The sequence below is a fragment of the Vicia villosa genome, unplaced genomic scaffold, assembly GCF_029867415.1.
Source record: "Vicia villosa cultivar HV-30 ecotype Madison, WI unplaced genomic scaffold, Vvil1.0 ctg.001325F_1_1, whole genome shotgun sequence".
Taxonomy (NCBI): Eukaryota; Viridiplantae; Streptophyta; class Magnoliopsida; order Fabales; family Fabaceae; genus Vicia; species Vicia villosa.
The window spans coordinates 108,333-180,090 of record NW_026705576.1 but is presented as its reverse complement, the minus strand read 5'-3'; the positions used below and the strand labels follow the sequence as shown (position 1 = coordinate 180,090).

General features: G+C 35.8%; 6 protein-coding genes and 1 long non-coding RNA gene across 7 annotated transcripts; 4 read left to right on the top strand and 3 right to left on the bottom strand.

Annotated features, from left to right (window-relative positions):
- Window positions 1-30,391: 30,391 nt before the first annotated feature.
- LOC131634670 (protein NUCLEAR FUSION DEFECTIVE 4-like) lies at window positions 30,392-32,856 on the top strand. The gene is made up of 2 exons (XM_058905316.1): window positions 30,392-31,673; window positions 32,235-32,856. The coding sequence occupies exons 1-2, from the start codon at window positions 30,559-30,561 to the stop codon at window positions 32,653-32,655; spliced, it is 1,536 nt and encodes a 511-aa protein (XP_058761299.1). The 5' UTR covers window positions 30,392-30,558; the 3' UTR covers window positions 32,656-32,856.
- Window positions 32,857-37,772: 4,916 nt separating this feature from the next.
- On the top strand, window positions 37,773-40,621 carry LOC131634677 (uncharacterized). The gene is made up of 12 exons (XM_058905319.1): window positions 37,773-38,106; window positions 38,190-38,457; window positions 38,537-38,627; window positions 38,705-38,832; window positions 38,919-39,009; window positions 39,085-39,241; window positions 39,332-39,489; window positions 39,589-39,709; window positions 39,791-39,961; window positions 40,058-40,099; window positions 40,182-40,241; window positions 40,357-40,621. The coding sequence occupies exons 1-12, from the start codon at window positions 37,969-37,971 to the stop codon at window positions 40,501-40,503; spliced, it is 1,572 nt and encodes a 523-aa protein (XP_058761302.1). The 5' UTR covers window positions 37,773-37,968; the 3' UTR covers window positions 40,504-40,621.
- A 2,271-nt stretch (window positions 40,622-42,892) lies between these two features.
- On the top strand, window positions 42,893-48,152 carry LOC131634659 (uncharacterized). Its single transcript, XM_058905305.1, has 8 exons — window positions 42,893-43,391; window positions 43,478-43,919; window positions 44,005-44,921; window positions 44,972-45,346; window positions 45,479-46,213; window positions 46,316-46,534; window positions 46,634-47,491; window positions 47,575-48,152. The coding sequence occupies exons 1-8, from the start codon at window positions 42,893-42,895 to the stop codon at window positions 48,150-48,152; spliced, it is 4,623 nt and encodes a 1,540-aa protein (XP_058761288.1).
- Window positions 48,153-48,166: 14 nt separating this feature from the next.
- LOC131634658 (uncharacterized) lies at window positions 48,167-49,088 on the bottom strand. The gene is made up of 4 exons (XM_058905304.1): window positions 48,963-49,088; window positions 48,738-48,855; window positions 48,429-48,653; window positions 48,167-48,193 (listed from the first exon to the last, which is right to left on the bottom strand). The coding sequence occupies exons 1-4, from the start codon at window positions 48,998-49,000 to the stop codon at window positions 48,167-48,169; spliced, it is 408 nt and encodes a 135-aa protein (XP_058761287.1). The 5' UTR covers window positions 49,001-49,088.
- Window positions 49,089-49,778: 690 nt separating this feature from the next.
- Window positions 49,779-51,099, bottom strand: LOC131634679 (uncharacterized). Its single transcript, XM_058905321.1, has 5 exons — window positions 50,874-51,099; window positions 50,601-50,783; window positions 50,423-50,473; window positions 50,237-50,324; window positions 49,779-50,148 (listed from the first exon to the last, which is right to left on the bottom strand). Exons 1-5 carry the CDS (start codon window positions 50,888-50,890, stop codon window positions 49,891-49,893), a joined length of 597 nt encoding a protein of 198 aa, XP_058761304.1. The 5' UTR covers window positions 50,891-51,099; the 3' UTR covers window positions 49,779-49,890.
- A 4,105-nt stretch (window positions 51,100-55,204) lies between these two features.
- On the bottom strand, window positions 55,205-58,624 carry LOC131634671 (uncharacterized). Its single transcript, XM_058905317.1, has 7 exons — window positions 58,175-58,624; window positions 57,890-58,056; window positions 57,523-57,734; window positions 56,441-56,695; window positions 56,240-56,326; window positions 55,952-56,124; window positions 55,205-55,582 (listed from the first exon to the last, which is right to left on the bottom strand). The coding sequence occupies exons 1-7, from the start codon at window positions 58,480-58,482 to the stop codon at window positions 55,471-55,473; spliced, it is 1,314 nt and encodes a 437-aa protein (XP_058761300.1). The 5' UTR covers window positions 58,483-58,624; the 3' UTR covers window positions 55,205-55,470.
- Window positions 58,625-67,086: 8,462 nt separating this feature from the next.
- On the top strand, window positions 67,087-70,033 carry LOC131634674 (uncharacterized). The gene is made up of 3 exons (XR_009293612.1): window positions 67,087-67,225; window positions 67,325-68,995; window positions 69,104-70,033. It is a non-coding gene; the product is annotated as an uncharacterized LOC131634674 (long non-coding RNA).
- The last annotated feature ends 1,725 nt before the right edge of the window (window positions 70,034-71,758 follow it).

The window sequence follows — 71,758 nt, the reverse complement described above, 5'->3', positions numbered from 1 at the left end:
TTTTGCCAAATGTGACATGTCTCACAACCAAACCATGATGTAGGATCTATTTCAACTTTGTCCTTTTGAATGTCTAGCATAGATTGTTTTAAAGCTTCCATATCCCTTTCGGTTTTCTCAACTTTTGATTCAAGATATGAAAATATTTTCTTATTTGAGGCCAAAAGTTTGAAAGCTTTAATTGCATCTCTATGCAATTCTTCAAAAGCAAGTTTTAGTTGAGAATGAGATACCTTATCTACGAGTTCAGGTTTAAGATGACTTACAGCTTTCTTTTTCTTGTTTTGATGAGCCATGAAACATAGGTTTGCTGATTCTTCTTCATCGCTTGACGAGCTTTCACTAGATGAATCACTTTCCCATGCTATGTAAGCTCTTTTAGATTTGTTATGACCTTTGCTTTGGTTCTTCTCCTTTTCTTTCTTAAGGTATGGACAATCCGGTTTGTAGTGACCGGCTTTCCCACAATTGAAGCAAAGACCTTTGATCTTTCCTTTGTTGTCGTCATCTTGTTTGAACATGTTTGATTGCTTTCTATAGTTGATCAATCCTTTGTCGGAATGTTTTGCTCCATTTTTCTTTAGATATTTGTTGTATCTTCGCACAAACAGTCCCATTTCCTCATCATCGGAGTCTTCGTCATCACTTGTGTCACTATCCTTTGGCTCTCGTTTTGAGGTCTTGGAGCTCGAAGCTTTTAGAGCTATTGACTTCTTCTCTACCTCTTTCTCCATGTTCTTTTCTTTCTTTGTCCTCTTCTCATGCATGTCAAGGCATTTAAGATGCTGTTCATGTTCCTCTAGTTTACCAAAGAGAGTGGTAATGTCTAAAGTGTTGAGATCATTTGCTTCCTTAATTGCTGTAACTTTGGGTTGCCATTCCCTGTTCAAACACCTTAAGATTTTGTTAGTAGCAACTGCATTGGAAACAGGTCTATCAAGAGAATTTAATCGATTTTTCAGGTGAACGAATCTTTTCTGCATGCTTTCGATGGTTTCACCATCTTCCATGTGGAAAAGTTCGAACTCTTGAGTTAACGTATTGATCCTAGCTAGTTTGACATCATCCGTTCCCTCGTGGGCAACTTGCAATGTGTCCCACATAGCTTTAGCTGATCTACAATGGGAAACGCGATAGTATTCATCAACTCCTAGAGCTGAGATTAGAATGTTTCTCGCTTTCCAATCGTACGCATATTTCTTTTCATCTTCAGCATTCCAAGTATCTTCTGGTTTTGGAACAACTGCACCAGCTGCATTTGTCATGGTGATCTGAAATGGACCATTGACAATAGCTGTCCAGATGTTCCTATCAATTGCATTGATATGGACACACATACAATCCTTCCAATAGCCGTAGTTTTCTCCGTTGAAAACTGGAGCTCTATTATGAGCCCCTTTAGGTCCGGAAGCCATCCTTCCAATAAGTGTTTCACGTAGCACGGAATAAACCAGAGCTCTTGATGCCACTTGTTAGACGCTGGCCTAAAGATCTAGAGGGGGGGTGAATAGATCTCACTAAGTTTTTACGGATTTTTCTACTGACTCGAGCGAAAGCGGTTCTGAATCGACTTGCGTCTATTCCGGACCGCTATTGCAAAGGTCGTATGTGTTTCAAAACCAAAAAGTAAGTGGAATTGATGGTGAAGTAATATGATGGCTAACCAATACGTTTAACAACTGAAAACCAATTAACTTCTAGATTGACAACTTTGATTTGCAATGCAGTAAGATTGGATTAAGCAAAAACACAAACACTTGGTGATACGTTCAAATTGATAGTGATTCAAGTTGTGGTGAATTGTGATGTTTGTGCAGAACTTTAATTCACAAATTTAACACTTGAATCGTTGATCAATTTTGCACTTATAACCAATTATGAACAGAAAGTAAAAGAGAAAGTAAAAGCGACAAGAACACGATATTTGTTTAGGCAGTTCGTCGATCGTCCTCGCTACGACTACGTCTGCCCCCAATTCCAAATTGAAATTGGGTAATCTTTCATTAATGTTGAAAGTAGTATATACAAAGAAGATAACAAAGCGATAAACGATAAACCAATTATGTCGATCCTTTGAATCTTCTTCCCCCTTAATCTTGAGCCAGATCAAGGTTATCCAAGAGCTTCACTTTGATTCCCTTCTGCAGTGTCTTGATTCCTTGAACTCCCCGTTCCTCAATCGTTACACTCAGCCGAATCCTCAATGAAAGCCTCTTGATAAAAACCCCCAAGAACCACCCGTCGTGGAGGACAAAACCCGCAGATTTTATTCACCAACAAACCCCACAAACCTTCACCCACTAGGAATCTTCAATTCCGTTCCATGGACGTTATCGAACTCATCACTAACCCGCAACGCAAGAATGATTATGTGTAATTGTGTTGGAGATGATGAAGAACGAAGATGAGAAGCGTTTGTGTATCTTTCAGTCGTTGGTGTTGCTTGAATAATTACCCTTGCACAATATATATGATTGCATAACAGTTAGAACCAAGAAAAACTGATTTTTGAACTTTCTTGATCAGTTAGGTCGACCACTTGTAGTGCTTAGGTCGACCTAACAGAGCTTGCAGAATTTTGCTCCCAGTTAGGTCGACTTGTTGAAGGAGTAGGTCGACCAGAATCCTCTTCTGGTGCATTCTGGGGATATTTTCACAGATTAGGTCGACCTAGTTGATGTGTAGGTCGACCTAACAGGCTGGTATGTAGAATTCATCAATTTAGGTCGACCTAAATGATGTGTGAGTCGACCTGGCAGTGGTATATGAATTTTTCTCCATTTTTAGGTCGACCTGGGTTGATGGTAGGTCGACCTAACTGCTGTTTTTCTGCATTCTTCTTGTTTAGCTTGTGTTGAGAACCTTTAAACATATAAACATAATGGGTTGACCTATGAGTGATCAATGCTTGCTTTTCTTTAAGTTTTCTGCTTCCGTCTTGTTGTTTGAATGCTTATTTGAGTTTGCCATGAATCAAAAACATCTTTGAGTGTAATCTTGTATTCACATACTCCCCCTTTTTGATGATGGCAAACCATTCGTCTAAGCTTTGGTAGTAAATGATAAAGACTCAACAGAGCTCCCCCGTACATCCAGCATCTATCTCTCAACAGGGCAATCTCTCAACAAAGCTCCCCCGTACATCCAACATCTATCTCCCCCTTTGTCAACATCAAAAAGAGAAAACAGGAGAATAGGAGAGTAACAAGAGAACCATAGATAATAATGCTAGCATGTACAGTATAGTAGGTAAAAGGTAGTTAATGATAGAATGAGACACATATGTGAGCAGGAGCAGTTTTTATGCATGAAGTCACTATAAGCATGTTAATTGATAGCATATTATAGTATCAATAATATTTTTGGAAGTGAACAACAATTACGTTACCGCTTTTTCAATATGACGCCTGGCTTGATGATGAACTACCTTTACGCTAAGAAAAATGTTAGCAAGACAAATAGATATATACATAAAGTAAAGAAATAATATTAAGAGAAAACAAACGTAATTAGCCCAAATTAGAGATATCGAGTATCCCTAATTCCCTACGAATGTTGAAATATTGCTCCGTTGCTAGAGGTTTGGTGAAGATGTCAGCTAGTTGCTTCTTGCTTTCTACATGTTCAAAAGTAACGTCTCCTTTCTCTACATGATCTCGTAGAAAGTGATGCCTTATTTCAATATGTTTGGTACGTGAGTGTAAGACAGGCTATAAGATCAAGAACCTCATCAAGAATGATCATCAAGAACCTCACTGGCAGAGATTAACCCATAGGCTATAAGATCTGCATACCCAAGTCTCTAAGGTGGCTTGATGACTCTTCTCGACCTATCTCTTGCCAACAAGTAGTCATCGACAGTTTCCTCAACTTCCTCATCATCTTCTGCTTCTTCTTCGACTTCATCAGGGATATGCAATTCAACATCAACATGCTCCATCTCAACAGGAATCTCTACCTGTTCCAGCTCTTTGTCAGATGTTGCTGCATTTCGACCAACATCATTAGTTTTCTTAAAAGCCATTTCAGCTTTATTGAAGACTACATCTCGACTAATGATACACTTCTTGTGACCTGGCTCTAGGCACCATAGCCTATAAGCTTTAACTCCTACGCAGCCAAATACTCTCAGTTTGTCGAGATCTGGTGGATATCCTGACCAAACTTCTTCAGGTGTCTTCATATCTAACATTGTCGAAGGACATCTATTTATCAGATATGTTGCTATCGAAACATCCTCAGCCTAAAACAACTTCTTTAATCCAGCACTAGTCTACATGCATCTGACTCTCTCCAAAATAGTTCGATTAAACCTTTCTGCCAAACCATTTTGCTGTGGAGTACCTATAGTAGTTCTGTGTCTTACAATACCAGAGGCAGCACAAAAAATGTCGAACGCCTCATTGCAAAATTCAAGGCCATTATCGGTTCTCAACTTCTTGACCCTCCTGCCAGTCTGATTATCGAGCAGAGTCTTCCAACATTTGAAATTCTCAAAATTTGCATCCTTAGTCTTCTGGATGAATACCCATAACTTCCTGGAATAATCATCAACTATGGATAGAAAATATCTTGCTCCTGAATGTGATGGACACCTTGCAGGCCCCCAAAGATCAGCATGGATGTAATAAAGGGATCCATGTGTTCTTTATTTTCCTTTGTTGAACTTCACTCTACAAGATTTTCGAAGTACACAGGGTTCACAAAACTTCAGCTTTTCGACTTTGTCTCCACCAAGCAGATTTTGTTTCCCTAATTCGACCAGACCCCTTTCACTGACATGACCCAATCTCATGTGCCAGATTTCTGTGTTCGACAAAGGTTTCATGGATGCAACATTTGTCGAACCACTTACAACTTCAGCCTCAAGGGTATACAAGCCTTGTTTCTTCACTCCTCTCAAGACTTCCTTCGACCCCCTCATGACTCTTAGGATACTTTTCTCTCCTTGGAAATCATATCCTTTCTTGTCGAATTCACCAAGAGACAGCAGATTTCTCTTCAAATCAGGAACATACCTGACTTCAGTCAACAACCTCATTGACTCATCATGGAGCTTGAATCTCACAGATCTAACACCTGCGATCTTGCAAGCTTTGTTGTTTCCCAGCAATACTGATCCACCATCTTGATCACATAATTCCTCGAACAAGTCTTTGTTTGGAGTCATATGCCAAGTGCAACCTGAATCCATAATCCACTCCTTACTCGAGTCACCACTTGAAACCACAATAACATCAGATGATTCGAAATCATCTTGAACAATGTCAGCGTTTCCATTATCCTTACTTCCATGATCTTTCAGGCTTTCAGGGCACACCTTTCTTGTATGAACCTCCTTCTTACAATGATAGCATCGAATGCCGGATGCTTCGCCACTGTGAGACTTCGACTGGCCTTTGCCCTTCTTCTTGTCGAACTTACCCTCCTTTCGTAAGAATTTTCCTTTAACGGCCAAACCTTCACTAACAGTCAAAGATTTATGCTCCTTTCGTTTGTTCAAGTCCTTAGAATACAAGGTTGATTGAAATTCTTCAAAGTTCAGGGACTCCCTTCAATACAAGAGAGTTTCTTTGAAGTGAGCATGTGATCGAGGCAAAGCGCACAATAGTAGCAGCGCTTGATCTTCATCATCAATCTTCACATCAATATTTTCAAGATCAAGAATTAGATTGTTGAACATATCCAAATGCTCAGCCAACACTTTGTCTTCAATCATCTTGAATGAATACAAAGCTTGCTTCAAGTAGAGTCGATTTACCAGCGATTTGGTCATATACAACCTTTCAAGTTTCACCCACAGCCCTGATGATATCGTATCCTGTGATACATATCTGAGAACCTTATCACCAAGGCTCAACAAAATTGTGTTTTGTGCTTTCTTGATTATAGTCGTCTTCTCTGCTGCCGTTAATTCAGCATTCATGGCTGCTTCTCCCTTCAACGCTTCCAAGCAACCCTGCTGAACCAGTAGGACTTTCATTTTCAAGCGCCATAGACCGAAATCGTTCACTCCGGTAAACTTTTCAATCTCATACTTTGTTGAAGGCATCTTCTCCACGCTCACCGCACCAATTTGTTGTGAATTCAATGCCAAGAACAAAGTATAAAACAATGGATAAATAAAGAACAAGGAAGAAAAAGAACACAAGAATTGGTTATAACTGCTATTCTTTTACTTTCTCTTCAAACAAGATTACAAGTTTACAAGAATAACAAATAACCTCTCTCACCCTAAATTAGGATTTGCTGTGTTGCAATGATGAGAGACTAATATGTTATTTATAAGAAAACCTAACATACTAACTAATGGGATTTTTCCACAAGGCCCATTACACAAGTCAACTTAATAAACAAGCTAACTTAGCAAATTAGGGTTTAAACACTAAAACCTAATTTAACATGCTAACAACCCTAGCATCTTCGACACCAGCATGTGAACAACCTTCGACTTCATGCTTAATCATGTCGAACCAAGAAGCTACCCTTCGACCATACTAGAGTTCGATCCAATATCTCACAAAAACTATGCCATTAAATAACTATGTGTGTAGTTAACAGAAGCTATGCATATGCCATTAAATAACTATGCCAATAAAATTTCATTTAATGCAATGCAGGGTACAACCTAAACTTACAGAATACAGTTGTAATACGGTGGGAGAACTGACTTTTTAAAATGTTGCGGATAGCAAGAGTCGCCACCGACTTTTATTTTATCCAATTGGAAAGGCAAAAAGAACAGGAAAGACCTTTGAAAGATTTTGAGTCCATGGGTAGGTTATACAAAGGAATGTATAAGCACCCTTTGTATCCATGGTTATCCATGGGCTCTTAATTGCTTAGCTCACTTTGATTTGTTTGAATTGTTTGAAAAGAGTGTCGTATGTGAATTGAAAAGATTTTGAATAAGAACTTTAGCTTGTAAATAAGCGTAGTCTTTTTGAATTGATTTGAAAAAGGGGTGTGAAAAGTAATTTGAAAGTTTGAATGTGTGAGCAAGCATTTAAGAGCACCTACCCTAAGATTGTCTTTCTTGTTCTTTAAGATTTTGTTTGAAAGGGCTGTCTGTACCATAAAGAGGGCAGGTAGTCCTTTCATTGGATGTGAAAAGGGTCATCGAGGATTATCGTTCACATAAAGAGGGCATGAAGTCTTAGGGAAGGATATAATAGTCAGTCTAGGCAACTAATGAGGATACCTTAGCAATTGGGATGATCATCATTTAACCGAGGCAACATCGAGGGACAAGATCATTTTTTTTGTTAAGGCAACTGCCATACCCCAAAATTTGCCCATTATATTTCAAGCTTCGATTCACAAAACAGCTCAAATGGTCAACAGTCGACTAATTTGACCTAAAAGTCAACTGTGGTCAAAGTATAGTCAAAATTCCTGACTTTTTGTCAACATTCTCATTTTGAAGTGTCATTCATCATTTGATCAAGAGTTGATCATGATTCATAAAAAAAATGTCAAAAGTCCACAAAAGTACAAAGTTGCTAAATTAGGGTTTCTAGGTAAAAGTCAACCGAACTTTGACCAGCCATAACTCTCTCATACTTTCTCAAAAATCCCTCAACCAAAGCTCATTCTCAAGGAAATTAGATTCTCTACAACTTTTATGTTGGGCCCAAGGTCAAGAAATGCTTCCGCATAAGAGATATGAGCCAATACATTATAGGTCCTTCTAGAAGATCGCAAAAAGCTGTTTTTTGTCAGGAGCCATATCTTCAAGATAAAATCTCCAATGCAAAATATTTTCCAAAGTGGCTTGTAGAAGACATCTTGGGTTTTTCAAAAAGTCCTATAATACCTCCATATGATAATTTTTGAGAGAGTTATGACCTTCTAAAGTTGAGCAATTTTGATGAAAATACATGAAGGCCAAAGTGGTGAATTTTGAGTTTTTAACTAAATGGGCCCAAATCCTTGATTCCAAACTTGATCCATAGGTCATTCACGACCCATAGGCCTTTGGGGTCATTTTTATTATTCTTATTTATTTTTATTTTGAATTTAATTATTTAAATTCAATTTAAATTGAATAGAATAAAGCAAATAAGCAAAGATTTGAATGAGGATATTTTTTTATCAAATATTTTGAGTTAAATCAAAGAAATTTCATGGAGGAAAAAGAGATTTGATTGGAACCAAAGATAGAAATATTTACATAAAATTTTCAATCAAATTTCTTCAAATTTGCAAATCACCAATCACATGATTTTTCTCCAAGTTATTAACCCTAATTATCCCTCTATATATAAGCATAACATCTGCAGACCATGGGGACGGAAAAAAAAAAGAGAGAACAAGGGTTTCCAAGTCTCCAAACTTAACTCAAAACTAGGGCACAAAGAATATCTCCTCACAACAAGTAGCAGTCGGTTTCCAACGTTGAATTCTCTTCCTGGAAGTGTAAGGAACGATTCCCAAGGGTCCTTGATGCTAGCAACACGACAAAACAACTCCTCCAAGGTTGCACCGTTTTGTCAAGGTTTTAAAGTTTGAAACTCTTAGTTCATGGTATTTACATTGATTTTATGCACGTATTTACATTCATAATCATGTTTAGAGTCCTCTGCATCCTTCGCTCATGAGCATTGACACGATAACAAAGAAGTACCATTGTTAGGGCAAAATCATGTTTGCTTTCGTGCTCCTACCTACAGGCGTCTAATGGAAAAAAAGATTACACCAATGGACTCAGAGACCTTGGTTTAGGGGGGTAAGGTCCCCCTCATGTTTTTATCTGACGCGTTTTTGTGTTTTCAAAGTTGCACGAAATTCGAAGGATTTTCCGCAGGTAATTCTGCAGGAAAATCCATAACTAATTCCGCAGGTAACATGAATAAAGAAGACGAAGCTGACTGGGCCTGGAGAATGCAACGTGATTGGGCCGTCAACGAGAGCTTTCTCTCTCCGTATGCATGGCGCCATATTACTCGTTGGTCAACCGGTCAGGAACGTCTCCCCATGTTTGATTGGTGGCAGCGCAATATTCCCAGGGCCCACGTGCGTCACTTTGACTTTTCCATTTTATCTGTTGAATTTTATTATTATACTTATGTGTCCATTATTCTAACAATTGAAAAATTTGGCTGAGTTGGTTAATGAGTGGGAGGCGCTTCCCAAAGGGACTCGGATCGATTCCTGAGTCTGGCAAGTATTATTTTTACTTGTCCAAATTATTTGTTTCTTCAAGATCCCATGCGCATCTCCTGAAGGATATTACGGTGCACCCTCACAATCACGCCCTTGAATTGTCATCAGCACAGATCTAAAGATCCAGCAAAGACTTCCATGGTGGACATCCAGAGATCTCCTCCATACCGAATCATTTCCCAGCTAAGTTTCTTTATTTATTTTTTATTTTATTTTTATTTTTAAAACCTTTATTTATTTCTTTCTGTTTTTATTTAATTTATTTCATTTAAACATTTTTATTATTATAATAATTTCACATAACTATTAATTTAATCGAAACTCGATTTTTCTCATAACATTAAAGATATTTGTTTTTAACCATAAAATTATTTTTGTATATACTTTTAATCAGTTAATTAATTAGGTAAAAAATTAATAATTAATGCTTAGGTTTGTTAACCTTGACTCATTTATAAATTCTAGAATCCTCAGGTAGGTGTTATTGATCGGTCACCAAATTTCACTTATACTCCGCAAATTATTTGGTAAAAATCGGTCATTTTGGTAACACTGTGAATGGTTTGTTCTTTATTTTAAGTAGTTCTTTCATGTTTTGTTAATCTAATTGTTAGTGGTAATTTTTAGTTGAATAGTTACTTTTGATCACTTTGTTGGTAGTTATTGGTTATTTCAGGTGTAAGGAAGAATCGCCGAAAAAATGGGACGAGAACAGAAGAAAACGAAGCCAAAAAGACAAAGAAAGTAGCTGACGCGGGCGCCAGTATCGTGGGACATGGCCATGTCATCCGAAAAAGAAAAAAAGTTGTTGGGAGCAAACAGAGGCTGACACGGGCGCCAGTGTCGTGGGACACGGCCGTGTCAGCTGATACATGGAAAAATGCTGTTTGAAGAGAAACCAGAGGCTGACACGGGCGCCAGTGTCGTGGGACACGGCCGTGTCAGCTGTTGCGGCCAGAAATTGTTTTTTTTAGCTGTTTCACTATTTCAAGCCTCATTAAGGGCGTTTTTCGACTTTTTACATGAATGGAATGTAACCTAAAACTACTTAGTCCTAGTTTGAGAGTTTTTTGGGGGATCTTGGATCAAATTGAAGAATTCTACGGTGAAGAAGAGAAGCTAACAAGGGTTTCGGAGAACGGAGATTTTCAACGGCAATCGCAATTGAAGATCAAAGCTTTCCCTAATTTTTGTAATGTTTATCATCTCTATTTTTAATTCTTCAAATATTACTATGAGTAGCTAAACCCCCAAATGCTAGGGGGGTGTCCCTGAATTGCCATTGTTATGAACTAATTTTCTATCAATTTATGTTATTCAAGTTTTAATGAGTTTATCTTCATTGTGCAAAGTTTTTAATGCCTTTTCTATCGTACAAATAGTTTTCGGATTTACGGTTGAGGTTTAGGTCGGACAAACCACTCAACGCATTTTGCACAATAATACTTCGGTAAAAATTGCTTAGGAATGAGGATTTAACCGTGGTAACCGTTTAATTCTTGATATTCATCATTATCGCACTTGTTGTTATCGTTAATAGCTAAGGAATTAGGATTAAAGATAAACACCAAAGGTTTTCCGTTAAGGAATTAAGGAAAACAACTCTTGAGATTCGGTAGTAGCTCATTATAACTATATTTCATAAATTGGGGAATAAAGTTCATTGCGCGGCAATTTATACACCTAACCTAGCATGCTTTCTTATATTTTCAAGAATCGTTATTTTACTTTTGTTTTAATTAGTTATAATTTATATAATTTCTCTACAAACCAACAAACCCCATGATATTTTGTTCAATTGAATAATTGCATAACTTGTATTTCCTACGCAGTCCGCGAGTTCGATACTGGGTATAAACCTCCATTTGAAACTACATCGGTGAAAAATAGTACACTTGCTAATTTTCCGATCAAGTTTTTGGCGTCGTTGCCGGGGACTGCCAAAATATAAGTTTAATAATAATTCAATTGGATTTTTGTTGCTCTGCAACTAAAATTTTAAATTTTATGTTGTTTTATTTGCTCACTACTAATAATTGTCTAATTTTTTTATGCGAGGTAAGGCCTCAGCAGAATTTCTTTTTGACGCAGAGCCAGAACGATCGTTGCGAGCTAGACTTCGAAAAGCAAGACAAGAGAGACTGGAAGCAAGAGAAGAAAATCTGATAGCTTCAGAAACTGATAACGAGGATAATTTTTCTGTTCATTCTGAGCACTCGGTTCGGAGGCTGAAGCTATGGCAGCTCCCGTAGAGAGACTATTAGGTGATTATGGTAGAGCAAATGCACCAGCTGGCCGGATGACAATCGTCAATCAACCGGTCGATGTTGCCCACTTTCAGTTGCACCCGGCAACCATACGACAACTTGAGAAGAAACCTTTCTCTGGAAGAATTAATGAAGATGCCAACAAGCACTTACAAAGGTTTATTACGATGACTACGTCGTTGAAAATAGAGGGGCATTCTGAAGAGGCAAAGAAACTAGTGATGTTTCCGTTCACTTTGTCAGATGATGCTGAAGAGTGGTTCTACTCTTTACCTGCTGGAAGTATCACCACTTGGCAACAAATGGAGACAACATTTTTAAATGAGTATTTCCCTGCTTCTGTGTATATCCGCAAAAGATATGACATAGTAAATTTTAAACAGAAGGAAGGAGAATCACTCGGAGATGCATATAAGAGGTTCAAACGGTTGTTGGTTGCATGTCCCACTCATAACATGGATGTGACGGAACAAATGCAGAATTTTGTGAATGGTCTTAAACTGAAGACAAAGGAACTTATTGACACAGCTGCCGGTGGCTCAACAAACTTCAAAACAGCCACGGAGATAAAGAAGATCATTGATGCTATCGCGGCAAATGAACACTTAGAGTTATATGACCGCAGTGTTAATCAGCCTGAAGGGTTAGTCGATTTGAAATTGTCAAACCAAGTTGTTAAGATGGAAGACCAAATTGCAGCTGAAGTTGAACGAAGACTGAAACAAATGGCCCTCGAAAAGCAAACTGTAGCACAGGTTCAACCAGTTCAGCCGATTCAAGCGGTAAATTGTGATATTTGTGGAGGACCTCATTTTGCCATGCATTGTGTGGCAACAACTCAACAGGTGGAGGAAATCAATTTTTTAAAGCAGAACAACCCCTACTCCAACACTTATAATCCGGGATGGAAAAATCATCCGAATTTCTCCTGGAAAAATCAACAAGGAAATGTCCCTAAACAAGAAGATGTGTCATATCAAAGTCTACCACAACAACAACAATATCGGCCACCGCAACAACCATACCAACAACCATATCAGCAACCGCAACAACAATTTCAACAACAGGGACCAAGAAAAGCAGACTGGGAGATCGCCATTGAAAAGATGGCCGCTCAAAGTTCCCAATTTCAAGAAGAAACAAGGAGCAATTTTCGAAACACGGGTGCATCGATTAAGAATCTTGAAATTCAAATGAGTCAAATTGCACAACAAATGGCAAACCCTCAACAGTCAGGTACTCTACCTAGTGCCACAATTACAAATCCTAAGGATCATACTAATGTGAGTGCTATAAGCACTAGAAGTGGTAAAGCCAAAGAAGTTGTGGAGGAAAATGCTGAAGAAGAAGAGCCGTTGCTTGAAGTTGATGTGGAAATAAAGGAAAATGAGGTAGAAGCTGAGGAAGTGGTCATATCAGAACCGGTGACGAAAGGGAAGATTATTGAGCCAAAACCGGCCGTGAAACTCCCTTTTCCCACTAGAAATAAAAAGAAGGGGCAGCATGAGAAGAACTTTGAAAAATTCTTGGAGATGTTCAAGAAACTTGAATTAAATATCCCATTCCTAGAGGCGTTAGAGCAAATATGCCTACCTATGCAAAGTTCATGAAGGATATTTTATCCAAGAAGAGGACCATCGATCGTGATCCGATTATTCTAACCGAAACTTGTAGTGCTATTTTGCAGGGTATGAAGATTCCGGTGAAGAAGAAGGATCGAGGTTCTGTGACTATTCCTTGTACCATTGGGGATAGATCTTTCAAAAAAGCCCTTATTGATCTGGGAGCAAGTGTGAGTCTTATGCCACTGTCCATTTACAAGAGATTGGGGATAGGTAAAGTGCAAGATACAAGAATGACACTCCAATTTGCTGACCATTCTGTGAAGAGACCATACGGGATCGTAGAAGATGTTCTTGTTAAAATTGACAAATTTGTGTTCCCGGTGGACTTTGTTATTCTAGAGATGCCGGAAGATGAAGAGATTCCAATCATTTTGGGGAGACCATTTTTAGAGACCGGAAGATGTCTGATAGACATAGAAGAAGGCACAATGACTCTGAAGGTTTATGATGAAGAATTAAAAATTGATGTGCGAAACACCATGAAATACAAAGATGATGTTGCCACTAGTCAACACATTGAGGTGATTGATCAAATATGTGCAAATGAAAAGTCCTTGGAAACACAACAATTACCTTTAGACAAAGTGTTGAGTTTATCAATTTTTGATGAAGAGGATGCGGTTGATGAAAAAGAGATGGAAGTGGTAGCCATGATGGAAGCAACACCAATCTTTAAAAGTTCTCGACCAAACCGATGGGAAGATCTTAGGCAACCATTGATGGAGGAAAAGAAAGATGAACCGAAAAAAGGGGCTGAATTGAAACAATTACCGGAAAACTTGAAGTATGTCCTTTTAGACACCGAAAGTAGATGCCCGGCGATCATAAGTTCCCGTCTCAAAAGTCTTCAAGAGAATAAGCTCGTGGAAGTGCTGAAAAAGCATAAAGGCGCTATGGGATGGTCTATTGAAGATTTAAAAGGTATTAGTCCTACGGTGTGCATGCATAAAATTCTCATGGAAGATGATCACAAACCGGTAGTTCAACCCCAAAGGTGGCTCAATCCAGCGATGAAAGAAGTAGTCAGAAAAGAAGTTGTGAAATTATTAGATGTAGGGATGATCTACCCCATATCTGATAGTGCTTGGGTGAGTCCGGTTCATGTGGTACCGAAGAAGGGAGGAACGACAGTGATTAAGAATGAGAAAAATGAGTTGATCCCTACACGAACAGTAACAGGGTGGAGAGTCTGCATCGACTACAGGAGATTGAATTTAGCAACAAGAAAGGATCACTTCCCGCTACCTTTCATTGACCAGATGTTGGAACGGTTAGCAGGGCATGATTATTACTGTTTTCTCGATGGTTACTCGGGGTATAATCAGATTGCGGTTGCACCAGAAGATCAAGAGAAGACTGCCTTTACATGCCCGTTTGGTATTTTTGCCTACCGAAGGATGCCCTTCGGGTTATGTAATGCTCCAGCCACATTCCAGAGGTGCATGCAAGCTATCTTCGATGATATGCTTGAGAAACATATGGAGGTTTTCATGGACGACTTCTCAGTTTTCGGTAAGTCTTTTGATAACTGTTTGACTAACCTTGCCTTTGTTTTAGAAAGATGCCAACAGACAAATTTGATCCTCAATTGGGAGAAGTGTCACTTCATGGTGCGTGAAGGTATAGTTTTGGGTCACAAAATTTCCCACAAAGGGATCGAGGTAGATCAAGCGAAGATCGAAGTTATATCAAAGCTACCACCACCAATGAATGAAAAAGGTATCCGAAGATTCTTGGGACATGCGGGATTTTACCGTAGGTTCATAAGAGACTTCTCTAAAATAGCAAAACCCTTAACTACTCTTTTGGTTAAGGATAAGGTTTTTAATTTTGATAATGAGTGTGCCGTAGCATTTGAAACTATCAAGAAAAAATTAGTTTCGGCACCAATTGTGGTGGCCCCAGATTGGTCTCTACCTTTTGAGATCATGTGTGATGCAAGTGACATTGCAATAGGGGCAGTATTAGGACAGCGGATAGAAAAATTATTGCAAGTTATTTACTACGCTAGTCATGTTTTGAACCCTGCACAGATGAACTATGCAACAACCGAAAAAAAGTTGCTAGCAGTTGTGTATGCCTTTGATAAATTCAGGAAATATTTGTTGGGTTCTAGAGTCATTGTTTATACTGACCATGCTGCTTTGAAGTATCTTTTTGCCAAACAGGACTCTAAGCCAAGACTTCTCAGATGGATCTTACTCCTTCAGGAATTTGATGTGGAAATTCGTGACAAGAAGGGGAGTGAAAACACTGTGGCGGATCACCTTTCTCGAATGTCACCTATTGAGGAAACAGAAGAGAAGCGGCCAATAAAGGATGAATTCGCAGACGAACACATCCTCGCTGTTATTGGTGTCCCTTGGTTCGCTGACTATGCGAACTATCTGGTAGGTGGGGTAATCCCCGATGATTTTGATTCTAACCGAAAGAAGAAGTTTTTGCATGATTGCAGGTTCTACTTGTGGGATGATCCATTCTTATACAAGAAAGGGGTAGATGGGCTGGTTAGAAAATGTGTTCCAGAGGAAGAGCAACGAGACGTGTTAAAAGCTTGTCACAACTCAGAGTATGGGGGACACTTTAGTGGTGATAGAACTGCGGCAAAGGTACTTCAGTCAGTGTTATATTGGCCCTCGTTGTTCAAAGATGCCCAGGAGATAATCAAAGAGTGTGACAAGTGCCAAAGAACTGGGAACATTTCGAAAAGGAATCAGATGCCTCAGAATGCCATGCTGGAAGTCGAACTCTTTGATGTATGGGGCATCGATTTCATGGGTCCATTTCCACCATCTTTTGGAAAGAATTATATATTGGTGGCAGTGGATTATGTATCGAAGTGGGTTGAAGCAGTTGCTTTACCAACCAATGATGCGAAAGTGGTAGTAAAATTTCTGAAGGAAAATATCTTCGCAAGGTTTGGAGTGCCAAGAGCTCTCATAAGTGATGAAGGAACGCATTTCATAAATCAACTGATGGAGAAGCTGCTTTTAAAGTACAATGTGAAACATCGCATAGCCACCCCGTATCACCCCCAAACAAGCGGGCAAGTGGAAGTGTCAAATAGGCAGCTGAAACAGATCCTTGAGAAGACTGTGAACTCCTCTCGCAAGGATTGGGCAAGTAAGTTAGATGACGCATTGTGGGCATACCGTACTGCTTTCAAAACACCTATAGGTATGTCCCCTTACCAATTGGTTTATGGAAAAGCTTGTCATCTACCTTTGGAGCTGGAACACAAGGCTTTGTGGGCGTCAAAGTTTCTTAACTTGGATCTTGCTAAGGCAGGAGATTCCAGAATTCTTCAACTTCATGAACTAGAGGAATTTCGGAATCGAGCTTATGAAAACGCAAAAATCTACAAGGATCAAACCAAGAAGTGGCATGATCGTAGGATCCAAAGGAAAGAGTTTTGGGAAGGCCAGATGGTACTTTTATTTAACTCCAGGTTAAAACTGTTTCCAGGCAAGCTAAGGTCAAAATGGTCGGGATCGTTCGTCATTCACAAGGTGTTCCCTCATGGGGCAATTGAACTAAAGAACCCAGCAAATGGAGACACGTTTAAAGTGAACGGGCAAAGACTAAGACCGTATTAACAAGGCCAAGAGAGTGGCCAAATTCATGTTGTTCGTCTCGCAGGATAAGATGAACGACCGTCGAGCCATGCGACGTTAAACGAAGCGCTTCGTGGGAGGCAACCCACGCATTTATTTCTAACAAATTTTATTTATTTTGTAGGTGAAAAAAAAAACAAAAACAAAAAAAACAAAAAAAACAAAAAAAAAGTGGTGGAGGCAGACCCGGACACGGCTGCCCGTGTCGCTGGACACGCCCGTGTCCGGTGGAGAAACGTTTCAAAAAAAAAGAGGAAGGGAACAAGGATTGGCAGCGCCGGACACGGCTGCCCGTGTCGTTGGACACGCCCGTGTCCGGCTGAACGTATTTTTTTTATTTTTTTTTTAATTTTCGTTTTTTTTATTTTTGTTTTTATATAATTTGTTTTTCGTAGGCCCCACCCACTTAGCAGCATTTTTATTTGTTTTTTTTTCTTCCTTTCCTTCTTTTTCCCTTCTTTCTTCTTCTTTCTTTCTCCTTTTCTCTCTCAACCCTTACAAACTCCATAGCCTCCACTCCACAAAGCTTCAAACTTTCACCTCCAAATCAACTCATCTTCAAAACCGTCTTCACAAAAGTTGCTCCAAATTTCGTCCTCTACCTTTCTACGGTAGCTTTTTCTACTAACTCTTCGGTTGAATTTCGTTTTTTTTTAGGTACCATCAATGGCTCCCAAGAGAAATACGAGAGGAAAACAACCGGTGGGGCAGTCTTCGCGATCTCGTGCAAGGACCAGCGATGCACTACCACCGCCTACCAATGCTCACGGAATAATTTTCACCAATCCGGCACACGAGGTTCGTTATTCTCGCCATATTCGGCGTAAATTAACACCACCGAGGTATATGTGCTCTGAAACTTTATCGGCTCTAGGACTGTCGGATGAAATTAATCGAATGTTTCATGTGTTAGGCATTTTAGAATTTATGCATTGTGAAGCGCCGACATACGAGTGCATAACACTTGAATTTTTAAGTTCCGTGAATTTTAAGTTGCAGAGCCTTGTGGCGGATGAATATCATTGCCACTCAGGTACACTAACATTCAGGTTGTACAATGAGGACCACCAATTGACGGTGGAGGAATTGGGAGCCGTCCTGCACCTCCCCATTTATGGACGCGGCGCGGTCCCTTCGTACTTCAGCCCCTCGACATTTTGGAATGACATTACTAAGGAGGGTGGCTATGTGGCAGAGTGCTAAAGCATCTAAGATACAAAACCGCTGTTTCAGGTATGCTCAAAAATGTCTCGCTTTTTCCTTATTTGGCAGGGGCGACAGCACGGGAGTGGCGTCAAGAGCTGAATTATATCTGTTAGATGCCATGGCACAAGCGTTCCCTGTTAATGTGGCCGCGTTTGCGGCATACCATTTAGGTAAGGTGGGTCGCGCCTCTACGGGTGGTATTTCGGTCGGAGGCATGATCACCCAAATAGCCAGACACTTTGGCTATAACCCGCAGGCACTGAATGATGAAATTGTCACAGGTATGAATAAGTTAGACATGAATGCCCTTGTCAATCAAGGAATGATTCGAGTGCAGGGTACACAATATGGTTTGGTATGGAAGAAACGTGTTATTCTGACACTCCCCGATCCTGCAAGAGTTTCAATTTCTGAAAGGGACAATTGGGTATATGTATCCTTGGGTAGGCAAATTCAGGAGGAGGATGAAGACGAAATAGGTAATGAGGAGGAAGAAGATAATATGGATGAGGAGTATCAAGAAGAAGAGCAAACTAATGCCAATATGGATGAACAACCAGAGGTGGGTCCTCAAGAGGGTGACCGGTTTTCATCCATGAATCAAGAAGAGTGGTTGTGGATTCAGACGGAGTTCGGGGATCTCCGTGCTGAACAAACAAGGCAAGGAGTGGAGCAAGTTCGCCAAGGTAATGAACAAGCGTGTCAGGGTGCAATGTTAGATAACATTCACCACATGATGCGACATTTGATGCTTCAGTTCCCTCCTCCTCCGTAGTAGAGCACTGTAAGTTCTCCCTCGAATCTTGAATTTAAACATTGAGGTCAATGTTTGGTTCAAGTGTGGGGGGGATTTTTATTGTTTTCAGTTTTTTTTTATTATTATGGTTTTTAGTTGGTTACATTTGAGACACTCAAAAAATTGAGTGAAGTTAAAGAGTCAATGTTAAACCCCATCGGATTCAAATAAGCACAATGACAAGAAAGACAACATGACTGCCGAGCCCCAAAAAAAAAAACCTTTGTGTATCCGTTTACTTGTTTATCCCACCTGTCCTAAGCCCCGTTACAACCCAAAGACCTCAAAAAGTGTGTGCAAAGTGTTTGTGTATGAAAGTAGAATTTGTTCAAATTTAAAAGTTGATATTGCATATTGTGACTTATGAGTGAATTACTTTTAACCATGAGAGACTTGGTGAGAAGTGTGAAAAAGCCTACAGGTGAAGGAGAATTTTAACGTGAAAGTGGAGCGGAAAATCCGGGGAGTAAAAGCTAGCACGATTGACCGGAAGGGTGGAAGTCGAGTTGTGAAAAACACGGTTGTATTGTGGAAGCATAAATTTAGGGGTGACCTTTGTTTGATGTCCCAGGCATTGCTTGAGGACAAGCAACGAGCTAAGTTTGGGGTTGTGATCGGTCACCAAATTTCACTTATACTCCGCAAATTATTTGGTAAAAATCGGTCATTTTGGTAACACTGTGAATGGTTTGTTCTTTATTTTAAGTAGTTCTTTCATGTTTTGTTAATCTAATTGTTAGTGGTAATTTTTAGTTGAATAGTTACTTTTGATCACTTTGTTGGTAGTTATTGGTTATTTCAGGTGTAAGGAAGAATCGCCGAAAAAATGGGACGAGAACAGAAGAAAACGAAGCCAAAAAGACAAAGAAAGTAGCTGACGCGGGCACCAGTGTCGTGGGACATGGCCATGTCAGCTGAAAAAGAAAAAAAAAGCTGTTGGGAGCAAACAGAGGCTGACACGGGCGCCAGTGTCGTGGGACACGGCCGTGTCAGCTCATACATGGAAAAATGTTGTTTGAAGAGAAACCAGAGGCTGACACGGGCGCCAGTGTCGTGGGACACGGCCGTGTCAGCTGTTGCGGCCAAAAATTGTTTTTTTTAGCTGTTTCACTATTTCAAGCCTCATTAAGGGCGTTTTCGACTTTTTACATGAATGGAATGTAACCTAACACTACTTAGTCCTAGTTTGAGAGTTTTTTGGGGGATCTTGGATCATATTGAAGAATTCTACGGTGAAGAAGAGAAGCTAACAAGGGTTTTGGAGAATAGAGATTTTCAACGGCAATCGCAATTGAAGATCAAAGCTTTCCCTAATTTTTGTAATGTTTATCATCTCTATTTTTAATTCTTCAAATATTACTATGAGTAGCTAAACCCCCCAATGCTAGGGGGTGTCCCTGAATTGCCATTGTTATGAACTAATTTTCTATCAATTTATGTTATTCAAGTTTTAATGAGTTTATCTTCATTGTGCAAAGTTTTTAATGCCTTTTCTATCGGACAAATAGTTTTCGGATTTACGGTTGAGGTTTAGGTCGGACAAACCACTCAACGCATTTTGCACAATAATACTTCGGTAAAAATTGCTTAGGAATGAGGATTTAACTGTGGTAACCGTTTAATTCTTGATATTCATCATTATCGCACTTGTTGTTATCGTTAATAGCTAAGGAATTAGGATTAAAGATAAACACCAAAGGTTTTCCGTTAAGGAATTAAGGAAAACAACTCTTGAGATTCGGTAGTAGCTCATTATAACTATATTTCATAAATTGGGGAATAAAGTTCATTGCGCGGCAATTTATACACCTAACCTAGCATGCTTTCTTATATTTTCAAGAACCGTTATTTTACTTTTGTTTTAATTAGTTATAATTTTTATAATTTCTCTACAAACCAACAAACCCCATGATATTTTGTTAAATTGAATAATTGCATAACTTGTACTTCCTACGCAGTCCGCGAGTTCGATACTGGGTATAAACCTCTATTTGAAACTACATCGGTGAAAAATAGTACACTTGCTAATTTTCCGATCAGTTATCCACTAACGCATTTTTAGCCTTATAAACCCTTTAGGTCACAATAAGTTTTCTTTTTTTAGGGTTTATAGATCTTTAATCGATTAAGGTTTATAGATCATTCATACACTAAAAATTCTTTTCTTTTGTGCAAATTTTCAAGGTTACCCCAGTATCCTCCGACTACGCGCCGTCAAACCAAAAGCTAAGTTTCTATTTCTTTTCTTCTTTAAATATCATTTTAATTTTATTTTGTCTTTGCCTAAAATAGGGTTGCCTCGAACAGTCAATGAATCCCTCCTACACTAACTTTTATTTATTTTCTGTTTAATTCTCAGATGATCAGAGTCAATCAAGGGTTCGAGGAAGATCAAGGCATTCAAAGATTATAAATTAATTATAAGGGTTTTCTTTTTTCTGTTACCCTATAAGGGTTTTATTGTAATAGGTTAGGTTTTATTTTTCGCCTTTCCCCCATCCCCGCAGGTGTTTATTGTAATAGCGTAAGATTTTAACTATTTTATTTTATGCCGTGGTTAGTAATCCTAGGGAGTGCAAGCCTGCTAAATAACTTAGATCACTAATTATAAGATAAATATCATCGAAGTTAACCACGTGATTGTGCCACACATACACCTTTAGGGTAATCCCTCTTGTTGCCTTATATTGTTGCCTTAATTGTTGCCTGTTGCCTCTAAGTGTACTAAATAGTCAAAGTCCCTCGATTCCGAGGATACCTCAACCAAGGTTGCCTTAAAGAATAAAAATCATCTAGTCCCTCGATGCTGCCTCAGAAAAATAAGATGATTGTCCCATTGCTAAGGTATCCTCGCATGATGCTTAAAAGATTAATGACTATTATATCCTTCCCTTAGACTACCTGCCCTCTTTATGGCAAGGGATAGTCTTATGGCGAACGATACTTTTCTCGATGACCCTTAACATCCAATTGAAAGACTTTCTGCCCTCTCATGGTATGGATAGACCCTTTCGCCCGGAAAAGCTAAAAGAACAAATTTCTAAACTTAGGGTAGTTGCTATTAATTGCTTGCTCTTTTTCAAATTCAAATTTAAAATATTTTCCCACTCCTTTTCAAAATCAAATTCAAAAAGACTACGCTTATTTACAAGCTAAAGTTCTTCTTCGAAAATCTTTTCAAACAAATTCAAACATTTCGAAAACTAAGTGAGCTAAGCAATTAAGAGCCCATGGAAAACCATGGATGCAAAGGGTGTCTTACACCTTCCCTTTGTATAACTTACCCCCCGAACTCAAAATCTTTTAAAGGTCTTTCCTGTTCTTTTAGCCTTTCCTAATTGGATAAAATAAAAGTCGGTGTGACTCTTGCTATCCGCAACATTTCAATAAAGTCAGTTCACCGTATTACAGCAACATCGAAGGGACTATGATCTTATGATGATTTATTGAACTAAGAGCGACATTTGATTAGGTATCCTCGTATTCGAGGGACTTGACTATTTTTGAATCGAAAGGCAAAAGGCAACAAAAGAAGTTATCCTAAAGGTGTGTGTGTGCAATCAATCATGTGGTTAATTCAGATGTTTTATCTTGTAAGTTAGTGAAATAAATGCATTTTAACAAGGCTTGCACTCCCTAGGATTACTAACCACAGCAGAAAATAAAACAGAATTAAATGTCCTACACTATTACAATAAACACCTGTAGGGCAGAAAAATAAAGGCAGGAAAGTAAACCTAAACTATTACAATAAAACCTTTTTGCAAACCTATACATATTTTCTAGAATTGAAATGACATAATTTAAATAAATAAACAAGTTTTACCCAAAGGGCGAGAATTAGCACAAGCATACGACAATCACAGAATATGAGGTGAGAAGAGAATCGCGAAAATAAAAATAAACAGTTTTAGAAAAATCAAGGTTAATAAAAATAAACAGTTTTAGAAAAATCAAGGTTAATGTAAAAACCCTAAAAACCTAATGGGGTTTCCTATGATTTTTGGGTTAGAACTAAAGCTAATTAAATCAAAAACCTAATTATTAAATTAATTAAATTTATTCTTAAATTAAATTATTTACCTAATTTTCTAATTAAATAAATTAATTAAAAATTACTAATTAAAGTAATTAACTAATTAAATAACTAATTAAAATTACTAAACTAATTAAAATTTACAAACTAATTATTCTAATTAATTTAAATTAATTATTAAAAAAATGTTAATTAAAAGAGGAAGAAAAATAATTTTTTGAAAAAAATTTAGTTTAAAAAGAAATTTTAGAAAATAAAGTAAATAAAAGAAATAAAGAAAAGAAAAGAAAATTAAAAGAAACCTGGCGTTGGATTCAATGTGGTATGCTTGTGAGGTTCCATGGTGGAACGCCTCTTCAGATGCATCAGATCAAGTGTTGGGGAAATCGGACGGTGAGGGAGCGAAAGTGTATCATGCGCACGCATAAGAGGAGAGTACCAGCTACTTTTGTTCAAATCCAGTCAGCGCGTGGGGCCCAGATTTTTGGACCGGCCAATCAGACTTGGAGAGAGGATCTGGAACGGTTGACTGGCCAATGATGATGATGGAACGTGCCACGCATGCTTTTGACATCCCCTGCAATTGTCAAACCGCCGTGTGCGGTGGTCTTCTTCCTCTTCTTCAGCGATGAACATCTTCATACCTGCGAAACAACGCGAAAACAAAGCAGAAGCTAACCCAGATCCACTAAACCTCATGCTACGAGTTCAATGGAATCATTAGTTTGGGGTAAAAAGGCCTGCAACTATGAATACGAACGTGAGAGATCTTGGTGCCCTAACAATGGCACTCTCTGATTCAACGCCTAGATCTCACATGTGATACGTTGAAATTATTCTAATTAAGATCATGAACACAATTATGCACGTAAAATCGATTAGCAAGGCCTAAATCCATGAATTTGAAAGTTTAAGAACCTTACCTCCGGTGAAGACATATGGATGAATTCTGGTACGTGGTTGGCTGCGAGAGGGATATGAATGTATTCCTGAGAGCCGTGGGAGAAGAATGGCACGCTTGGAACTGAATGAATCTTGCTGGAAAGAGCTTGTAACCGTGCCCTAGTTTCCTTGACTTTTTGGAAGTTTGAAACACTAGTTCCTTTGGCCAATTTCGTCCTCTTTTCATCTGGCCATGCTGTGTATATATTGTGGAACCAATTAGGTCAAACTTTTGGGCTTGGATATCATGTAATTAGAAAGATAGATATTTGTTTGGAAATCATATGAAAACTTTCGAATTTCGGTCAACCCTCTTCATAACATAAGCCAACGAATTTCTTGAACTTTAAGGAGTATTTTCGGTCTTCTATATGATTAGGAACTAAGGCCTTATCCATTGATCCATTAAGCTTATATTTTATTTGATTTATTTAACATTTATATGAATAAAATTCAAATAAAATATAAATAAATATCAAAAAATTAATATTATGGATTTAGAGGTCCTTATTTATGTCACAAGTATGTTTGGAACAAAAATCTTGGGCCCATTAGCCCAAAAACTCAAAATTGTTCAATTAGGGTTCTATGCCCTTTCTCAATTTTCCCCAACTTCTGTCAATCGTAACTCCTTCAATATTTATGATATAGAGGTGTTCTAGGACTTTTTCGAAACCCCAAGATGTCCTCTACAAGCCACTTTGGAACATATTTTGCATTTGGAGATTTTATCTTGAAGATATAGCTCCTGACAAAAAACAGCTTTTTGCGAGCTTCTAGAAAGACCTATAATGTTTTGGCTCATATCTCTTAGGCTTAAGCATTTCTGGATCTTGGACCCAACATGAAAGTTGTAGAGAATCAAATTTACTTGAGAATGAGCTTTGGTAGGGAAATTTCTGATGAACCAAGCAGGAGATATGTCTAGTTAAAGTTGGGTTGACTTTTAGTTCAAAACCCTAATTTAGAAACTTGGACATTTAGTGATTTTGAAGCTTTCCTTGATGAATCATGATCAATTCTTGAGCAAATTATGAATGTTACTTCAAAATTTTGATGTTTACCAAAAATCAGGAGTTTTGACTGTGGTTTGACCATGGTTGACTTTTAGGTCGATCTAGTCGACTGTTGACCATTTGAGCAGTTGATTGAGCAGTCTGGTGAATCAGAGCTTGAAACTTGGCATGAGGATCCTTTGAAGCATATGAGTGGCCATGGGATCCATTTGAGGTCTTAGAACTTGATTTGACCTTGAGATAATCAAAACCCTAGATGTGGGTTGATTGCTTAGGAGATAGGTAAGTGTGCCCGATTCTTGCATAGTCTTAAGCAGTTGGAGATCATATGAGTCAAAATATTTTGAAATATGATGGGAAAATTTTGGGGTATGACAGCAGTGTATAATCAAAAGGCCTCCAATAACACGATGATATTTGAAGATGGAAAAATGGGTTAGCCTCCAACAAGGCCTCCGTACGAAAATGTTTCATAAACTGACAGAAACAGAAATAAATTGAGCTACTTGGCCACAGAAAATAAACACACATAAGCATTCATCAATTAAAACCTAAACTTACGATTATTTTGCAAATTTCTAGCTCCTTGAATCTCTCCATCTCTTGCATTTCTCCAGCTCCCTAGTTTTCTCCATAAAAAACAACAACAATGGAGTTATTATAACATAAAAAAAGACTATAAAACTCTTAAAACATTACCAAAGTATTAACCTTCAATTCACTTAAAGAACTCTTGAAATAACATCAAACCTAAATGTTCAAATTTCATTCAAAGGATTTGAAAGCAAATTAGAAAAAATCAAGAAAATAAAGTAATTTAGGGTTTAGTAGACAAAGAAGAACAAAGATGAACATATCTGAATACCTACCAGATTCGAATTGAGGGATGGTGTAGACTTGTTGTTGGATTGGTTTGAATTATAGTAGGGTTTCACTTTTGGGGGTGAGTGAGAGAGACGATGGCCGTCGAAGCTTTTGCGTCTTCCATTTAGGGTTAGGTTAGGATCTTAGAAAACTCTGAAGTTAGAGATTTTAATTGGGTTAATTGGGTTGTGAATCCTAGTGATTGGGCCTCAGATTTTGGATCGGAAGAGGTATAACAGTAATAATAAAACTACATCAGTCGGTCTCGGATTCTGACGGGCCCAAAAAATTCAACTGAACCCGACCTAACCTATCCTACACTACCCACTTAGACCACCCGCCCAACCCGACCACCCGAACTAACTCGACCCATTGGTAAAGTTTGCTTTCGGTTCGGTCGGTTAGTGTTGGGTGGTTAATTCATGTCCACCCCTAGATTGAGTTTCTAAGAGAAATAAAAAATTAAAAAAACAAAGTAGGGAAGAAAAAGTACATTTTAAGTCAAACTATTATAATATTATTTATTATGCATCATCATAAATAATATTGTCCATACACATATAAGACCATCTAACTCGATCCACTTGCTTGCAACCATGTGAAAAGCATGAGAAACCTCAAATAATGTTTAACGAGCATGGCACGAGTTCGACATGTGAGTAATACTGCCACATGCTGAGGTGACCTTGGGGTGAGTTATCTGCATTCTGCATCATCCTTTAATGAAATGGATTCGTATTGATCATGAACGGGGAAATAGTCTCAAACATCCCATAATGCATGTAGAAAATTATACATTAAATGCCATGAAAGAGCTAATATGGCGAGAATTATTTTACACAAGAACCATTACCGAACCCCTAACCCCTATATGAGAGGTTATAGAAAACAAACTCTTTAAATGATGCAAATACCACAAGTTAAAATGCCATCATACATATTACTTCCACCTACCGAAAAATGAGATAGTGTGCCTCATTCGGGAAGGACATCTCATGAGGTACATCCATGGTGCACTGTCTACTTCTGAAATTATAACTTAACTTTTTGGTGTGATAAATCATAAAGCCTCCAGCCTAGAAGAGAAAAGGAACCGAAAAGAAGGAAGAGAAAGAGAACTTACTCATCACACCCTCAATATTATATCTAGTGGATTTGATAGAGGAGGCAAGTTGAGCTCCTCACACAAGAAATATGCTCACCAAGTAATGCATGTCGTTGATTCGCCTTTTAAACATTGCTCTTCTTATGTTACCAACTTCACTTTCTCATATAAATACATCGTCAAAATCCTACCTCATGAGAATGACCTCGTGATCATTAGTGTGCAAATATTCATATGAAACATAAAGCAGACCTCATTAACCTCGAGAGTCTCGTTGACGTCTTTTATTGGGTCACCTTTATGCATATAAATCATGAAAATTTTCAACCTTTTAAATTCCTCCTAGTAGGTTTTTTAGGAGAAAAAAAATACAAGTATGAGGATACATCTTCTTTAGTATGAATTTTAGAGTGGAGGAGAACACAAAGACCATCAAAGTCATATATCTTGTGGTAAATTCCCACTCATTTTACAACAATATTATTGGATTCCCTGCATACAATATCCTGGAGATGAATGACACGAGATTCATAAACGAGATTAAGTTTTCACATGGTTGACCAACGTCGTGATTGTTTAAAATTATTTAGGTAAATGAAGAATGTGTAAAGACTTCACCAGTCCAATATGGCGTGTACTAGGGATCCATTTCCCCTGTCCAACATAGACAAGTTGATTGAAAAAGTCCCAGGGTTCAAAATGCTCGGTGTCAAGGAGCCTTACTCGAGGTACAACCAAATCATGATGGATCCATTAGACGCCCCAAAATTTCCTTCATGAAAAAAACTTGAAATTATAATTAGGAGGTCATGCCTTTTGGCCTCAAAAAACACAGATGTCGCCTGCCAAGACTAATGGACGCAATGTTAGTAGAGAAAATAAGGAATAATTTGGAGGTATGAATAGATGACATAGTAGTAAAGACACCAAATGAGAAGAAGCATTTTGAGGATTTAGAGAACATCCTATGATATGTTAGGAGGTTTAGCTTACGCCTAAACCCAGAAAAGTGCTTTTTTGGGGTCCAAGTAGGGAAGTTCTTGGCTTTATGTGAAGTCAAGACTCTCCATCCAATGTGTTTTTTATAAAGACAAAGTACAAATCAAATGATCATGTCAAAAAGTATGGAAAAAGCTTCAAGTACATTTTATTAATTCAAGTATTTAAGACTCATCATGTGTATTCAAAAATTTTACTTTGAAGACTAGCATGGATCTTGATTGATTGAGGTACAAACATGCAATTATATTGATAATTTAGTGCTCAAATTGCTCTCCAAAAACACTTGCATGCATTGTCCAATTGGCTGAAAAACACTTTATGTTTATGTCCTGAAAAACAAAGTTATTGGCAAAAATATGTTCAGGAAATCGGCTCCCACTTTTGGAGAAATCGATTTCCACTTCACGTTCTGCAAAAAGATTGTTTTTAAGAAGTTCATTTTCAGGCGTGGAAATCGATTCCCTCTTTTGGAGAAATCGATTTCCCTCGCGAAATTTTAAATTTCCAATTGCAACTTTTCACATGGAAATCGATTACCCATACTTTGGAAATCGATTCCTGCAAGTCAGTGGCCATTTTTAGTCAGCTTTCAAATATGAACGTGTCTCAAAATTTGTCAATCAATCTTTGCACCTTTTCATTGAATCATACTCATTCTTAGGGGTGTCAAGACACTATATATATTCCCATTTTCAGATTTGAAAACTTCACCTCTTCAATAGTAATTTAACATCATTTTTTATTCAAGTTTCAAAACAAGTGTTTGTGTTCTTGAACTTTCACAAAGAATTTTTATGCATGTATTTCCATATCAGTCCAGAAAAATTCATATAATATTTACAAACACTTGAGCACTAAATTCTATCATTATTAGTTGCTTGTTTGAAGGGAAGATCAATTATATTGATACATCACTCAAAAGTGATAATTATTTTACAAATTTTATATTCTTAAAAATTTTGTTGTATTCATATCTTATTTTTCAGGATTGTTGGAATTAACATTACTTGGTTTTGTATTCCTTGTTGTCCAATATTGTTGGAAGCAAGAGGTTGAAAGTGATATGATTGTTCTCATTTCAACTTGGTTGATCCAAGAGGATTGTTCTTGGTGGTGTTGCTGGTAAAAGATTGTAGGAGAAGTCTTGGTATAGGGCTTGTACAAAGATCTAACAATAGTGAAATCTCTTTTGTGTTGAAAGGGTACAGGAGTACTCTCGAACTGTGAGGGGAACCAGGATACATCCTTGTGTTCTTTACTTTTCCGCATTTATCGCTTTCATCTTAAATCATAACAAGAAAAGAAAGAAACACATTTCTAAAAATTTATACACCAAACCAAAAATAAGAACAACGTGCTTCTAAAACCTATAAAAAATTTAAAGTCCCAATTCACCCTCTCTCTCTTAGGCGCACTTAATAACTTACACTTTATGTACCATGAGAGAATTCAAAGCCAAACGAGAAAAATTTTAGGCCATATCTAACACGAGAAGTTTCATAATGGTCTAACAAGTTCAACACTTGACGTGGTGGATAGCCTTCCTATCTCACTTCCAATCATGTGTAAGTGATAAGGCCTTCCATCTCTTTGTCCTAATGAAGAAGTGGGAGATATTTGAGTAGACAAAAGAATGTGAAGAGTCTTTCGTAAAGTTGAAAACTTTTATAGCAATACCCCCATCCTTGCTCGCTCACAGGAAGGTGTGTCTTTGTATTTGTACTTCTTAGTAACTTACAACACCATAAGTTATATGTTGAGTGTCCTAATCAACACTCCCATTTTCTCGTCTCAAGTTTACAATGCACCGAGACTACAACTCATATATCTTTTTGTGGTTCTAGGGTTCAACTACATTTCCATTTTCTTCACACTTCCTAAGTAAAATCCCGATTGAAGAAGGTGGAAAAAGGAATGAAAAAAGAGGAAGGAAATAATACATGCACAAGGGTGTTGTAAGGGACGTTGAGCTTGCAACGAGCTCGAGTAAGAAAATAAGGTTGAAGAAGAAATGCTCACAAGCGAAGTGTATGCAAATATGAAAGCAATGAAACATGATTGTGGTTTGTCCTATAACTTATAGAAACTTGTAGGGTCCTTCAAACCCAACACCCATCGTGACTTTTTCAGAAGAACAATAGATCTAGTTCCAAGTATGCACACAACCAATGGCTCAAACCAAATGGTCCTTCCCAAGAAGTTTGAATCAATCACAACCAAAGGATTTCATGTGGAACCATTGGATAAGGAGTTTGAATCGTCTTCAAAAATTATACAATTGTGATTGATTCAACCTCAAACATGCGAAAGTGGATATTTATTTTTGAATAACACCATCTCCTTAACTACTTCGCCTTTACCGACCTAGTGTTTGGAGGGATATATGACTATTATGTTTTTTATTAATCACTTCTCTCTTATAGGCCCCGTGTTTGGGGTCTATGAACCGTCATGAATATAATAGCTTAGGCCTATACATCACATCTAACTCGACCTACTCGTATGAGGAGGCAAAAATTTGACACATGGGTGATGTCGCCATGTCAGGTGCTAAGGCACACTGGTCATGACTGAAAAAATAGTCTGAAGACGCTAGTGTTATTATGAATATGCATAAGTGAGTGAAATTGATCAGATTTAAATCTTGAATGGGTTAGGGTAGTATTAACTTAGTTTAGACCAGTTAAATAATTCAGAAAAGACATTTCAGATTTAAATGAAGATTAAAATTTTCTGTATTCCACCTGATGTACAACCGTGCTATTCAATTTTGTGTGTCCATATTAATTTCTTGACTTTGTTGCACACCTCAATCAAATAGCCCATTCTTTTTTCTTATCAACATTTAATCCCTCACACACACCACACCATAAAACCTCTCTTAATGTCTTAGAAGTTTTAGTTTTCAATCTTCTTCACAATGCCTTCTTCTACTCTTCAATGGCTTAGCCTAGTTGGCATCATTTGGCTCCAAGTCATAAATGGAACAAACACAAATTTCCCAGCTTATTCATCCCAGCTAAAACAGCTTCTCTCCATTTCACAAATTGAACTCAACAACCTTGCTTTCGCATCTGATGCTGGCAAGCTTTTTGGTTGGTTTTCCGGCCTTGCTGCCATTTACCTCCCGCTCTGGCTCGTCCTCATCATCGGTTCGTTTCTCGGACTAATCGGTTATGGTGTACAATATCTCTTCATAACCAACCAAATCTCTTACCTATCATACTGGCATGTCTTCTTCCTAACATTTCTTGCTGGCAATAGCATTTGTTGGATCAACACTGTCTGCTATGTTGTTGCCATACGAAACTTTCTATCCCATCGCCAGGTCGCGGTCGGATTAACAACTAGTTACCAAGGATTAAGTGCGAAGATTTATACAAATATTGCTGATGTTGTTTCATCACATAATAAAGCTAAAACTTTTCTTTTCTTGAACTCTATAGTACCTGTGGCTGTTTGCTTAATATTAGCACCTATAGTAAGAGAAACTGAAGTGAAAAGTTCAAAGCATTCAAGTGTTGTTTTTGCTTTGATGTTTGTTATTACAATAGCCACTGGAATATTTGCTGTGATCAGCAGCTTGCAAGTTTTCACAAACAAAATTTCTTCACTTGGTGTTCTTATTGGTATTCTAGTATCTCTTCTCTTACCTCTTTTACTTCCAATTTGTGTAAAGATCAAGGAGATAGTTGAATCATTGCACAAGAAAAGAGAAAAATTAAGAATCTACCATTTTACCATGGAGGAGAATATTAACAAAGAGAGGATAGAGAGTTATGAGAAAGAGAGTGAAGTTGAAGATGGTTGTGTTATGGAAGAAATAGGTGTGAAGTTAATGTTGAAGAGAATGAATTTCTGGTTATATTTCTTTGTGTATTTTTTTGGTGCAACAATTGGATTAGTATTTCTCAACAATTTGGGACAGATAGCTGAATCAAGAGGTTGCTCTGCAACTTCATATTTGGTGTCTTTGTCTTCTTCTTTTGGATTCTTTGGTCGTCTCATTCCATCTCTTCTAGACTACTTCTACAGGTAATTGGCAACAATTTCTATGCCTTTTACATGTTTTAAATTTCTCTCACACTAATAATATTTGTCGCGTGATATTTTGATAATGTTGAGAATTGCATTTAAATGTGTCCGATGTAACATAAATTGCACGTTATTTAATTTTTACAGATCAAATACATTGATTATTCAATAAATTTAAAAAATAATTTTTTAAATATAATACTGATCAAAATAATAGTTACGTTGCGGTGGACAAAACATCAAAAACTTTAATGTTGTAGCCTTACATTGCAATTTTGAACATTTTTTTTAACATTGTGAAATGTAATACCGACTGAAACTATTGCATTTATGCTTTTATTTAATGCAAATAAAGATAATGGAGATGTTGGTTGATCTACATTGATGAAGACAAACAAACCAACAAATTAAAAGCCGCACATTCCATAACATGGTTACTATTAACACTCCCTTAGATCACAAATAAACATGTTTTTCCGATATATTAAACAATTAATTAATATATCTGATCTATATATAAATAATACATTAGTTATTCAACTAAAATTATTTTAATTTCAGGGGAAAACGTACAATTTCAAGACCAGCCTCAATGGTAGCAGTAATGGCACCAACAGCAGGTGCATTCTTCTTACTTCTCAACAAAACTGACATTGCTCTTTACATAAGCACAGCTGTGATTGGAGTCTCAACTGGAGTAATCACTTCCACTGCTATTTCCACAACAACTGAACTTTTTGGAACAAAGAATTTCTCAGTAAACCATAATGTGGTTGTGGCTAATATTCCAATTGGATCTCTTTTATTTGGTTACTCAGCTGCACTTATCTACCATAAGCAAGGAAATGGACATGAAAAATGCATGGGCATGGAATGTTTTAGTAACACTTTTATCATTTGGGGTTCATTTTGTTGCCTTGGAACTTTATTGGCTTTGATTCTATATTTTAGGACTCGTAGGTTTTACTCACAAAACCAATAGGGTGACATTTTTTTATCTCACCTTGATTATACAATATACACCAATTTAATATATTTAGATATAGTTATAAATTAGTTCTATGATCCATAAGTAGGGGTTGTAATATGTGTAGGTTTGTTTTCACTTGATCAATGAGTATCACTATTGAATAAAGTAAGATATGGCACCAATTATTAATCTATAAAAAAATCTCATATTGATTGTAGCAATGTAATGGGTTAATGTGGGTGATTTAGACCTCTCTCATTGTAGTTGTTAGTGCAAAGTAAAGAAAAACTAGACAATGTATTATGCTAAAACCAGAGGTTTGAAATTAAGCATAACCAAAATCAATTAATGTTAATTATGTTAACTCCCTCACTGGTTAAGGTTAACTATCTTAATTACTAACTACCTCAATTAATAATATCTATCTGAACAATCTAACTTGAGTTATAAGAAAGCTTCTCTGAATTATAAAAAAAATTTGTTCAACATTGAGATTTAAGGCATTTTGTTCGTGTGAAGGGACTAAAGGTGTTGTTCTTTGTTCAACGCTTGTGATCATTCATCTGATTCTGAGTCAAAGGTGTTAGTCCCTAAAATATGAAATTGTTTCTATCACTGGTCATGATCATTCGTAAGCATGGGCTTAAAGAAAATTTTTGTTTTCTACTGTGTTTATATCACAATTTCCCTTTAAACACTCTCAAGTCAATTGCAGGACCCACATTAGTCAAAGACTTGTCAACATCTACATGAACAAAAACAAAAACAGACCCTAATATATCTGGATCAACATGTCACCATGATTAAAATATGATGTAACAGAAAATAAATACATGTCCAATGTAGCAGGCAACCAAGCTCGAATGCTCACTAGATTTGGAACCATAGAAAGGGGGAACAAGGGAAAAAGAAGAACATTGAGCTTCGTGACTCAGAGGAATGAACGATCAAATATGCAAGATCATTGTCAATGAACAAAGTCGTGTCGACTTGATCAAACATTGAAACAAAAATGCTTTTTGATAAGATTGATATAGGAAGTAAAATTAATTTTGTCTCAGGTTGTTAACAACAGAAGAGGTAAAATGACGCTTTAAAAACCTTTTAAACCCCATTCAAGTATTGAGGATCATATGATCACCCCGCACCACCAACGACTACGATATCCTCGAAAACAAGTTCAAAAGCACTCGAGTACTCAAAAGAAGGAGAATCCTCATTACTGACTAGCGTAATCGAAAACAAGTCCAAAAGCACTAGATATCTTTTTTTTTCCTTTTTGAACTTAACAATAAATTATTTTAGGGTATTAATCAATTGGCGAGTCTTAAAATGCATTAAAAGCAACTTTCTTTTTGAGACAACCTCTAGCCTATAAATAGATGTGCATTTCCTCATTTCCAATCATCTAGAACAGAGTTTTATTTCATACTTCTCCTTCGCTCTCTCTCTAAATTTTTATTTTACTATCTCTCACTAAGTTTTTTACCGAAGTGCTTTTCAAGAAAGCCTTTTTCGCAAGTGAGAAGTTATAATTTCGGAATGGAAGATTTATAATTTCATCAAGGAACTTTTATTTTTACATTGGTTGAACATTTTATCCAATTAGGGGTCGTTTGTTTGTAAAAAATGTTAGTTTATGGATTGTATGATCAAACCCTTGTTTAGGTTCTAAAACTCGGCCCGTGATAAAAGCTTTTGCAGGTTCTTGGTTAGCCAATGGTAAAACCAAGTTTAGGTTAAAGCTTAACCCGATATTAAAATCTTGATAAGGTTCCAGATTATCCTGGTATTAAAATCTCACAGGTTATATGTTAGCCAGTAACACCCCGATTTTCATTTATTAATTATTTTCTTAATTATTTATTTATTTAATTATATGATATAGTAATTAATTAAATTGTGTGATTTTGTGAATATATGAATTATTTGAATTAATATGTGTTATATGTGTTTTGGGTTAGTAAGTGTGAAAATGAGAAAAATAATTAATTAGGCCTATGTTGAGTTAGTGTGAGAAATAGTGGAGGTGTTAATTAGTAAGCTCATTTAGAATAAGAGTTAGTAAGGGTTTCACAAAATATGACATAATAAAAAGATAGTAAGAAAAGAGAGGAAAAGAGGAAAAAGAGGATAGGAGAAGAGAAAGTGAAAGAGAGAAGAAGAGAAGAGAAGTGAAGAGAAAGAGAGAAGATAAGTAAACCCTAGAAGCTCAAATCCTAAGGTAAGGTTGGGTTTTCATGTGATTATGGGTTTATATGATGTATGCAATGGGTAGAATAAATGAACTAAGAATGGGTATTTCAATTTCTAAGTTTTTGAGATGCTTAGGTTTTGAATGAGAATACATGAAATTAATGTTTAAACCACGTTTTTATTGATGCTATATGATGAGTAATGGTGTTATAATGTGTTTTTCTTCCTTGATTCATGTGTCTTATGATATGATATATTTTGGGATTGTTGGAGGTCAAAACTTGGGGTTTGAGGTTTGTTGAAAGGTTAAAAAACATGAAAAATCGCACAAAATTACGTTAAAAATGTGGTTTTCTGGGTTTTGACACAGCCCGTGTCAGCTAACACAGGTGGCCGTGTCATCCCTCTGTATCTTGGTGCCAGAAAAGTGAAATAAAATAGAATTCTAGGTTCATAGTGACACGGGTCGTGTCAGCTAACATAGGTGGCCGTGTCAGCTCCCTAGTGTTTGTATTGCAAAATCATTTTGGTCATATCTTTTGAACCGTTTGAAGCATCGAAAAGCTAATGAATAGAATTATAACATAGTATAGATAATAGAGTTGGTTTCTTAATATTTTTATGTCTAATATGTCTGGGAAGTCAATTGTGTATATGTTCTATTAATGAATTGTTGCACTATTTGATACAAGTGGTGAAATTAAGTGTGGGTAATTAATTGAATACCTGTGTATGTGGTTGTATAAGTATGTTTTGGTGTTTGACAACATGAAATACATGATAATTATTGCTTGTTGTGATGATAATACAACTGTGATTGTTTTGTAAAATGTGTTGTATACCATTTGAAAATGAATTATGCGTAGGTGTAAAAATGGCATGCATGTGTGTACATGTATGTTGAGAATTGCAATTGGTTAAGATTAACATTGTTGAACCTTATTTTTTACATGTTAATTGTGATGTGTTGAATTGGTAAGTACTAAGGATGTGTTTTCATGAGTGATTGATAACATGATGTGTATGTTTGTTCAAATGTGAGGTGATTCATATGTGATGAATGGTGGGATATATGCTTGTATGATTAAGATTTGGAGATTGTCTTAATTGCATATGGTTTTTTGGTATTTGCACATGCATTAATTCGGTGTGAAAGAGGCGATGTTCGTTAGTTTCGTGGAAACTAGTGACTTATCCCAAACTTAGAGAATTGGTTTGAAAGCTTAGAGGACGGGCTTTTGGTGGTTATCTGTCTGAGAGATGGACTCGGGGAATCTGCTAAGGGTAACATTGGTACCACATGCATTTGCATTAAGTCGCATTGGAGTCACATGTGTCGATGTGAATTGCATTGGTGTGTTTTATGTGCTAATTGTGTGGTTTGGTACTTTGTTGATATTTGTGATTTGATTACTTGGTACCTTGAATCTATTGAGCTATGTGGTATATGTAAACAGGTGAAATGTTTTTAAAAAGTGTTGAATACACGTATTTTTGAAATGTGATGAGTTCGTTTGTTGTATGTTGTTATACATTGCTTATTATTATATATTTCTATAATGATGTGAATTCTCACTCTTCTGTTGAAATAATATTTTGTACGACATCGCTCAGGTACCGAGGAGTAGAGGTGCCTGTTGCTTTCGAGGATTTAGCCGAGGAGCTTTATTTTCCGTTTATCGTTTTCTTAGGTATAGATGTAACTCATGCTCTTGTTATGTAACACTTTGGGGGTTATCGTTTGATTCATGTTTATGGTTGTTGAGAGATATTGTATTACTCTCTTTACATTTCGATTATGTTGAATTATGTGATGTGGCCGTAGTGCCTAACGATTATGCATGATTATAAGCTATTAGATCTAATGATTGGTATCGCTTTATTATTCTGCTGTGATATGCATATGAAACGTGTTAATTAAATGTGTGTTATGAACATGACCAGATGCATTATGTCGTTTTGTTTTATTTTGTTGTAATTTTGTAATACATGTGACACCCTTGATTTATGAGATAAAATTGTCATTGGTTTAAAGGGTGTTACATAGCCCAGTATAAAACTAAGGTCTAAGCACTACTACAAGTAATACATTTTATGACGAAACTTTCACCTCACCCAATAAAAAATCGAGGTGTAAACCATAGATGTGTCACATTTTAAAAAAAAATTTAAAAATATTATATGTTCCCTCGGTTTTGCTGGAAATCGAGGGATAAAGTATTTAGAGGACTTGTCTTCGAATCCCAGCAACTACATTTTATCACCTTTTAATTTTTTTTAAAATTTTTTGATGAACTATTACCTTGATTTTTAGTAAAATCGAGAGATAAAGTATTTAGAGGACTCATCTTCAAATCCTAGCAACTATATTTTATCACTTCTTAATTTTTTTTTTAAAAAATTTATGACCTATTATCTCGGTTTTATTGAAAACCGAGGAGCAAAGTATTTAGAGGGCACATCTTCGAATCCTAACAACTACATTTTATAATCTTTTATTTTTATTTTTATTTTTAAATTATGACTTATTACCTCGGTTTTATTGAAAATCGAGGGGTAAAATAATGTATTTTTTTATTCTTTATTTTATTTATGACCAATTTCATGAAAAAATTAAGCAACGAATATTTTTCGTCCATTTATAAAGTAACAATGGTCAATACATTATCAACTCATCAATCTACATGAAACATTAGTGATCCGTGTGAAACTCTCACTAGCTAACCAAAACGTGAATGCCACAATTATCCATCTTGGATGCAAAGTGTTGAAATTTAAATCTATCATATAAGAAAAGTCTACCATTTGGGACTTTCTTAGGCTGTCCACATCAGCAACTCTTCTCTCAATGATCCACATCAGCTTTGGTGGTTACTACAGAATTTTTGATCCTTCAACTGCATGGTGGGCTGCGGCAGTTATGGCTGTGGAAGTTTCACCCTCACAGCTTCTCATGTTGCTGCAGTTATGTAAGGACCATTACTCTGTGCCTCTCCACGTTCCAAACTGCACAATTGCAGTAATTATGTGTTTAAATGGCTTGCCTATTTATCAGTAATTTCATTCTTCTCTTTCCATGCTTGCTAACTTCTGCGGTAATCATTCAGTGCAGTGTGAATTTGCATTATCATGTCAAGGCCTGTTGAGAGAATAGCAGAGATCAATGATGGAAAAGAGCTTTGGAAGATTGTTGTTAGGATTCACCACCGATGGAAAGTTGTCTCCAACAGCAAGGAACATTTTGAAATGATCTTTGTTGACAAATTGGTGATTACCCTGTTTGTGTTTCAGTATGTTTATCATTTACCTATGTTTGTATAGTTTGAATCATTTGTTGGTTTCTGCTGCAGGGAGATGATATTCATGCTGTTGTTCCAGCACCGCATGTGTCGGTTTTCACCGAAAAATGCTTATTAGGCCATACTTATACTGTATCTAATTTTAAGGTGGTGCCTTATGTTCTGGCCTTCAGGGCATCGGGACACAGATATATGATAAAGTTTACTGCTGGAACATCTGTTCTTGATGAAGACAAACATGAGATACCCGCGAAATCGATTTTATTTACAAGTTTTTCAGACATCATAACAGGGAGGTTTGACAAACATGTTCTGATTCGTGAGTATGGTTTTTGGTTTTTTTATTGTCTCATGTTTTGATGCATTATAGCCGTGTGAAATTAATAAATTTATTTCAGATGTCATTGGAATGGTGGATAGTATTGGTTATGCGCAGACTGAGTCAGGTGCAAAGAAGCAGCAAATTAGCATGATGTTGCGTGATCACAGGTTTGTTTTTTTATACATTAAACTGCCTCATATATGAATCATGTTATATATCTTAATGTGTTGTGATCATGGTTTAGCAACAACATGTTGAACTGTACTCTGTGGGAATCATACGCGGATCAGTTCATCAAGTTTAACAAAGTTAGGGTTGCTGCATCACTACCTACAGTTGTGTTGCTTCAGTATGCCAAAGTGAAGGAAGAAGGTTATTCCATGACTTATTTTATAAATTGATACTAAATGAAAAAAATCTGTGATAAATATATTGACAAGGTTATGTTGTATTTGCAGGAAAGTATCCTCTGTCTGTGACAAACACCTACAATGTGAGCCTTTTATGTGTTGATGCTGATTTTCCGATCATGAAAGACTTTATTGATAGGTATGTTGATAGTGTCATCCATTTTATGCAATTATTTTTTCATGTATGAATTTGAAAATGATCCATGCTCTGCAGAATGCCTGAGGAGAGCAAGGTAACCCTGTCTGACCAACTTGGAGGGAATTCCCAATATTCCTCCCAAAGTTCTGAAAATCAACAGCTCACTCCTGTCCAAAAATTGTTCTCTAAGGCTGTTGTTTTGCCTATTGCTGAGATTATTCAACTTACGGATGTATGTCTTTCTATTTTCCTATATTATCGTAATTATAACCTCATTGTTTAGTGTGTCACATGTTTCTGATTTTGGCGGCTATTTGTCCAGGTTACATTTTGCGCTACTGTCGCTACAACAAAATTATTAGTAGCATCTCCGTTTGGATGGTTCTATCGTGCCTGCCATATGTGTCAATCTATAGCGCGCGGGGACAACCCCCCCTTTGAGTGTGAATCTGGTCATGAAACCATGGCCGAAGTCCTGAGGTTTTAGTTGTTCTCACCTAATAGATGTTGTTTCTGTCATGTTTTTGATGTTTCTATGTTGTCGGCTTTTTTAACGGAACGACTTCTTATGATGTTCAGGTATAAGATTGAAATTGAGGTTACTCACGGGGGCCAAAGCTGCAATTTTGTCTTCTGGAACAGAGAATGTGAAATGCTGTTGGGTTTATCTGCATCGCAACTTCGTAACACTATGATTCAGGTTATATTTTTATTCTGCATACGAATTAGAATGTACTTTTCAATACTCTGTGTACACTAATATGGCCAGTTGTTTAAATAGGCTGGAATTACTGATCCATTGGACTTTCCGTTAGCACTTGATCAGTTGTTGAAGTTGGAAATGGCTATGAAGGTTAAGTGGCATCCACGCTGGAAGAACTGTTCCGTCGTTATGATTATAAAAAATGATCCTATTATCCAGCAACTTAAGGAAAAATGGGGAACAGATGAGGTCAGCTCTAATAAACTGACATTTGTTTTATAAAAGAGGACTTCATATTATAACAATTTTTGGCCTGATTTTGTTTTTCTTTGGTAAATTCTCAAGGAACCTATTCCAATCCAAACTGTCGTACCTGATACTCTGGAGGTAGAAATTTTAAACTGTGTATGCATTTTTTTGCTTTTCCTGTGATTATGTTATATTGAAAACTGTGTTTAACAATATATAGATTAAAGAGAGTGTTGATGAAGCTAAAACAGATGCCAATGAAGACTGTGAATTGGTTACAGTAAGTCTCACTGCAACACACTTACCTACTTACATTTAGATCAATATTACTAACACTTATCGACTTACATTTATATCACTATTCCTAACTAATAGTCTTCATCGTGGCATTGTAGGACCTGGAAATTACATCTGAACACAAGCCGGATGCTGTTACACCTGGTGGTAAGAGACATCTTCCTGCTGCATCAAGTGAATCTATTGATGGGGAACTGTCATCAAACAAGCTGAAGAAGATAATTAAAATGGAGAAGATTGATTAGGAATATTTTTATTTTGTGTGTGTTTTGCTTAGGTGTTTGTTACAAAAACTGAATGTTAGTTTCCTTTGCTTTTAATCATGTGTGTGATTTCATTTTCTGTAATAATTAGTGCATGAATACTGGCTATGTGCTTCTGTTATGTTCAATTTGATTTAAGAATTATCAATGGTTTCTTTGTCTTATTATATTCAAATGATTCAAATTGAACTACATATTATATATACTATTATTAATTATTTTGATTCTTTTTGATCATATATCAAACATTCCATTTTAACTATACCTCTTATAACGCGGTGCTCCTTTTTTATTATTTTTAATGTTAGTTACAATAATGATGTTGCAAAGAACAGTTTGTTTGGTTTAGCAGAATTTAAGTTTTCTGTTATTGCATTGTAAACTAAAACATGGATTGTGTCTCACAAACAAACACCAGGACTTTTAACATTTGACTATGTTAACTATCAATAAATAATTTTATGTCTGATCTTACTATAATGTTGATACAATATTATGGGACAGATTTCATTTTAACTAACAGCATATCAGAGTGGATTAATAGAATATAATAGGAGAACTTAAAAAATTTGTCCTGAAAACGATTATAGATTAGATCTTCCAGTGGTCACAATATTACTGTGTTCACATTTTGGATAAAGTGCTTACAAAATAACATGTAGCAGAATATATATAACACAATGTACCAAAATAACATTCCCAACATATAATGTAACCATTAAAATTCGGGTATAGTACGCGGTTTGCAAATAGCAGCAGTTTCTTCATTGTCTTTCAACCTTCACATAGATATACGGAGAGAATCGCAGCATACTCCATGCTATTGTATCCCCATTACGCAGGTTAAGAGATTTGGCGAATTCGTACCATCCCAGGGCCATGTACTTTTCATATGGCTGGGGTATTCCTTTTCTGTTAGCTTTGTGAACCTGACAGGTAACAATGTTCTTCGTCCTCACATCCAGCAGGTTGATTTCATCTTGAAAGCGACGGAGGCATCTTTTGGCGATTTCCTTAGGGAAATGCTGCATACAAGAAATAAGGTAACTATTAACGATATATACTATTTACATTTTCAATAACATGCTGCAAATATTCAAATATCTCCTTACCATTACATTCTGCTGTGTAGATTTAGCATTTGTAACATGGGTGTTCCAGAAAAAATTTTGAGCCCCTGTAGAACTGTCTACAGTAATGTCTGTACCGACCTTTGCTTTTTTCACCACTTTACCCTTTTGTTTCTTACCCTGTTTTGATCCACTTGGTTCACCAACTTCAGAAACTTTGATTTCATTTGTGTCAATGTCTGTTGATTCCTCTTTTATCTTTACAGGTCCTGCATTGGGATTGCTGTTAACCATTGCGCTATTTTGTGCGACAACATTAACATTCGTCACAACACGATCAGCAGTGACTTTGCGCTGTTTATTCCTGCGTTTTCTTTCCACCTTAGGATCGTACCCTGTTTCCTTTACCAAATCTTCTATGATTTCCATTGCCTGATCATTGCTGTTCCAACATCAAATATGGATTAAAAACAAACCGCATATGAAGCATTCTTTACTAAGCAATAGTCATATGCCGAGCAACGACGGGATATGAAATCCAACAATAAAAACCAACAATAGTCATTCAGTCACATTTGATTTCTTGACAATACCACACATAATACAACATTGTGCTATATTGATACTACACCCATCACTAAATGTTGTTAAGTGTTATTACCACACTACCATATTTTGTATACCGGTATACCCTATTTTCTACCGCAAAGCAATGGTGAAATAAAATTATCTACTCATACCTGAAATCATTTTCATCATCAGAGGGAATACGCACAGAAGGACCACCGTGTGAAGATGCCATTGTCGGAACCCTAACCGCAGGCAGTTGCAATGCTAAACTTCTATTCAGTGCAATAGGAAACAAGTACTAGGTACATGCAGAAAGTGGGTTAACTGTTCAGTTTCTATTTACTTATAATATTAGTTTTGACTTAAAGTCTTTTTAAAAGAGTAACACATCCATCAAATAAAATATTATAAATAACCTGTATAGATTAAATTAAATACATTTAACACACACAACAGTTATAAGGGAGGGATAAGTAGTAATTTAAATCTATAACCATCATTCTATTCATATTCAGTTCCAATTTCATATATATTCAAGTATCAAAGAAAAATTAAAATCAATACTGCATTCATGACATTTGAACCCACCAATTCCCCTTCAATTAGAAACTGTAAACTTTTAGTATTCAAAATCATGAAGTAGCATGCTATACATCTCATATTGTGTGCATAAATCTATACAAATCAATCTTATTTGTAGTATTATTATTCATCCTACTTTTGTGTTTGTGATGGAAACAGATGTTGTTAAAAACACTGCTCCTCAAACATCCATTGCAAGAAAGAGGAGAAAGCTTATTCTTAAAGCAAAGAGGGATTATCGAAACCGTGTCAGATCAAGCAACCTCACTTCCCATTTAAATCATAATTTTACATCTTCTGTAACATATGAAACCACTATTGAAACGGCTATGGCTAGAAAGAGAAGGAAAATAATCTTGGATAACAGAAAAAGATTGAGAAATTTGTTCAATACTGAAGTTAGTAGGGTTCAAAATACGAACAACATTGTTAGTCAAAGTCAGAACATGGATCATGCATCTACTTCAAATTATAATATGTCAAGTCAGTCCATGGATCATCCATCTACCTCAAATCATAATGTGTCTGTTGAATCTCATTATGAAGACAATGATGACTCCAACTCTGACAATAATTTAAATTCTTCTAATAGTTCCAGTTCTGACGAAGATTCAGACCCGGCACAATTACAGGAGGCCCATCTTCAAGGTATTTCCATATCATACACTGATAACCAAATGATGTACACTTCTTCTGTTGATAGACATATTCAGTATTGTGGTTTCTTTTTTCAGAATATTACGATATTGGCGACCAAAGTTATGAATGCGCACACTGCCAAGCATGTATGTGGTACCAAGAAAAAGTGAATAGACACAAAATTACAGCAACTCCTCGCTTTTATCGTTGTTGCCGTGGAGGAAAAATTGTTCTTCCGTTCCTTGAGCAACCTCCACAGGTGTTGCAAGATCTTCTATTTAATAACACATATTCAGATAGTAAAAACTACCAGGCTAACATACGAACATACAACGCAATGTTCTCATTCACTTCCCCTGGAATGAAGTTCGACACAACATATTCTAAAAGAGGTGGACCCCCTACTTTGAGACTGCAGGGTCAGACCTGTCATCGAATTGGTACACTGCTGCCAGAAACAGGGCAACCTCCGCAATATGCTCAATTATACATCTATGACACGGACAATGAAGTTGAACACAGAATAAAATGTTTCAAGTAAGCATGCTCAGACATAATTACACAATTGTTTTATACAAAAATTATGTTAAACTATTTATTCATGGCTGCGAAAAATAAACAGGGACAACAAAGGCATCGAGCGACCGGTTGTCAAAAAGCTCAAGATGATGTTAGATCAGCACAATGTTCATGCCAAAGCTTTTAGAATGGCAAGGGATGTTTTAAGGACAAATTCTTTCACAGATTTAAAACTCAGGCTTATTTCTGATAGATCCGAAGATGGCCGTGTTTACAACAAACCTACTGTCTCAGAAGTGGCTGCACTCATTGTGGGAGACATTGATTCTGCTGATAAAAGGGACATCTTAATTCAGCGCCGCAATGGTGGTTTGCAACGAATAGATGAGTTTCACCCAGCATATTTGGCTTATCAGTATCCTCTTATATTTCCTTATGGGGAAGATGGTTACAGGAAAAATATAATGCACAGATATCGCCATGAAACTGAGGTCACTAAGAGAAACCGTCAAAGCATTAAGGATTGGTTTTCTTACCGGTTACAACAACGTCGCAAAGAGGCAAAAACACTACTTTACTCAAGACGCCTATTTCAACAATTCTTAGTCGACGGCTATGCTATGATGGAATCCGAACGACTGAATTGGTTGAGAGATAATCAGTCGAAATTAAGAGTGGGCAAATATAATAATTTGGCCGCTCAAACTGATTGCGATACAAGAAATGAACACCAAAAGCGAGGAAAACGAGTTGTTCTGCCATCAACATTTGTTGGTAGCAAGAGATATATGGATCAATTATATTTTGACGGTATGGCCATTTCAAGTCAATTGGGATTCCCTGATTTATTTGTTACTTTTACCTGCAACCCAAATTGGCCTGAAATTAAAAGAGCATTGTCAGGCACAGGTCTACAACCCCATGATAGGCCAGATATCATTTCAAAAGTTTTCAAAATAAAGTTTGATACCCTCATGGATGATATTACAAAACACCATGTCGTGGGAAAAGTGATTGCATGTAAGTTGTTTCATTTAATTATACTACTTTTCAATCATGTGTCTGTGTAGTACCAAAATATTACATCGAACTAACTTTCAATTTAATAGATATGTACACCATCGAATTCCAAAAGCGCGGATTGCCACATGCTCACATCTTGATATTCCTACACCCTAAGAGCAAATACCCAACACCATCCGACATAGACAAGATCATTTCTGCTGAAATTCCCGACCCGACTGTTCATCCCAATTTATACAAATTGGTTAGGGCACATATGATGCATGGACCCTGTGGGCTTGCTCGCGTGACCTCACAATGTATGAAGAATGGACGATGTTCTAAATACTACCCCAAAAAGTTTATTGAAGACACTATTGTTGATGCAGAGGGATATCCGCTGTATAGGAGAAGATCAAAAACCTTCACTATTGAAAAAAATGGTATCACCTTGGACAACAGACATGTGGTTCCATATAATACCAGATTTCTTATGAAATACCAGGCACATATAAACATGGAATGGTGTAATCAGAGTACTTCAATAAAATATCTTTTCAAATATATCAATAAAGGCTATGACAGAATAACAGCAGCAGTTTCAACAAATAGCAATCAACCTGTTGATGAGATCCAACAATATCTCGACTGCAGGTATGTCTCACCCAGTGAAGCATGCTGGCGCATTTACTCTTACAATATTCATGGCAGAAAACCAGCTGTGGAACGTATGTTCTATCATTTGGTTGGGGAGAAACCTATATACTATACAGATTATGCACGCATGGAAAATGTGCTGGAAACTGCAAGTGTGACTGAATCAATGTTTACTGCATGGCTGGTAGCAAATGCTAAATATGAAGAGGCACAAACATTAACTTATGGTCAGTTTGTCTCAAAGTTTGTTTACCACAAAAAAAAGAGAGAATGGAAACCGCGGAAAAAAGGCTTCACCATTGGACGTCTCATATGGGTTCCGCCAACAACTGGTGAACTGTTTTACCTGCGCATGATGTTGACGGTGGCAAAAGGACCAACAACATATGAGGAAATCAGGACCGTGGATAACATTCAGTATGATACATTCAGAGATGCATGCTTTGCAATGGGATTTCTTGAAGACGACAAAGAATACATAGCTGCTATAAAGGAGGCAAGTCATTGGGGGACTGGTCATTTTCTTCGAAAACTGTTTGTTATCATGCTTTTGTCTGGTGCTGTTAATCGCCCTGCACATGTTTGGGAACAAACTTGGCTCCTATTATCTGATGGTGTCTTACATACACAAAGAGCATTGGCTGCTAATCCAGGTTTGTTAGACATAATAAAATAGCAAACAAAACAATTTGTTAATAACAAGCTACAGATGACTTACCAACAGCATTATAACTCAATTTCTCATATCAATGCAGAATTGGACCTCACACAAGAAGAGTTGCAAAATTTGACTTTAATAGAAATTGAGAAACTGCTTCAGGCAAATAGAAGGACACTAAAGGATTTTAGTCCTATTCCATATCCGGATGCTTATGTTCTTGAACAGTTGGGAAACAGGCTCATATATGATGAGCGTAATTATGATACAGCATCAATGAACTCAGAATTTGAAAATCTGTTTGCTGCTCTTACAGGTAACTATTGCGTCAATTAAATTCATTTTATTTTACGCTTTGAAATTCTATGAATCAATTATTCTAACACCGTTCTACAATCAATATTATGTTCCTAAGATGAGCAAAGAAGTATTTATGAAAAAATCATCCACGCTGTGGAGTCTCAAAAACCTGCGGTTTTCTTCCTTCATGGTTATGGTGGTACCGGAAAAACATATATGTGGAGAACACTCGCAGCTGCATTAAGATCAAAACACGATATATGTTTAACTGTTGCAACTAGCGGTATAGCATCATTGTTACTTCCAGGAGGTAGAACTGCACATTCAAAGTTCAGGATACCGGTACCAACTATGGACAATTCTACTTGCAAGGTTGAATTCAACGATGATGTCGCAGACATGTTACGACAGACAAAGCTTATAATATGGGATGAGGCACCAATGGCGCATAAGTATGCAATAGAATCGCTTGACAGAACTTTGAAAGATGTTATGAGTGCAGACAAAAATTCAACTGATGTATTCGGTGGAAAGGTTGTTGTTTTCGGGGGTGATTTCAGACAGATTTTACCTGTCGTCCCCAGAGGCAGTCGTTCCGATATTGTACACTGTGCCATAAATGCATCTTACATATGGCATTCAGTTGAGGTATTAACATTGACAAGAAACATGCGGCTACGAACAGGATCGACACAGACTGACAAAAATGAGATAGCACAGTTTTCAGATTGGCTTTTAAGAATAGGAGAGGGCCGAATATCTGAGCCTAATGACGGCACCGCCGAAATCAACATACCACCTGATATTCTGATAACAGAATTTGATGATCCAATCGTGGCCATTGTCAATAGCACATACCCTGATTTCATAAATAATTTCCAATGTGTAGATTACCTTAAAAGTCGAGCGATACTTGCCTCTACACTGCAGATTGTTGATCAGATCAATGACCATATACTTAGCTTGATGCCAGGTTAAGCAACAAAAATATATAATTTAATGGATTATATTAATCTAATTTTTGCTTTTACTAATTCTGTTTGGTCAACAATGTAGGAGAGATTCGTGACTACTACAGCGCAAATTCAGTTGACAAGTCTGAGATTCATGACCCAGCAGTAGTTGATATCCTCACACCAGAATTTCTAAGTTCCCTCCGAACATCAGGATTGCCAAACCATCACTTAAAACTAAAGGTTGGGACACCTATAATGCTCATGAGAAATATAGATCAGGCTGAAGGTTTATGTAACGGCACAAGGCTGTGTATAACAAAGATGGCAGCCCATGTACTGGAGGCTTCAATAATGGGTGGTAAAGGTATGGGAAATTTGGTTTACATACCTCGAATGGACATGTCACCATCCCAATCACCATGGCCATTCAAACTGAATAGGAGACAGTTCCCTATTATAGTTTCCTATTCTATGACAATTAACAAATCACAGGGACAGTCCTTGGATAACGTTGGTTTGTACTTACCGAAAGATGTATTCACACATGGCCAGATTTATGTCGCATTGTCAAGAGTAACAACAAAAAAGGGAATCAAAATACTGATACATGATGAAGAAAAGAAATTCAGGGAGAAAACTACAAATGTTGTCTATAAAGAAGTTTTTAACAATGTCTAAGTTTTTAGAATTGATCAGAGTAAATCTGTAACAGCAGTAATCTATATTAATAACAGCATATTAGTATTGCAAGTAACTGCTGTAATATATATTACTAATAGCATATTAGCAATGTAAGTAACAGAAATAATATATATATAGCATAACATCTAAAAACCAAAATCTTATATATTAATATAAAGGTGGACCTAAGTCCACCAGAAAATTACAAAAAGTTTAACACTTAGATATTTATAACAAACTTTGACATCATTGTCAATATTTCAACATTGTTACAAGTATCTCCTTGCTGATGGGATCCTTAACGCTGAAGCCCATAGAGTCTCCATCAAGCAGGCACCTTTCCTTGGCAAATTTGTACCAACCACGCCCTAAGAACATCTGACCCTTTTCGGTATGATGAACTTCACATTCATACCTGACTTCCCTTTCCCAGTCAACCAAATCTACAAACCTTGCTCCATGGAGCCAGCGACTTGCCACAACATGCTCAGGAATTTCCTGCAATATTGATATAAAACAACATTAGATAATCCCATTAACTGTTAGGGAAAGACAATAAGCTTAAAACGAATAATAACTTACAAGAAGACATGACTGAGCCATCTTCCCGTTGGACACATCTTGCTTCCAGATACAATATTGTAACTTAGCAGGCTGTTCTACATGGCAACTAAAATCGTCAACAACAGGTTCATGGCATCTGGAACATTATACAAACAGACAACATGGTCAATAAATAAATGTGTTATCAAACATTCTAAATTAAAACATAAAATGTATACTCAACATAAGCTAATTCAAACATACACAGAGTTATCAGAGGTGACAGCTTTCCCCACAGCCATTTGGTTGACCGAGTTTTCTTCACCTGCATGCAACCATATATAACTTTTAAATACAATATGTAACAGAGCAAACTTTCAAATGATGTGTTAACCTTTACCTCTCACTGCTTGATCAACTCTTCCTTCCATCTTTTCAGAAATTCGCAGCTTACACTGTTGATTGCAGAGTAATGATGAATGCTTTAGTGTTTAGTGCTATCAAACTATCTGCACATTACTTATATAACACTCTAAATGGACTCTTCACATACCTGCTACTTTTCCACCGCCCAATAGAAATCAATGCAATTGTTCAATTAGTCTTCTTTGCATTTACATCACTTCAAAACAGTTTTCGTTTTATTTATATGCCTCACGAAAAACAATAACTGCCCATAACCCAATTGATCTTTCACATCCCAATATAATATAACACATTACAACTATTTTATAACCATTTAATATTATCGTACTACTCTTTAACATATACTATTAAATTGAATTTTCAACTATTCATATGTCCATTGTTGTGTGTTTACCTATTAGATTTAATAGCCTACCATTTACAGGAGCCATACCCAAACTTATACCAACAATAATGAAATTAGGTTCCCTATTCTGATCAAGTTTGATAGATATCCTGTTCAATACTTATAATAAACAATACTTAATTTTAAAACAGAGTGGTAATCAATTTTGCATAAAAACCATGGCAGATTCGGCTCAGTCCATGAAACTTACAGCCAAAATTGATAATATTTAATTTAAAACCATACATAGTGCCATAATTGTTAATCTTGGTTCACATCCACCATTACAAAAAAAAACAAAACCATAAATCCCATACAAACCAAACTGCTAAAAAACGGCCCTATACATCCACCACAAACATTGCCTAACCAACAGCTCTATCAACGATCACCACTGCGCTCCACTGTTACCATAATATCTAACACCGGCGGGTAATAAATCACAAAGTGCACTTTATCACCTACTTTCAGTTCCGCTGCCCTTACATAGTCAAACCATTCTCCATACAAATATGTTTCATTTTTTTTTGGCCTCTTCTTCACATTGCACTCATATGGGTACCCGTTGTCCACATCATTGAGGGTAATCTCTGACATTCCAGCAAGCCCACATTTCTCTACTATTTCTGCAGGAATATACTGCACTCATTGACATACAATATCAGTTACATTACATCTCTGTATAACACCAGTGTGCCAACAACTATAGACTTTGAACACTGCTTACCATAACATTTGAGCAAAACTTCTTTACATCATGAACTTCACGTGTCCAGTACGCTTCTTCGAACTCTTCCTGTACAGGACTCATTTCCCTGCAATTAAGACCACATTTACAACACAATGCAAACACAACAGCATCAATATACCTATAACGATAATATATTCCCTATCTCTTATAAATAAACTTTACCTCTCACTATCAGAAGATATCATTATGTATTCAATTCCATCTCCATCATCCCTTCAACACAATAACATACAAACTATTTATTAAACTAAGTTGTAACTCATTATTCCGGAAACACATTCAATTTTGTAGAGGTTAAATGGAATTCAATACAAGAAACAAAATTAAACTATAAGATTACCCTTTATTTTCAACAATCCTGGCAGCCTCTACAGAAACTTTACCGGCATCGTCGACACGATTCAATCTTTGATGTTGTTTCTTCCATTCCTCCATAACATCATCATTCTCCTGTGACCCACTCAGTATCCTCTCAACTGTGAGCCGCTTCCATGGAGTTTGCAACTCCAACCTATCGGGTGAACTGGAATCAAAACAACATTGCGACCTCTAAATGGATGAATATCTTATGATAAACTCTGCAAACAACATAAACAGTAACACATGCACATACCTTCTTGGCTGCGACATTTTGTTCTTCACACTTATCACCCAACCCTGCGTTTCTTACACCAACAATGCCAAAGACAGACTCTTTGATTGCTTATGAATCCAACGTTACTTTCATTTTAAATTCCAGCGTTATGTAACAATACCAATAATAGGATTCTTTTTTGGGCCTATTAACAAATTAGGTCTAACAATAAAAATAGGTTTTCTGCACCAAGGCTAGAATTCTAAGGCCCATTAGATAAATTAACCAACTATAAGGTCCAACAGGTATTTTTAACCTATTTAAAATATTTTACCTTATAATATGAACTTATATATATATATATATATATATATATATATATATATATATATATATATATATATATATATATATATATATATATTTTCCCTATTTTATTAAAGTGCCCTAAAACCCAATGCGCGAGACAGACGGGTACCCGTGCGAACGCACGGGTAAGACACTAGTTAAACATATGAAAAACAATGATAATGAAAGTAAGAGTAGCAAAATACTTCAAGGTTGGTTTCTTAATGCTTAATCTTTTATCTAGTTAGGAAAGCATGAAAATAACTTATTAATTTTAGTTATAGTAAAATGTTTAATATTGTTGTTTTTTTTTTTAATTTAGTATTTAACTATTCTATTGATTTTGTTTATTTGTTGTCGTTGTCGTTGTTGTTGTAGAGATTTAATGTTTAAAGATTCCATGGATTTTGTTGTTATTGTTATTGTTGTTTTTGTTGTTGAGATTTAATGTTTAAGGATTCTATTGATTTTGTTTTTATTGTAGTGATTGGTATTGTTGTTGATGATGAGGAGGAGGAAGATTTATAATTTTTCATTAAATTTTATGTTTTACAGATTAAAACGAAGAAAAAAAACAGCTTAAAATTAAAATTTTATAAACAGGACTTTACTCCTCAGTTATTGTTAAAAATCGAGGTAAAAAGTAGCGCAGTTTCAAAAATCCAAAAAATGCACTTGCTAGAGATCAAACTCATAACAAGTGCCACTTTTCCCCCGGTTATTTAAAAGTCGAGGGGTAAAGTGGCATCTTTTTATGTCGTTCTATGTTACCTCGCATGTGTAACCGAGATTATATCCCTTTTGCGTCTGACGTGAAATGGGGCTATTTGTAGTAGTGAAGGTTCGTGAGGTCATCCCAGTATTAAAAGTTTGCAAAGTTTGTTTAGAAGCTTGAAGACTAGCCGCTCCAAGATTTTTCGTGGAAAGAAGACTAACCGTTATGATTTGACGTTTGGTAGGAAGACTCACCACTTCATTCCATAGTTTGTCGATTGGTTGGAAGTCAACCTTAAACTTCATTTTTTCTTGTATAAGAAGGTTCCTGAGAATAAACTACTAAAAGCTCTGAAATTTATTGGATACTCTTAATATAAATTTTTTAGGAGAAGAATATATCTTTTTCTTTGTTTGATCGAACATCTATAACTCTCGATGTTCTCTCTTTTTCCTAAACTCTTTACATTTTGCAATTTATATTCTACAATTTTATTTTATTTTTCTGTTTAATATTAAAATATTTTTCAAAATGTTTTAAGATCTAATTTTGATTCCAATTTTTTTAAAAAAATTATATTTTTTTTGAACCATAAAATTCACCCCCTCTTGTGTGTGAAGTTACTTGTCCAACAAAAGGTCCAATGGTAAAGCACCAAAGCACTGGACGCATAATAGGTAGGCCTTTTCTTTTCATTAATACAACCATTCACGAGACCAATCACCCAGATCAATCTAACAACTGACTGCATCCCACGTTGTTCCACATACATTAAGTTGCCAATTACTTATCATATTTAAAGAGGAAAACATACCATTTTACAAGTATTTAAATCTTTTCTCATTCAAATATCATTTTTCACTCTCATAGCAAATTGAACATTGAAACATTAATCTTGCAAGTCAACTTATCTCCTTTGCATCAGAAGTTTTGCACCACCGCAACAAACTCTAATCAATACTTTCCGATTAACTCTAATTCTAACACACGAAATAAAAATATTCTCCTTGTAACTTTTTTACATGTCACTTTTAAATTTTTTTAAAGTAATAATCAGTTTTTTTATTATAAATATTAAAATTTTATTTATTTTTAAATATCTCTAATTATTATTTTATGTTTTTTGAAAATGAATAATTAAATATATTAAACTGTACTTAGAATAAAAAATTATGCATGTGTGGGTAAAGAGAATACTATTTTATTTATGCCACGTAGAAATAGGCATAATTAAGTAGGTTCTCAACATTAATATATCTTTTATTATAGATGAAATGAAACACATATTTATACGTATAACCGACTGGTGTGGTGTTTACTCATTTGACTCATAGTTCACATCTATACATTTTAATTTATGACGTAGCTTATTAGTTAGATCTTGTCGTGTTTCGATACGTGGACTATGGTTTGGCAAATAACAACAATCTGTAACAGTTTCTTATCTTTCAAATAATTTTATCCGTTTCCTGTCTATTAATAGGTCTCACAAGTTAAAGAAAATAGCATGACAATAAATTCTTAAGTTTGGTTTGCGAGTTTCAACCTAGGGAAATGAAGGATTTTACTAGAGGAAATAGAGAGAGAAAAATTAAAAAACTTAAAAAAGATATTTTTTGATAGAAGATTTTGCAGGTTCGGCTCCAATATTTCGGAGGTCGTGTTCTAATTTTGAGAATATGATTTTTTATATAAATAATAATTTATTTTTTATTTTTTAACATATTAAAAAAATAAATAATAGATTTTTGTATAACAAATAATAGATTATAAAAAATAATATATTTTTCAGAATCTCAAATTCGAATTCTTCAAAATACAAATTGTTTATTAAAAAAAAACTAGATACAACATTATATTATATTAATTGTGTGGATTGTATGAAATATCTTAAAATATTTAATAATAGTATTTGTTAAAAGGTTATTAATCCAAAAATGTAATAGACAAAAGTGTATGAATGAATAATAGACAAATATTTGTTATCATAACCAAAATACTTAAAATAATATTAAAAAAATAAAAATAAACTTGATTACTAATTTTTAAAAGATAATTTTTTTTATGTTTTACTTTATTTTATTTCCTTGTTTAAATCTAAAAAATTAATATAGCAAATATTTAAAATTGTATAGATGAAAAATAAGGAATAAAATTGAAGGAGACAAGACAATGTAAATGTAATAGAAAGAGAAAAAATAATGTAATTTATGTGGACACGGGATAACCGATGTTGGTCTAGAAAGAGGTGTGAAAAATTATACTAATGAATAACTTATGGCTTTGAGTTAAATAATTAGGACAAATATATACATTTTAGTCCTTAACTAATTTTATGATTTGTTATTAGGTCTTAGCATTCTTCTTATTTAGTAAGCTTGTTTCTTATTTAGTAAGTTTGTTTATTAGTACGTATTTATTTGAGAATTTTATTTAACAAATTATAATATAAATAAATTTTATTAGGATATTTAATAATTTGTTTATTTTTTTAATTTAAATTTAATATACAGTTCAATCACGGTTGAACCGATTGAACCATGACCCGCATGTTTTAACGGTTTTCTCCGATTCGGTTTTTAAAAATTTGTATCAAAGTAGGAGTTTGAAAGGTTTAAATAAATACTTTAAATTCAATTTATATTGTTATATTTATTTCTCTACGATTTTTTGACGTATTTAAACTCAATACCACGTCTTTAAGCTTATACAAGCCACGTATTTAAAACCCTACACTAATGACTCCTACTCCTCCTGACTTCCGAGAATTCTAACCAAGTAGCATTGTCAATCCATTACCCATTAATTTGATGTCGTGGTTGTGAATTTGAGTTAAACATCAAAATATTTGTATGTACACGCTATCGAGAGAAACATGATAGTTTCGACAAAAGACCGTCGTTGAGCCATTAACCTTTAGTATGTCGCCATCCTTGTGAACCTGAGTTTTTGATTTGATCATTGACGTCTTTTTGTACCAAATATATATCAAGTGCTTGTAGTTGCTGTTCTCTGACTTGCATTTTCACTTGACATAAATAAGCACTACCCCACAACCTTGGCCATATCCTGAATAACTCTCCTACATCTATGCTCTCCTCCAAAAATCACTGCCGTTCAGTTTTTTCAATATACGACAGCTTGTTGCAATGTCTTCGTCACAGGCATTTTTCTGCCATAATTGACACCCGCCCTTACCAATCCATGAATTTAACCACTTCGAGTCTCCGACTACCCCATCCTCAACCTAAAATCTCCTCACGCAGATTTCCAATATAAAAGAAACTTCTGATCTAGAGGGAGAGAATATTTTGAAACTAAATTTTACATTTTTGTAATAAATAAGTTTAGATGTACAAAATCTGCAACAAACACTCAATACACTGCCTTTGAGAACAAGTTTTAAAGCAAATTAAACAGATTAAAGTGGATCGTGCAAATAGTAATCCAACTGTATCCTATCCTATGATGAATATCGCTCAAGTAAATACGAAACATCTATATTATTATGGATGACAGTCAGAACACATCTCACTGGTTAAAAATAATTAATAGTAGTGCATCTGACGTCTGTCATCGCATGAAAGGAACTAATCCCCTCATTTCTGCTCCATTTCCGTTGCATAGGAAGTAAATTTTTTTCCAATTTTCTTCTGTGAATGCTTCACGACGAATAAGCCTTTGTCTGTCAAATAGTAAAACACAAGAAACTCAGGAATATGAAACACAATTTTCAAGCTATGAAATGTAATGGTGTAGTATAAATCAAAGGTATAAATATACAAGAACATTCATCTATCGATCGCTACCTTAAAGAACAATTATGTATCAACAATGTGTCTTTCTATTCTGAAAATATTATAGACTGAATATGGGAAATGTCCAACAATAATACATTTCCAATAGGAAAACGAATTAAAAAGATATAAAATTAGACAACTTATTATAGACTGATTGATTTGTTAATTATTACACTATAGTGTTAGTGTTGTGCAACTTGTGTCATATAAGCAATTTTATCAACTTGAGGAACAGAGAGACTGTGTCAGCATACCTTAAATAATAATGACAGACAGTGTCCGCTTCCTCTAAACTGTATCGAGGAAACATAGCACGTGCATCGACCGGTACATCTGGTAAGTCTTTTCGAAGCTTTCCTACAGCAGTCGAATGAGAAAAAGCCCCTACCATCATATCATCATGCATCATTGACCTAAAAGCATTCACCTGCAATAGTACGGAGAAAGCATCTAATGTAGCTTATTTTCGGGGGCAGAAGTTATATCCATATAAGAATATATAGCTGGCATTGTTCTACAATATAAAGAATCAATGTACTAACCATCGTAAGTTCTCTAGCATGTATTGGCCGACAAGAACGAATTGTGACAGGTTCCTCATACTCGCTGAATGTAAACCAGTTATTATACTGGAGAGAGGCAACCACAACAAATTAGAAGAAAAAAATAGCATAACACAATTTTGAGAACTGATAATTTCAAAGAACGAACATCATTTTAACATCAAGCAATTTGTTTCTCACTTGATCAATTGCAATAAGAACAGGCATGTCTTTAACAAGTGATAACTCTTTCCTCAAACGAACTACTACTCCAACAGCTGCATGTGTTTGTTCAATGCCAGTTTTCACCAGCTCATACAACATTGTACCTTCAGGAACTGCCACGGAATCAACATCTTTTAACCATCCCACACCAGCACCCTCACCTAATGGGATTGGATCAAATATTTGGCATGGCAGTTGCTTTAGGTAGGATTCGTTGTACTTCAAGAAATCCTGGAAAAAAATCATCCATAACATTCAATGTAACTACAGAAAATGAACCAAGGAGGCTGATAATAATCCAGTGTTTATCGTAATCATCATTAATAAGCAAAAATATAAGTAAACGTCCAAAATCAAATAAAACAAATACAACCTTTGTCCATGAATATAGGACTCTTAAGTTTTCTCAGTATTCCTATTTATATGACCCCTTTCAAAATTTCAATTACATTAATTATTTTTTGCCAACATACCACCTCTAATTATATTAGATCTTTTTTTTTTTTTGCAATTTGTATTAAATACTCTAAGATTTGTCTATCATTGGATAATGTGGGTATTCACTCCTCTCGTCTGTATAATCATGACATCATATAAGGATGTAAACAAATTCATGACATCATATAAGGAAAAGAAAATGAGTGCATGAAAGCAGTTGGGTATAGAGAGATGACAGATAGTACTCATTCTTATTAGCTAACTTAAATTACATCTCGAAGTATTGGAAATTTCTTATAGGCAAACTACCAAGTCAATTAGACAAACAGAACAACAGAAGTGTAACATAGAAGCCCAAACGACAACAGGGTAACCATACTAAGTCAGACAGTTAACAACCATCATAGGAAACTAAGTGTACAACCACTATAAATTGATTTCTTGTTGCCAAAAGCATCATCAAGAAAACACATTGTTTCATTCACTTCTCTTATTTGAAACATTCTATAAACCGGCCTTCCAATTGAAAAGTGTGTTAAGTATACAGCACAAACATACAACAAATGATATAGTGATATACAACATGGAGAAGCTAAAAATAATGAAAGTTTTAGTCTTACTTTGAGGACATTCTCGGCCTGAACAGGTGTGTCCCATAAACCTGTTTGTGGATGCTTATAGAAAAATCCTCCATGCGTCCATTCCTTTCCTCTCGGAACATAGAAAACCAACCAACCTTCTTCTCTAGCCCACTGAACAAGCATTGCAAGCGCAATACTCTTCCCACAACTAACAGGACCATCTAAAACAACTTGCTTCCTAACTTTGACCCCTAAAAAATTTACCAAAGAAACAAATCAAATGGAATCTTAACTAAAGTTTTAAATTGCGTCTGCAACCCAATTACACGAACAACATATATAGGTTTTTAGAATGTCTCTACATTGGCACTGCAACTGCAATTGCAGCCACAGTATTTGTGCGCACCTTTACCATGAGGGGACCACATTGGTGGATCAACCACACGTCTGAAGTTATCACGAAGATCCAAAAAGCTCTGGCGAACAAGCAAAGCAGTCCGCATAGAGTCCTGAAACTCCTTTGACATACCAATCGGCAACCCTTCAGGCAGAGCAGCATCCAATGTCTCCTTCCTGAAAAACAAAAACAAAAAAACCCGAAAAAACAGTTAAAACTCAATTACGCACACAAGGTGTTCGAGAAAATGTCAGAGTGGAAAACAAAGCAAAAAAGATAACAGAGAGAGTGTACGCGAGCTGGAAGTAGGTGCAGGTGTCGTTGTTGGTGAGCTTAGACAGAGAAGCAGCGGGAGTGAAGAGGGGTCTTCCGTTTGGGCCGACATTGAGAGAAGGGTTTTTTTCATCGGCGGTGAGATTGCGGAGGCGTTCCTGTTCGTCGAAGAAGATGTCGGCAGTTGCGGCGGTGGCGGGGGTTTTGGAAGTGGGAGTGGACTTTGTTGGAGACTTGGAAGAATAATTAAGAGATGAAATTGTTGTTGTAAGATTGTTCCGCCATGGATGGTTGTGTTTTGCTGCGGTTTTTGTTAAGCACCGCAACATTTTATCTTCCGTAGTGAATCACAGAGAGAGTGTGTGTGTTTGGGTTACGGACGGAAGAGGGAAAGAAGGTGATGGCGAACTGAGAATTGCGAAACTCAGAAACGAGAAGAATTGGGAAACATGGTGAGGGTATTACCGTAATTTACGATGATTGTTGGTTGCAATTAGCCCATCGGCCCATATGTAACCATCAAGATCCAACTATGCACACTTTCTCATTGCACCTGTCTTCTCCTATGCGTTTAGCAAAATTTTAAAATATCTTCTATTTTTATTTTTAGAGATACATATATGGACGCATCATATTTTATTTCATTTTGTAAATATTTAGTTCCGAGATATATATTCAAAAAAAATTTAGGTTAATTTAGAGATGTATCTCCAAAAATACTATTTGTTCAAATTATCATCATTTTTTCAACAAAAAATTATTTCAATACTATCAATTAAATCATATGTCTAATAAATATATATAAATGCCGAATAAACTATATACTAAAAAGGTTTCTCAAAAAATAAATATTTATGAACATGTTCCAAGTGCTACTACAAAGAAGCTGGATGATAAAGCAAAGTAATGTTGTTGATTAGGTACCACAGTATATGTGCTTATAAGCTTTATTGCCCAATCACTAATAAGATTGAAGTCACCAGAGATGTCATTGTGAAATAATCAGAAGTATGGGATTGGAGCAAGTCTCAATCCAACTCGGGTGTAGTGTCAACACTTGAGTTAACTTCTGAATATACTTCTGAATTTGAAGGAAATTCTACTTCTGAAGATGAGTCAGAGTCCAAAGATGACTCTGAAGCTAAAGTCGAGTATGGTTCTGAAGGAGACTTTGAAGATAACAGAAGGCTGGAGATGTTTCTGAAGGCGAATCTAATTCTGATATAGATTCTGATGATGATCTAGAATCTGGTGGTCAAGCCTCTGAAATGGGCCAATCATCTGAAGGCGGAACTTATGAAGGTAGGACTTTTGAAGGTGGTACAACATCTAATATTGTTCCAAAACTTGAACAAGTTCATAGGCCACAAAGAATCATACAAATACCAAGAAGATTTGCAGAGTTTGACATGTTGCAAGATAATGACATAGACTCCAAAGGAGAAGTCATTTAGTGTTTCATGTTTATGGACTTTGAACTAGTGATTACTGAAGAAGCTCTCAAGAAGAAAGTATGGCTAAAGGCCATAAAAGAAGAACTTGATAGACTTATTTCGTACATTTCTATTATAGAAGACAACAATTATATCCAGTGTGAGTTAAAGATGACGACGATGTCAGGGATATGATGCATGCAGAAGATGATTGATCGGTCTGTAAACAGAGTCTAAATTAAACTGCAAGTGCACAGCCTATCGAAGTAATATAAAAGATTGTCCAACCACAGAGACCAATAGTCAAATCTATCGTTACTTATTGTTACGGTGTTTATCTAGGGAAAATCAAATAAGTATGTATGAGAAAGAGCATGAAGTAAATAACTTTAATAAATTTAGATAAATAACAATACTGGAACGTAATACACATCAACAGAAAATACTCTAACTGTCTCTGTTAAGATTCCTACAGGGCAATGTTTTCAACTTTGAAAAGAATTGATTTAACGGGAACTTGTCGCTTTCGCGTACTAAGAACCGAGTGTACTCTTTAAGTCTACCCATTCATTTGTCACATATGAGTGCGCATTACGTTAAAGTAGTGAACCTATTTTTAATAAATCAAACTCTTAACCTAGTTGAAAAGTGTTTTTAACTGGAAAGTTTAACTTAAAAGGGTTAAAGGCTTTCACCTAAATAACCGTATCCTACACCTATAAACGGCACGCTTTCGTAAATAGTTTTAAAATCAATTTCTATTAATATTATACTCCCTAATTGGTTAACAAACTGCTTTCGCCCTTTTTGTTAACCAAAAACAAACAAATTGTAATCTTTTGTGTCTGATGGCTTTCGATTTTACCCAATGTTTCACTGCTTCACTTTCGTGTAGGCAGAGTAAAATAACTACAGAAAGATTGTATTTAAACTAAAAACAGCCCATTAAGAAATCCTAAAGACACAACATGTAGAGCGTCATTTGTTGACGATCTTCACATCCCAGCACTAGTAAATTAGCCGAACATGGTAATAAATGCGAGCCTATAAAAAGTGTAGGCTATGATAAGAGCGGGAAAGTAAATAATGCGAGCCTATAAAACGTGTAGGCTATGATAAGAGCGGGAAAGTAAATAGTGTGAGCCTATAAAACATTAGCGGCGGGTTTTCGTCGTTTCGGAACTTCATGAGTTTCCTTTGACTGAACCTCTTTTGCTTTTCCTAAGGATAGTATCACACCGTTCGTATCATTCATAGTTTATAGATTGATAAAGAAAGACTATGACCCTTTTGTCCCTTGGTGAGAAGTCAACATATGTCGCCTTCCCTCCATCGTAGTTGTGCGTCTTTGTTCAGGATCTTGCCCCAGTTGGACTGACCCTTGCCCCTAAGTTATCGTAGAGTGTCTTTGTAAGCTTTTCTATGTTCATAGATGAACCCCTTTATGACTAGATACCCCTTGAGTGTATCTATGAGGGAACTTCTTTGTTGAACTAATCCTTGCTCGATGATAACCTTTGTTGTATTTACGATCTTGTTACAAAAGGCATGGACATGTAACTGGCATGGCGAAAGGCATCTTTTTTTTCTCCTTGTAAGACCACGTTCGTTCTCAATAATTTATCCTCCTTTCTCCATAGTTTATGATCCTTTTGATCTTCTTTGTGAGTCTCGGGAAATCGGCTAGCACGGTACGTACGGATACGAGCGGAGATGCAAATGTAAATGTATGAATGCATGGAAATGCAAATGCATGTGTATGCGAGAGACTCCTTTTTTATGTATTATAACTCCTTGTATGTAATGCCATGCAGACGTGCTACAGATATAACCTTAAGGATAGCCTATGCGGATTTAGGGATGACATTAGACCCTAGTGAAATCCGTGCAAGCTAGATGTCATGACGCGCCAATGGAAATCCCTTAGATTAGGGAGTATGCAAAAAGTAGCGGCTGGTGACCGTTCAAGACAGTCACCCAATCTCATGGCCATCGAGAGGCCGTTCGACTTGTACCAATGAAGTTGTCCCTCGTGGGAAGGTTCTCTATGCGGAACACAACCTATCTAAGGACGATATCTAACGAAGTGAAATCCCTACAGGCTAGGGGTGAAAGATGTATAGATGGAAATCCAAATCCTACAAGTTATGGGGTGCACGAGAGCGAGCATGGGGTGACCGTTCAAGACAGTCACTAGATCTCATGGCCATCGAGAGGTCAATTGATGTATGCTAGCTAAGTTGCCCCTCGTACGAAGAATATGACCTTAAAAGTAGAATCCCTACCGGCCAGGGAGTGCGTAGATGTTGGCACAAGGTGGCCGTTCAAGACAGCCACAAGGTCTCATGGTCATCGAGAGACCAATTGACGTGCATAAATGGATATGTCCTTCGTGGGAAGGATAATGTCTAGGAAATAGCATCCCTACGGGCTAGGGAGCGCGTATGAAGACCTGCAAAATTAAAACGCAAATATTCGCAGTATATAAATTGCAAACATATAATAAGCACCTAAGCACAAAAGTCTTAAGTTCAAAGGTTCGGCATGACGGCTTAGGGGGTCTACCCTTCCCATGGGTATGTTATAGAAGGTCTCATGGGGTCGTTCGTGGCCTCCGAGACTTTTTGTCTCTTTGGATTTTAGAACAACTCATTTATCCATGAGGTTCGAGATTTAGGGGTAGGTTCCCAGAGAGATCAGCTAAATACCAAGTCCTGCCCTCAACAAAGTCAAGCCTCGTATCAGACATTTCCAGATATCTAACCCACTCTGAGTGAAATTATAATAAGACTCGTAGGCAATGTAATTCCCCTCTGGTCTTAAATATAATTCCCACGCTTATGTTTTAACAACAATTTTATATATATCCCAGCAATGCAATAAAATAGCAGATATTAAAATAAACAAATATTTATTTAAATTGCTGTAATTAAATGAAATTACTGTAAATAAATGAAATTGAAAATAAGTAAATAAATAAATAAAATTTAAATATTTATAAAAAAAACCATAAACCCTAATCCAAAACCCTAAAATGGAAAATTAGCCAAACCCTAAAAAACTTGCCAAAAACCTAAATGATTTGCCAAAACCTAAACCCTGCCAAAACCTAGGAGCATAATATTCACCATTATTGATAAGTCCCCAGCAGAGTCGCCAGTTGTGGCAACCTGCCCTAAAAATTATGACATTTAGAGTCGCCACCTATTCTACCAGGGCGAATAGAAAACCCTACGCAGTTAAGAAATCTGGGTAAGTTATTATAATCAGGTCAAGGGAAGGTGTTAGGCACCCTTAACCCTTTCCTAAGGTTTTGAATTGAGAGGCGGAGGTTTATGGCTAAAATTATTGAGTTAATAACTAAAGAAATGAAAAGGGCAAAAATGAGAATTGGAACGAATTGAGGTTTTAGGGAAGGGGACTCGCCTTGTTGCCAAGTGCCTACGTATCTCCTTAGGGAGAATCAGAGTCTACGTAGTTCGGGGCAGGGTTGTACGCCTTAGAATTTGATATGAAGTGGTTTGAAGGTATTTTGAATTACCTTATCGTAGTTTTTAAATGCGAAGTTCGCAAGGTATTTTGAATTACCTTATCGTAGTTTTGAAAATCGCAGTATTGAAGAGATGAGTTTTGAGTGTTTTAAATGGTGTACAACCCAGGTTTAATATGTTACCGTTAGTTGCGATGATCAATAGGTTTGATCACCATAGTTAACGGATTGAAGGAAGGATTGCTAACCATTCTAATCGATAGATTCGATTCTCACGAATAACAAATGAGTGTGTTTTAAATAATTTAAATTATTAATTTTATCGTTACCCCTCATAATCAATAGGTTTGATTATTACATGATAACGAATTGAGTATGCTAATCATCGTAACCAATAGATTTGGTTAAAACCATTTAGGAAAATAAATATATTTTATTATTTTATTTCTCACCAATGCGACTATTAGATATAATCGGATCAAAGAGAAAATTGATAAATTAATCAAGAATTAGCATTTTTGCCAAATCAGTGGGATTGGGCAAACCCTAATGCATTGATCAAGTTCTAGGGTTTTTGTGATTTTTTATAATTAAGGTTAAATTAATTAAAATCGAAATAGTCGAAATAATCGGGACATATCATAATCCTAACCCTAATCCTGATTCTATTATTCTAATCCAAATCAACTAAACCAACTAAGTTAAACAATATAAATTAACATTTAATCTAAATTAAATAATAAAGGGTAAATAAAAAATATAAAGATAAAACCTGGGCGTTATCATGTGTGGCAGCCCTTGAGGGTTCATGGTGGAGCCTCAAGTACTTGGTACGTTAGATCTGAACATGGCATGATCCTGTGGCCCAGATCTGAGGTTGCATCGTATGCCTTCTGGAAGCGCGCGTATTGGAACTTGTGGAGACTGAAACTACAAATAAAATAAAACAAATGATCCCAGCCAGGGATCGAACCGGTGTAATGAAAGGCCGCAACATGCATGCGTTTCCACTGGGACAGTGAAGATTTGCTGTTAATTATATCGCCACCAAACCTTATGAAAGAAATAAATCCAATTAGAAAATTCAAAACCGAATTCGCGCGCCCATGGTCTTCTTCTTCGTTGAAGCTTTCCTCCGGATGTTTAGCTATGGATTGGCCTAGAATTAGCTACAATATCGCCCCTAGCCAAACCTGCGAAATCCCTAACTCGAGCTACAAACACCATAAATCATGAACAAAAGCCCAGATCAGTATAAAACAACCATGCGAATTCAATGAGATCATTTATTTGGCCTAAAAACCCTTCCACGCAAAACCCCCATGTATGAAACCTCGAACCCTAGCAATGGTGGAATGCTTAACCTGTAGCCAAAACTCAATTAAACTATCCAGAATCACTCACCACATCATGGAAAACAAGATTATATAATCAAAATATATTTATGCATCGTGAATCATCGAAAAAGAAATTGAAATAAAAATACAAAAAAACGTGATTTGAAGGAGGCTATTCCGAGCACTCTGATCATTGGTGATGATCGTGATAGTTTCAGGAGGGCCCAAGGAATGCGTCTGAATCACCAAAACCTGTTGAATCACCCTGCAACATTGAAATCGATTTTAGTTTTTTTCTTGGATTTTTTGAGTCCGGTTTTGGTTCTTGGAGGCCAGAAAAACCTCCCCTTGGCATCTGCAACTGTTGCATACTTATAGGGGTTTGATAGGTTAACAATTCTGAACCAAATCCTCTTGAATCAAGATATTGCAATTTGATGAAAAATCACTTTTAAAACCTTCTAAAATTGGCCTAAATCCAATCTCCTCTTACCAATCCCCTTTTTCACGAAATTGTATCAAATATATGGCATTTATGTGATTGAAGTGGATTGGAAAATAAACCAAAACAAATATTTTATATTTCCCTTCCAAATATTTGATTAAATTGACCTTTTTAATGAATAAAAATTCATATAAAATAAAATAAAAGTCAAATGGTCTTGGCATGGGATTTGGAGGTTCTTAGTAACCCTATAATCAAGTTTGGATCATAACAAGATAGGCCCATTTGCAAAAATTTCCATTTTGAACCTTATTTCCTTCACATATTTCACCCGAAATTCCTCAACTTTGACAAGGCATATCTCCCTCAATTTTTAAGATATGAAAGAGTTCTATTACTTTTTGGAAACCTCAATATGTCCTCTTCAAGCCACTATGGAACATATTTTTCATTTGGAGATTTTATCTTGATGATATGGCCTTTGACAAAAAACTGCTTTCGGTTGACTTTTGAAAAGGACCTATAATCTTTTGTACCATATCTCCCAAATGAAGCATTTCTGGCCTTGGCTTCTGAGAGACAAAGTTGTATAGGATTCAATTTCCTTCAAAATAGGCTTTGGTTGGGAAATTTTTGATACTCCATGTGAAAGTTATGACCAGTCAAAGTTGAGTTGACTTTCTCCTATAAAAAACCCTAATTTGAACCTTTTGAATTTATTCATTTTTTAGTTTTTATTAATGGATCATGGTCAACATTTGATCAAATGATGTATATAACCCCAAATACTTGATGTTGACCAAAAGTCTTGAAGTTTGACTGTATTTTGACTATAGTTGACTTTTAGGTCAAACTAGTCGACTGTGGGTCATCTAAACCATTGAGTGAGCAATCCTTGGAATTGGAGCATGACTTCTGAAATGGAGATGCTTTGAGACATATGGGATACCTTGAGATCCATTTGAGGACTTAGAGAGTCAAACCCCTTTGATAAAATGCAAACCCTAGTTTTGGAGATCCTGGATTAGGAGGAGCTTTGTCTGGTAGAACCATGAATGCTCTTGGGAAAATTAAGGAACCTTTGATTGAATATAAGAGGGAAAATTTTGGGGTATGACAGCAAGTAACCCTTTTCTCATCATCCCTCTTTTTCACAAACAGCAATAATAACAATAAAACAATAATATATATTTTCAAAGAGGTTTCTGTAGAGTACTACATATGTGAGGGATGCTAATACCTTCCCCTTGCATAACCAACCCCCGAACCTAAGATCTCTTTTTGTTTCATTAGTTTTGATTTTAGAAACTTCATTGGATTTTATTTCGCTCTTTTTCCCATTTCCTTTGGAAACAATAAAGCGCGGTGACGAATTTCACAAAAATACGAGCTGAGTCAATCCTATAGCTCCAGTCTCAATTTTCACCACTACATCACAGTATGCATATCTTCAACGATGAGAGCACAAACTCAAAATATCCCCTACCAAGAAAAGTAACCCCCCTTTTCCAATGGAATTCATATTTGAGGAAGCTTGGCGTGCAATGCATCGATTTCTAGCGGTGTTGACCCTTTCGGCCAAATGATTCGACCATGGAAGTTTGTTTTACAGGTTTCGATTCTGGCCAAATACTATTATTCATGGATGGTGATGGCGATTCTATCTCCTTTTAAACAAGGTTGAAGAAGTTGATTTAGTGGTATGCCACACACATTGTTCAAAACTTGAGCGAAAATTTTAACAAGCTTTGGTTGATGTGCTTGTTGATCAATGCCTCTGCTTGTTATTTTATTAGTACACAAAACCATTAAATGGTGAAAGCTGCCATAGGAGGAAGAGGATGCAGGTTTCTAGGATTTCACGGTTCAAAAAAAAGGGATAGATGGCGCCAAAGTTTCTCTCTCCTCTCTTTACTTCTATAACCTAAATAAAGTAGTATATCCTAAGATAGAATTATTTTAAACAAAAAAATTTAAAATATTTTTGACATTTGAATAACTATATAGTCACGTGTGATTGTGCATTATTCATACAATAACTTTATCACGGTTTAACAATTTAAAATAAAATAATTAATACCCTTTTCTACAACAAAAGGTTACAAAATTAGTTATTAAATAATGAGGTATGATGATTATCAAGATTTTTAGTTTACCCTTTTATTAAAATTATTGAAGGGACAAATAATATTATAATTATCTTTAACATTGTAGGAGCTTTATATAATATATAATATAAAATGATCAAAATGTATTATATTTGTTATATACAAAGGTAAAAAAAAAAAAACATGACAACAACTCTCAAATTTAATTATGTTGTGATTTTATTTCTTTTTCTATTTTTAATTGCAAAGGAGGTTGAAGGTAATCCTTTTTCAAATTCTCTTCTTTATTTTATAGTTTTTACATTCTTTTTTCTTTTTCACTTTAATAACATTACTTCGTTTTCATTTTTCTTTGCAGCACAAATTGGATGTAAAACAGATGATGATTGTCCAAAAATTCCCCACTTGTTTCCTTCAATTTATAGGTGCATTTACAATAAATGTATAATCGGTACATCGATTCCAATAAAGAATCATAAATAAAAGACTAAATTAATTTTTCTCTTGAGCAAGAGTGTATTTATTCATTTCTTCTAAGAAGAAATTATTAGTTCTAAGTTAAAAAGTATTAAATTTCAATCCTAGAGCAATTGGAAATTCGCAATCTTTAAATCAAATTATAAGCAAATTTTCTAGTAGTATTTGTTCTCATGATTTAAAAGTCGTTAACACTGGTTTTTCTAATTAGCTACATATGGTATTTTTTTATTGATTTTTTAATAGCATATTATTCCTCCATTTATTTGTCTACGACGAGTTCTTCCGAGGTAGTTTGGCTTGTGAAAACATTAGTTCTATTAAATTTTTAAAATGGGTTAAGGTGTTACCCTTTTTAAAAGATTTTTTTTATTATTAATACATTTATTTAAGAGAGTGTTATAGATACGACTTTTGGTGTGACAAAGTTCTAAGGTAGTTGAGATGCCTTTTAATTACTCTCATCATTTTAAAATAACGGTCGTTTTAAAGAAAAAATTATTTTAAAATGAATGTCATTTTCATTTTTCAATGGAGAAATATTATAAAAGTACAAGGTTACTCTACACACTACTTTCTGTACATTAATAAGGTTAATTTAGTAAAAGTATAATATTTTATGACACTATTATTATATTTCTTAATCTATATGCAAGAACTTTAAACGAGAGTCATTTTAAAATGGAGAGAATATAACGATCGCTTTTCACTTATATATTTTAAAAGCAAACAATTTTAAAAAATATTTTTGTTGGTAATATATACCTATCATTAATATTTTTTAGAAAAAATTAACTTAGGAATTTTCAAAACGATCAATGAGATGCCTTATCCTTTAATATCAAAGTGTGACTCCAATTAGAGGTGGATAACAGACATGTCAATTTCGTTTAGATTCATTTCACAAAAGCATGTAAAAAACACAAGGTGGAGTAGAACAAACATAGTCGAGGTTGTGAGCCTTGTTAAGAAATGTGATTGAGCTTAACTTAACTCTACAAAACTGATTTTAAGGGTGAGGATCGTCCGCACTAATAAGGACATGTTTATGCCATATAGTGTCCGACGTGAGATTCTTAACACATTCCCTCACATTCAGAATTGGAAATATGGAGCATAGAAATAAATGATGGGAGGTCCAATAACCAAACAGTAGATGGTTCACCGAATTTTAAATGAAGCTCTTGATATCATCTTAAAAAATGTGATTGAGTCTAACTTAATCCTATAAAACCGACTTTAAGGCTGAAGATTGGCCCCATTTATAAGAACATGATTTAAAATAATAAATTATTACCCCTTTCTATTACAAAAAGTTAAAACATTAGTTAATAAATATTGAGTTATGATGATTATAAAAAAATTTATTTTACCCTTTCATCAAGAATATCGGAGAGACAAATCTTATTAGAATTCTTTAACATTATATGAGCTTTATATAATATGAAGTTACATACAATACAAAGAGAAAAAAATATGACTACAACTCTCAAGTTTATTTATGTTGTGATTTTATTTCTTTTTCTATTTTTCATCACAAAGGAGGTTGATGGTAAACCTTTTCTTATCCTTATGAAATTATATTGTTTATTTTATAGTTTCTACACATTGTTTCATTTTCATGTTAGTAACATTACTTCATTCTCATTTTTCTTTGCAGCACTAATTGGATGTAAAACAGTTGATGATTGTCCAAAAATTCCCCATTTGTTTCCTGCAATTTATAGGTGCATTTACAACGAATGTATATTTTATGATAGGGTACACAAATGCCATACAGAGAAAACAATCTAGAATATTATATGAATGGAAATATATGATGTTGTCTATGTTTGGTTTCAAGTTTGAGGCATCCAGAATTGATTCTAGACGCCTAGAATTGATTTTGACGTGTTTGGTTGATCTCGAGCAGAAGTGATTATGCTTTCAAGAATTGATTCTACTTGAAATAAGATATGAAAGAATAAATTTAGATTGGAACTGTTTTATTTTCTCTTAATTTTGAATGTATCCCCGTGGCCTTCAATTTAAGCATATCATTAATATTTAAACATAATTGGAATATATTTAATATTTAAGTTTGAAAAAAATTATTTAGTTTCGGAGTCTTTTATTGTTGTTTAATTTCTCAATATTGTTTCAGACAGTAATGGTTTGTCAAGAAAAGGCAAGGGTTGGTCATATCAGCCTCGGATGTCGAATGCTTTATTATTTATCTTTAGAAGGGCTTAAGAAAAACATTTTTGTTTCATGGGGATTCGCGCCTTTAATGCCACATACTTCAAATATCTTTTTGATGGTACCATCATTATAATCGTTAGGAATTGAAACACTCAACTTTTCGTACGAGTGATTTGACATGTTTGATAGAGTATACTTCCTTTTGCATGCTAGAGCACAGTTCTTGAAGAGTCAGCGTTGTCTTTCTTTGATTCATTTCTCCAAACATGTGGTTATCCCATTTCCTTTTCAATATTTTCTTCTCTCACGTCTGGAAGTTAGTGCATTATGGGTAAAAAATCGCATAAGAGTGCTCACAAACCACTGAAGACTGCTCAATCTTCTTGACTGGGTTCTAACTATTCTTCTACCATTTTTTCATAGATGCTAATCTTGATGGAGCCTTTCTTGAAGTTGGCTCATCCTCGGATTGGGGTGTCTTGACCTCTAACGTGAATGAAAAGATATATAGTGAGTGTGGCAATTGCGCCATTCTCTTTTATGAAAACACTTTCTCAGTTTGGGGACTTCGCCTTTCGTTCACCAATTTTGAGATAGAAGTTCTCAAGCATCTAGTAATGGCTCCGTTACAACTTCATTCAGCAAGTTAGATGTAACACCCCATGATTTCAGTTTATTAATTTAATTAAGATTTAAATTAAATAATTGGAATTTAGTATTTTAATCGGAAAATGATGGAATAAAGGCTATTGGGCTTATGGTGTGATGTTAGTAAAAGAGGGGTGCTAATCAGTTAGGCCTTTTACTAAGTTGTGATATATTATTTTTATTTTATTTTCATAAAATAAGAAAAAGGAACCATTTTGGGGAAAAAGGAAGAACACGTGAAAAGAGCAAGAGAAGAGAAAGAGGCAAGAACGTGAAACCGGAAGGAGAGCATTCAAGAGATTCATCGAGGTAAGGGGGGACTCTTCCTTTTAGTATCTCTTATGTGATCTTAGGTGATAGGTAGATTGATGTATGGTTTGGTTCAATTAGATATTGGGATTGTTAGGTTAGGGTGTTATAATTGGATTGAATTGATGATAATTGTGTGAACTAATTGGTTAATAATGAGTTTGGATGATGTTTTATGGTGTATAATTGAATGTATGATGATTATATGCCTGTATGTGATGTCTGGATTCGTTTTTGGGTGAAAAGGATGTGAAATCGCAGGGTCTGTCGCAGATTTGGGGTTTGCTGAAATTGCAGGTCCGCTGAGCGGAGGTCCCAACGTAGTTCGCTCCTGTTTGACGTCGCTTGAGGTCCGCTGAGCGGGGGTTGGAAGGGTTTCGCTTCTGCCTTGCTCCGCTGAGCGAACCTTGCTGTGTGTGAATTTTTCCAAACTTCAAAATAACGTATCTTTTGATCCGTGTATCATTTCTTAGTGCCGTTTTGGGTGTTGTGCAAGTAATTAAATGTTTTATATGATGAATGATGAATATTGGTATTAGCCAACTTTATTTCTTTAAAAACTCGAGTTAATTACTTGATAAGAATTGAACATTGTGTGCATATGAGATAGGTGTGACAATGTGTTTGATGTGATGATGAATTGGTTGTGATTTGTTATTATGATTGTGATGGATGCATGACTATTTGAATGATGTTGAAAACATGTACATACTTATTCGGTGATGTGGTGTTGAGATGAGTTGTTCATCGTGATTCGGTGTGTTTTAAGTATGTTATATGTGTTTCATTCATTCATATGCATTGATGTTGGATCCCGGTGATGTTTGGATCGTTGGTGGACATATTTCCCATTGTGTGGAAATTGTGTCGGTGGGCCGTATCTCGATGAGGCGTAGATCGGTTAGGTGGATTGATTCCACGGTTTATTGGTACCACATGCATAGTGTCAGTTGTGTCATATGCATTTTTGTCATAACATGATTGTATGGATTTCCGTGTTATGTGTTATAGTCTATTATTGTGTGAATTAATGAATAATAGATGTGAATCTGAATATGTATAATTGGGTGAACGGTATATTATGATGCTTGTTGCTTATGAATTGCATAATATTTGCTAATTTAGAATGAGACTCACCCTTACATGTTGTCATTTTCAGATTGAGGAGTAGCGGCAT

Coding starts and splice junctions, on each gene's coding strand:
- LOC131634670 (XM_058905316.1), top strand. CDS start 30,559: ATGCCTTCTTCTACTCTTCAATGGCTTAGCCTAGTTGGCATCATTTGG. Junction 31,674..32,234: donor CTTCTAGACTACTTCTACAG/GTAATTGGCAAC, acceptor TTTTAATTTCAG/GGGAAAACGTACAATTTCAA.
- LOC131634658 (XM_058905304.1), bottom strand. CDS start 49,000: ATGGCTGTGGGGAAAGCTGTCACCTCTGATAACTCTGT. Junction 48,654..48,737: donor TGGCTCAGTCATGTCTTCTT/GTAAGTTATTAT, acceptor TCAATATTGCAG/GAAATTCCTGAGCATGTTGT. Junction 48,194..48,428: donor CCATCAGCAAGGAGATACTT/GTAACAATGTTG, acceptor TTATTAATATAG/ATTACTGCTGTTACAGATTT.
- LOC131634677 (XM_058905319.1), top strand. CDS start 37,969: ATGTCAAGGCCTGTTGAGAGAATAGCAGAGATCAATGATGGAAAAGAG. Junction 38,628..38,704: donor ATGATGTTGCGTGATCACAG/GTTTGTTTTTTT, acceptor ATCATGGTTTAG/CAACAACATGTTGAACTGTA. Junction 39,010..39,084: donor ATGAAAGACTTTATTGATAG/GTATGTTGATAG, acceptor CATGCTCTGCAG/AATGCCTGAGGAGAGCAAGG.
- LOC131634679 (XM_058905321.1), bottom strand. Junction 50,474..50,600: donor AGGATTGTTGAAAATAAAGG/GTAATCTTATAG, acceptor ATTGTGTTGAAG/GGATGATGGAGATGGAATTG. Junction 50,149..50,236: donor AGTTTTGCTCAAATGTTATG/GTAAGCAGTGTT, acceptor CAATGAGTGCAG/TATATTCCTGCAGAAATAGT.
- LOC131634671 (XM_058905317.1), bottom strand. CDS start 58,482: ATGTTGCGGTGCTTAACAAAAACCGCAGCAAAACACAACCATCCATGG. Junction 58,057..58,174: donor TGCACCTACTTCCAGCTCGC/GTACACTCTCTC, acceptor TTTGTTTTTCAG/GAAGGAGACATTGGATGCTG. Junction 56,125..56,239: donor ATGCTAGAGAACTTACGATG/GTTAGTACATTG, acceptor GTACTATTGCAG/GTGAATGCTTTTAGGTCAAT.
- LOC131634659 (XM_058905305.1), top strand. CDS start 42,893: ATGGAAACAGATGTTGTTAAAAACACTGCTCCTCAAACATCCATTGCA. Junction 43,392..43,477: donor ACAGGAGGCCCATCTTCAAG/GTATTTCCATAT, acceptor TTCTTTTTTCAG/AATATTACGATATTGGCGAC. Junction 46,214..46,315: donor AGCATTGGCTGCTAATCCAG/GTTTGTTAGACA, acceptor ATATCAATGCAG/AATTGGACCTCACACAAGAA.